Genomic DNA, 72,089 nt, shown 5'->3' with positions numbered 1-72,089 from the left:
TCACAGCCATGAAGATCAAGGACACGGAAACACAGAGCAAGGTTAAGAGCTGAAATTTAATAGACGAAGAGAGAGAATAGCTCTCTGCCACAGAGAGGGGTCCTGGAAAAATGGGTTGCCAATCCATGATGAAATGCAGGGGTTTTTATAGATGAGCTAGCGGGGAGGCAGTGTCTGATCTACATAGGGCATGAAAAACTGGTTAGAACCAGGTGCACCATCTGCGTAGGGCACAAATCTCTGGCAGCCCCCACCACAGTCTTTTATTATGCAGGTGGGTTCTCTGCCTGAGCTTCTCCATGTTGCCCAGTTCTTTCTTACTATACATGTGCTAATAAGAAAGGGAAGGTAGAACCCCATGGTGGACATGCCTGGCCCCCAGGTTGCCCCTTTCTATCAGTGCAGCTGCAGGCCTCCCCCTGTGCAAGCTTCCAGCTTCCTTATCTATGTTTGCAGCTTGATCTTTCAGACTGCTCTTTGTTAGAAAAAAGTAATTTCTTGGGCTGCTTTTTGTTAGAAGGGAAGTTCTGCCAAGGACTCTTTTGCCCTCACTATCTGCCTAAATAATTTCTATCTACCTCCTATATCAAGAGCAGTGTTATTCATGTAATCTCAAATTGGAAACATCAGTCACCATTAACAGAAGAATGGATAAATTCTGGGTGTAGTCATACAATGGAATTCTGTATAGCAATAAAAAGAAGATCCATACAACAACATAAATGAATTGTCCAGACATTATTTTGAGAGAAAGAAGGCAGACACAAAAGAGTACAAACCATGATTCCATTTGTATGAAGTTCAAGGACAGGCAAAATTGACCTGCAGTTTAGAAGTCAGAATAATGGCTACTTCTGGATGAGGGGTTCAAACTAAAAATTTGAGAGCAGTTAGAGGCAGAGACAAGCACTTCATTCACTGCTACTGCAATAGGGAGCACTCCAGGGAGAGTGACTTTCTGAGCAAAATTTAGTTGGGATTGTTTCATTGGGTCAAGGATCAGAGTGGAAATGTGGTAAGAAAGCAAGTTTGCTGAATCAGGTCTCAGAATCAATGGCATGTAATAGCAATGAGTCCGTAAAACCTAGGTCTTCATTTCTATTTCTCAACACTCCTGTGATTTTTGTGGTCAACAAACTCTGAGTCAGGATGTCTCATGGTATCTGCTTGCCACCATCTGCTCCTTGGAATTAATTGCTCCTTAGAATTTAGTCTCAGTCCTTGAAACTGTCTTTAGGCGTAGAAATTTAGTCTACCGTTCATGAAAGAAGTACAGCTTTCACAGAGGTATGAGGTCTGAGGTCTAAGGACATGAGAGAGCCCAGGAGGCTAGAAATATCCTATATCTTGATCTAGATGGTTAGAGGGGTTTATATATATGTAGATCCATTGAGCTGTTCATGTAAGATCTGTGTATTTATTGGTCATGATAAACTCAAATTTTAAAAATGAATTTATATATTGCACAGAAAAAAATATTTCTATTACAATGTTGAGTGAAAAGGCAAGTTATGCTAGAGCATTTCTCCCTGAACTCACTTGTATTAAAAAAGTTTACATATAAGAAGAAAGAAGACTAGAAGAATATACTCCAAAATATGAGACTGTGCATAAGTTTTATTTTTTATTTTTGGTTGTTTGCATTTTCTAAACTTTAGAAATATAATTCTGATGTATCTGAGGTGGTCCAGCATCTTCTCCAAACTCTCTCAGCCCCAAGCTCAATAGCAATAACCACAGCATTCACAACCTCTGACCCAATGCATCAGCAACATCATCAGCTCTACCAGACAACCAGAGTAGCCATCTTTATCCCTGATCCCTCTGTCCCCTGTGAGGTAAAGCATGTGGCCTCTTGCTGAAGAATATTCCTCCCAGCTCACCTGATAAAATGACAAATCCAGAAACCTATATTTACTTCCCTTTCACAATCATTTAATGATATGAATTGAGCACTGTGGCTACCCACAAGGGAGAATGAGAAAAATAAGTCAGGATCCCCACTCTCCAGGGGATTCCACATAGAAAACTCAACACACATGGAGAACTTTTCTTGGTCATTTCTCTTAATCTCAGCTCTTTTTTTTTTTTTTTTTTTTTTTGGCCGAGCTGGAAACAGGAATAATAATGGCACTTCACTCACAAGTTTGTCCTGAGGTTTAAATGAGGCAACATGAACACAGCATTTTAGCAAAGGGCCAGGTACGGAATGTGTAAGGGTTGTTGGCTGCTGTTTTCTCAGGCTCATCATTCATCACATGCAATCGCTGCTCCCTGGCTTTGAATTCTTCCTTTAATTTTCACACTGCCCATGACAAAAATTTCATCAGAAAAAGGTGCATTTAGACTAAGGTTCTTATACCAGAAACACAATGAAAGGGATTGGTAAAAATGCTCCTTTGCATGAGGCAGGCCCATTTTGCTGGATTGTTCTGTGGAGTGTTCACAGATTCTAACAGCATTTACTCATTGCCATAGAGACCATGTGACTAATTTGTTCAGATTCTTACATCTAATGGACAACCTGCTTATTGAAGTTCTAATGAACTCCAGTAAAACGCTGTGTAAGCAGCTCACTCCCAAACAACATAAAAATCCCAGTAGGTATTTGAGATCTGCATCTCTTCTTTGGAATCTGTGTCTTACGGGTGGGAACAAGAGTTTAAAGTCTCAGTGTATTAAGTTGTCTTGTCAAAGTTTGGAAATATTAAGCAATATTCTCTTACAGAAATTCATAATATTAAATTATTTAAAATGTTTTACCTAGGCTTTAACTCAAAAACTCCACAAGAAATACTCAAAGAAGCATTTAAAAAGTTAACAAGAATACTCATTGAAGCAGTATTTACAGTATAAAACATTGGAAATAACCAAAATTTTCAACGATAGTAGATATGATAAATAGATCATCATAGTTGTCCTTGATAGGATTCTATACAATTATTTAAAATGTCGTCATATAAGAGTGGGGTGCGGTGGCTCACACCTGTAATCCCAGCACTTTGGGAGGCCGAGGTGGGAGGATCACTAAACGAGGTCAGGAGTTCCAGACCTGCCTGGCCAACACGGTGAAACCCTGTCGCTACTAAAAATACAAAAATTAGCCAGGTGTGGTCCCGAGCACCTGTAATCCCAGCTACTCAGGAAGCCGAGGCAGGAGAATCTCTTGAACCCAGAAGGCAGAGTTTGCAGTGAGCCGAGATTGTGCCACTGCACTCAGCCTGGGTGACAGAGCAAGACTCTGTCTCAAATAAATAAATAAATAGTCATATAAGATTTACTTGTATCTGAAAATCATAAGTAAAAAAACAGGCTTCACAAAAGCTGATAGAAAATAATCCCACTTTGATAAACAATACACATAAATAGAAAAAGAATAAAGGATATATACACACCAAATGTTAATGGTGAGTGATAATGGTGGCATTATGAGTGGACAGGCTTTTCTTCTTTGGTCTTTTCTATATTTTTCAAAGTTTTTTGTATTGAACATAAATGAGTTTTATTATCAGGAAAGGCTAAATAAATACAAGTATTTTTAAAGTAATTAAAAGAAAGCTCCCCTTTATAGAAAATATGGACTGAGATCTGCTCATCTTTATGGAATAATGTCACCTAATTAATGTATAAGAAATAGCACTTTCTTATACATACTGCACCTCCCATTTTATTTTATTAATTTTTTTTTTAGTCAGGGTCTTGCTCTGTTGCCCAGGCTGGAGCACAGTTGTGTGATCACAGCTCATTACAGCCTTGACCTCCTGGGCTCAGTCTATCCTCCCACCTAAGTCTCCTGAGTAGCTGGGACTACAGGTGCACATCACCATGCCTGGCTAATTTTTTTGTTGTTGTTGTTGGTAGAGATGGGGTTTGTCATGTTGCCCGGGCTAGTCTTGATGCCCTGGGCTCAGGTGATCTGCCCACCTTAGGTTCCCAAAGTGCTGAGATTGCAGGCATGAGTCACTGTGCCCAGCCACTCTCTATTTTAATAATTGATTCTGAAAAGAAAAGAATCATCTATGGATGCTAAAATAGTTGGGTGAAAGTTAACTGGAGAATAGGATACTTACGCAGTCTCAAATTATTACACAACAGATTACATACTAATTACAAAGAGGAAAATGTACCTTTACAATGGAGAGAAATGGCAGTCACCTCCTTAATCAAAAGATCAAAATTGTCAGTATCCAAAATGAGACAACACAATGTTTCCTCAATATAAGCAAATAAGAAATACACATTTCCTACATAACATTCTTGAGAAAGATGTTTATCTCGGATCTCATTATAAGGAAATTAGAAAGTGAGGCATTTTCTAACACAACAGTCCTCTACTCTTCAAAATGTCCATGTCATGAAAAACAAACAATGGTGGTGGGACAGTTTTAGATAAAAATAACTAAAGAGATATGAGAACCAAATAAATAAATGAACCTTGATTGAATTCTGGATTTACCAAAGCTATAAAACACATTCGAGTACAATTGAGAAAATCTAAATATTGGCTGGATATTAGATAGAATTAAAGAATTATTTTTAATTTTCATAGATGTAATAATGCTGATGATTAAGACGAAAATCTTTGTTCTTCAGAGAATGCTGCTGAAATATTTAAGAACAAAGTATCATAATGTCTGCACTTACTCCCAAATGTCTCATTAAAAATATACAAATAGGCCAGGTGCAGTGGCTCATGCCTGTAATCCCAGCACTTTGGGAGGCCAAGGTGGGCAGATCACTTGAGGTCAGGAGTTTGAGACCAGGCTGGCCAACATGGTGAAACCCCGTCTCTACTAATAATACAAAAATTAGCCAGGCATGGTGGTGGGTGCCTGTAATTCCAGCTACTTGGGAGGCTGAGGCAGGAGAATCACTTGAACCCAGGAGGCGGAGGATGCAGTGAGTGGAGATCGCACCACTGCACTCCAGTCTGGGCGACAGAGTGAGACTCTGTCTCAAAAAAAGAAAGAAAAAAGCAAATATAAAGTAAATGAGGCAAAATTTTAATAATAAGTGAATATAGGTGAGAGATATACAAGTAGGTGTTCATTGTGCTACTATTTTGACACTTTTGTAGACTCAAAAATTTGCAAAATTAAAAGTTGGGACAAAAGTACTCGGCAAATCACAAAGTACTCAAAAACAACGGCACTATGATTAGTAGCAACAATGAAAGTATTTAGAGAAAAAGAAACTTTTCTTACCATGTGTGCACAGTACAGAGAAACAGGTTGGTTTAGTTTTATATGAACTGCAATATTTCCTTCTTCCCCTAGAGACAGGATATTTGAGTTTTCATCTACAATCTGAAATTAGGTAACCATTAAAGGGATTTTCCTTACAAACCATTTGTGCTCTTCCTACCAGATCTAAACACAGGATCTAAACTTAAGCCTTACTACCCCCATTCAATATTCCAGGGAAGTGCTTGGTCGGTGTACCTAGAAACTGGGCAACCTAAGAGGGGTGTGGTTGGGTCGTCAGTGTGAGGGTGCCAGAGCTGGAAACATTTGGGTTTGCATGTCCACTCTGACACCTTCTGACTTTGAGAACCTTGGATGCTTCTCTGAACCTCAGTTTCCTCATCTAGAAAAGCAGAGATTTAAAAATGCACCGACTGTATAGCTTTATTGTGAGGATGAAATAAGGTGATACAGGTAAGGGCTCCAGTGCCTGGTTAGTACAAAGTTTTAAGAAACCAGCATCTCGGGAAGGCCTTTCCAACCAGGACGCTTAATTAGTCGTCAAATGTTTAAGAAAATAAATATAAAAAACATGAAATTTTAAAAACAGATTTGGCAGTTTTATAACAGTATAGGAGGTGGTGTTATTTTTTCCTTTCAAGGATTGGAAGGCAGGTTGGGAGCAAATAAAAAAAAATTGAAAATAATGAGTTATTTCAGCTGAGTGGCTTCTTTATTGACTAAAATAGAGGATGTGACCGTGAAGTAATGTGACATGAGTTAAAAAGTGGACTGAGATGCTACCTCAATTTTGAGGCCACAACCTTCCAGGTTGTCACCTTGGAAAGCAATCTTCGTACTCATCTTGAATTTATTATCCTTGCTGAATACTTTGAAACTTTTATATAGGAAGCACCAGCTCTAAGGATCAGAAGGTGCTCAGAGATAGTAGATCTTCATACTTTGATGGCAAACTTTAGACTTTAGGGAAAAAAGTGGCATTTAGTACTAAGTCTAGTAAATTAGATGAATTATCTGGAGAATACAATTTTAAATGAGATTTTTAAAAACTGATTCTATTTTCAATGACATTGTTCTATGAATTTTATTTTTTGATTGTTTATTGATATTATATATACAGTTGATATAATTTTTATATATTGATCTTATATCCTGCAACTTTGATGAACTCAATTATTAGCTCTAATAGTGTGTGTATGTGTCTGTATGTGTGTATTCCTCAGGATTTTCTATATACATTGTGATGTTATCTATTGAATAGAGATAGTTTTATTTTTTCCTTTCCAATTTGGATGCTATTTCTTTTTCTTGCCTAAATGCCCTGGATAGAACACCTCTATGTTGAATAGAAGTGGCAAGAGTGAATATTCTTGTAAGTCCTAATCTCAATGGGAGCACTTTCAGTCTTTAACTGTTGAGTATGATGTGAGCTGTGGGGTTTCTGTATATGTCCTTTAGCAGGTTGAGAAAGTTCCCTTTCATTGCTAGTTTGTTGAGGGTTGTTACCATAAATAGGTGTTAAATTTTGTCAATGATTTTTCTGCGTCTACTCAGATGATCATGTGATTTATGTCCTTTGTTTTACTAATATGGTATATTAATTGGTTTTCATAGTTTGAACCAATTTTGTATTTCTGGGATAATCCCACGTGGTTGCGAAATATATTCCATTTATATGTTCCTTGTTAGGTTGGCTAGTATGTTTTTGAACTTTTTTGCACCTATAGTCATAAGGAATATTAATTTGTGGTTTTCTTTTCTTGTGATGTCTTTGGTTTTGGTGTCAAGATAATCGTGGCTCATACTATGACCCCATTTTGAGGCCCAGCCTCCAAAATCCTGGTCTTACATATTTTGTGGAGAATTTGTGAAGGATTAATGTTAATGCTTCCTTAAATGTTGGATGGAATTCACCATGAAGCCATCTGGGCCTGGCCTTTTCTCTGTGGGAAGTTGTGTGTATGCACACGTGTGTGTTGGATGGGGAATATAAGAAATTAAGTTACAATACTTCATTTTGACACATTGAAAAATTAAAAACCTATTCATCACCTCCAAAAAGTTTCCTTCCACCCTCTGACTTTATTATTATTATTATTTTGGTGATAAGAACACTTAAAATATCTCCTTAGCAAGATTTTAAGAATATAATAACAGTATTGTTAACTGTTGGCATTATGCTGTACAGTAGATCTCTAGCAGTTACTCTCTGTGTAGCTGAAATTTTGTACCCTTTGATGAATACCTTCCTGTTTTCTCCTCCCCACCAGCTCCTGGCAACCACCAATTCACTTTCTGGATCTATGAGTTAAACTTTTTTTTTTTTTTTAAGACAGAATCTTGCTCTGTCACCCAAGCTGGAGTGCAGTGGCGCAATCGCGACTCACTGCAACCTCCGCCTCCCGGGTTCAAGCGATTCTCCTGCCTCAGCCCCCCAAGTAGCTGGAATTACAGTCGTGTGCCACCACGCCTAGCTAATTTTTGTATTTTTAGAGATCTGGAGTTTTGCCATGTTGGTCAGTCTGGTCCCAAACACCTGGCCTCAAGTGATCCAAACGTTGGCCTGCCAAACTGCTGGGATTACAGGTGTGAGCCACCACACCCGGCCAAAATTGTTTTCTTAATTTCCTTTTTTGGACAATTTATTGTAGTGTATAGAAACACAACTGATTTTGGTACATCGATATTGTATCCTGAAACTTTGTTAAATTTGTTTATCCTATGTTTTTGGTAAATCTTTAGAATTTTCTATATATCATATATAGAAATATAATTTTCTGCACATCTATAAGATCATGTAATCTGCAAACAGAGATAATTTTACTTCTTCCTTTCTGATTTGAATACTTTTTATTTTCTTTTCTTGTCTACTTACTCTGGCTAGGACTTCTGATTCTATGTTGGATAGAAGTGGTGAGAATGTGCATCATTTCCTTGTTCCAGATCTGAGAGAAAACACTTTCAGTTTGTGACCGTTGAGTATGACGTTAGCTGTGTGCTTTTTATATATGGCCTTTATTTTGTCAAGGTAAATTCCTTCTATACCTAATTTGTTGAGAGTTGTTATCATCAAAGGGTGTTGAATCTTGTGGAATGCTTTTGCTGTATCTTTTGAGATTATCAAGTCATCTTTGTCCCTCATTCTGGTAGAAAGCATGTGTGAAGGCATTTGGGTCTGGGCTTTTCTTTGTTGGAAGGCTTTTTGTTTTTTGTTTTTTTGGGGTTTTGTTTGTTTGTTTGTTTTTTGAGATGGAGTCTTGCTCTGTCACCCAGGCTGCAGTGCAGTGGCACAATCTCACTCACTGCAACCTCCACCTCCCGGGTTCAAGCGATCCTCCTGCCTCAGCCACCCAAGTAGCTGGGATTACAGGTGCGTGCCATCACACCCAGCTAATTTTTGTATTTTTAGTAGACACAGGGTTTCACCATGTTGGCCAGGCTGGTCTCAAACTCCTGACCTCAAACGATCCACCAGCCTTGGCCTGCCAAATGCTGGGATTACAGGCGTGAGCCACCACACCCGCTGGAAGGTTTTTGATTACTAATTTAATCTCCTTATTTGTTATTGGTCTGTTCAGACTTTTTAATTCTTCATAATTCAGTCTTGGTAGGTTGTATGCTTTCAGGACTTTATTTTCTCTAAGTTGTCCATTTTGTTGACATATAATTATTCTAGGGATTCTTCACATTTCTGTGGCAGGAGTTGCAGTGTCTCCTCTTTCACTCCTGATTTTCTTTCTTTGAGTATTTTTCTTTTACTTTTCATAGTTATAGGGTTTGTTGATTTTGTGGAAAGAGTTTTTTCTAAGAAAATCCTAAAGAACATTTTATTTTTTATTTTTTGTTCATACTTTAGTATGCAATGAACATTTTAATTTTTTCTTATTTTTTGAGAGGAAAATTACATGCTCATTTTATTCATGACTCTAAATGCAAAGGTTCAAACAAACAAAACTTAAGAAATTTAACCCAAGAAAATAAAATCAGGAAAGAAATGCAATGCAAATTTAACATTTGAAAATATTTTTAAATTAACTCTAACAGGTTGGTCGAGAAAAACTATTTTATCTTTTCAACAGAATCGGAAAACACATTTAATATAATGTAATACCTATTCATGATTATTGGAAAAAACAAACATATAAACCGCAAAGAATTAGGCTAACTTCCACACTCTGTTAAATAATATATAGTAAAAATGGATATGCAAACAAAAAACAAACAATAGAACTCTACAACAAACATCTTTAAAAAATTGGGTCAATTTCGGAATGATACAATAGTTAAAGTAAATACTAATGTTTGTCTCATTCAGGTTGAGAACTTACTATTTCCTTTTGACCAATGTATAAAAAAAGGCAAGATACACATGAAGGCAAAGGACTATCTTAAAATGAATAATGGTAATTTTATAACTGCTGCTAATTTGAGCCTGCTTTTATGTAACAAAATGCTAGACACTAACATTTGCCTTACCATCTTAGTATTGCTACCTATGCCTGTACTGTGAATTCAGCAACACCATTCCCAAATACACTACAGTGTTTATAATCAACACCTGAGCAGCTGACCAGCGGCTAAGACTTCTCGCTTTAGTGTATTTTTAGTTCAAGTACAGAACCCTTATTATGGTACATTCAAAATGGTTGTCTTTATTTTGCTCATATCTTTCTAATAGCAAATATGTTTTTCTTTACTTTCTCCATGTTTGAAACTTGAACTACATTAAAGGGATATTCTGCAAAATTGTCAGCATCTCTTTCCCTCATTCCTGTGTCTAGGCTCTTTATTCTAAAAGGACATTGAGGGGGAAATAAAAGCAATAATGTGAGATTACCCTTGGGGTGCATTTAGAGAATGTTGGACTTTCCTTGTTGCCTACCTTTATGTTAGAAATTTAGATAAAAAACCGTAAGAGCTCACTTAATAATAGCTGTCATAATCATTACTATGATCTCCTACCTGGACAATATAAGGTAGCAGAGAGCGTGGCTTCAATTTTATTATTTTGGGAGTGGCACAGAGTAGACCCTATTTAAAGAAATGCAGACAAGTTTTTATCTTCAAAAAGCAATAAATTAATGGATCTAGTCATAATCATCAATGGCTACTATCATCATGAAAAAAATAACCTAACCAGACATTATGTGCCTCCTAAGAGAACAACATTATACAGCCTAAGAAGTAGTCTTGTTAAAAAAAAAAAAATCAAGCAAGAGTCTGACTAAACCTCTAGATCAATTTACAGGAAATGTAGGGGAACAGAAGAACATGTAAACCACACCATATGGATGCAATTAGCAAAATTCAAGCTGTGAAATATTCAAAAAAACCAACAACTCAGTTCTTGAAAATAACAAATTGCAAGGGAAAAAGAAGGTAATGAGAAAATTCATAGATTAAAAGATACACAAAACACTTATCAACTAACCCAATGTGTGAGCTTAATTGGAACAAATGGTAGCAAGAAAAGATGCATGACTTAGATAATCAATGAAAATGTGAATGGTGGATATTTGATGGTAAGAAGCAATTATTGTTAACTTTTAGGTATAATTGGAGAAAATGTTTGTTTTTAGAGTCTTTGTTTTTTAGATATATATACTAAAGCTATTTATGAATAAAATGTAATTTTGGAGATTGGTTAGGAGTAATGAAAAAACAGGATTAGCCATAAGTTAATAATTGTTGAAATGGGGCAGTAGATACATGAGAATTCAATATACAATTTTGTCTATTTTTGTATGTCCTTTGAGATTTTCAATAATAAATGTTTCAAAAATAAGTAATTGTTTTAGGCTGCTGAGAAATACTTCAACACAGCATATAGGGCACTCCAGAGAGGGCACAGATGTCTACCTCGGAAGACATGAGAACTGGATCTTGTATGAGTCAATCATGGGTGTAATGGGATGGGGAAATTTTTATTTATTAGAATTTCACAAAAACCAGGTAAGATGGTCCATCCTGGAGAGCCTGCTTCCTATAAGGGAAGTCATCTCAGTGAGGGAAGTCATCTCCATCTCAGTGAGGGACTTGACATTTCCCAAGGGGCTGAGTGCTGTGGAAAAATTTAGAGGTGAGACTCCTGGATGGCAAGGCAGAATAATCTGTGAGATGGCAGGGGAGCAGTGCATGACAGGTTTCCTCTCCATAGTGCCCCAATCTACATTAAAGTTACTCTTTTTGTGAATTCACAATTGTGATTTCCTCTGCTGTAGAAAACAGCAAGGGACAAACATCTGTGTACCAACTGGCATGTGGCCAAATGGAGTCAGCACACACAGATGCAGAAAAACAGAGGGAAACTGATCCCATTCACTTTATTTTACAACTCCAGTGACATAGCTTTTGCATTTGCTGGTTTCTCTACCCTCAATGCTCCCTCTACTCACTCCTCTTTTCTACCTTGGCTTAGATGTCACTTCTTCCAGGGTGCTCTCTCTGATTCCCCAGGCCAAGTTAGATGTCCCTTCTATGCATTTCCAGTGTAACCTGTGTTTCTGCTTCATCACGCTTTTTCCACTATACTACAATTGCCTATATTATTTGTGCTTTTGATGAGGACAGGAATTTTTATTATTTAGAAAATAGAGACGGGGCTCACTATGTTGCCCAGGCTGGTCTCAAACTCCTGGATTCAAGTGATCCTCCTGCCTCAGCCTTCGAAAATGCTGGGATTATAGGCAAGAGTCACCACACCAGGCCTACAAAAGTAATTATTTCTGTCTTTTACATAGTTATTTCTCCAGTACCTATTGCTGTGTCTTATAAAAGAGAATTAATATTTTCCTGTGTTTCTTGTGTTCAAATTGGGGCCCCCAGATTGTGAATGTTTTTGAGAATGGCCATAGTGATCTCATTGTAGTGTACTATGGTAACTAGTTTTATGGTTCCTTTAAGAACTCCTCTTTTCCTCCATGTAATTCTGGTGGGACTATTAATCATGGTCCTATAGATCCACTCCTGGGGATGAACAAATGTCCCAGGTTAGACTTCTTAAGTTACAGTCCCAGGGAAAGGCAGATGGCAAAAGCCTGGCCAATCAGCATATGTTCCAAGAATTTTCCAAAGTAGAGGTGGGGGAGAAGTAGGGCTATTTTGACCTTGACCTAAGGAGAGGTGACTCCAGAGTTGCTGGTGTTTATTTTGTCTGCTTTGTGGAAGAAATTCATCAGATAACAACTCACAGAAAAAAGTAAATGGAGTGATTGAGAGGGAGAGAAAGAGAAGGATCTGATGTTTTACAAGTTAATATGTTTTAATCCTGGTGTTTTGGCACCTCCAGTCTTGATTCCGTAAGCTGCCTTGATGGTGCTCCCAGCAAAATGGATTTATAATTAACACTTTTGCTCAGGCTTGTTTGAAATAAATTTCTGTCACTTGCATCCGCAATAATGCTGGCTAACACAAGGGTCTTTAGCTATTGCCAGTATATTACAATTAAATGGAAGATGTAAATTTTCTCTTGTGTAGGCTGTGTGACTAACTAAAAATGCCAATCTATTAAGTGTTGCTGGAATCATATCAACTTAGTGTGGTAACCTTGCTGATTTCAGATGTTCTGAGTGTCAGCCGTATTTGTATTTCATAAAAAGAAAGATAAAGCCAAAATCAGTATTGCCTAAGATGTGCATTTTCTTGTTAGACAGAATTTTCACAAGCTGAGATCAGTGGGAAAACACAATGCAATGAGTCTCGGGTACTGAAAATGTCAACTCTTTTGTAAGTAAATAGATCTGTGAGTGTGGTATAGACAGAATTTGAGACAGAATTTGATTATTTCTCAAATTCCCTCTTTTATGCTTTTGAATTATAATCTGCCTACCAAGTGTGAGCTTGACTATGATGTCATCTTGAAGATTTGAACCTTGTGTTCTGAATTTTCTTTTATCTTTCTAAGTGAGGGTGTTTCCTGAGCCAATGGAACCACATGGCACCACCAGTGTCCTCAAACTATAGACCTCTCCCCAGAGCCTGGGCTATCAGTTTGACTGTTTTGTCTTCTCCCAGGCAGGCTGAGGTGTTTCTAGTCACCAGAGAATGTTTTTGGAAGTATAAGGACAGAACTAAGTCCTATAGAAAGGCTTTGGTGTTACCAAGATTATGGAATTCCCTTCTTAGTATAATTCATAAAAACAGTAGTAACATATAAAACAAATGTAAGAAATCCCCCCTCCCAAAGTCTTATTTTTCCCATGCTGGCTATTTGAATGTTTTTAAAATAGTGGGTATTAAATTCTTTCAAAAATATTTTGGGTTTCTGCTTCTCAGGTACCCTATTTTATGGACCATCTAGCAGTGAATGCAGTTAATCCAGGCAGCACCTCCCTATGTTCTATTGTTCCTCTCCACCTGGAAAACACTGAGACCAATTCTTGTAAAACTTTGGCCACCAGCCTAAGGTACCAGCTCTCACATTTCTATCTGTGGTGTTCCCATCATATAAACTCCTCTGCTTATTTCTCTTTTCCTGCATTCTCATTTTCATGTTGCGAGAACAGGACTGTTTGTTCCCTGACTCTTCCTCTCCTTCCAGAAACGTTTCATAGTGCCCTCTAGATAGAATATCATTTGAGTGGTTAAGGAACTATTCTACATCCACATCTTCTATATCTTCTTCACTGGATGTTCTCTTTATCATTTACCTTTCCAGAGACCTGGCTCTTCCATGGAAAGATGTTACTACTTTTCCTTTTCAAGAGGGGGATGTTGATTCTTCTACACTCCTTAGGTTTGGCATCCTCTGAGCTCCCAATACCACCTCCTGACCATTACTTCTCTGACCCTGTGGGCAATCCCCTTGTCTTTATGAGACTCACACCCTTTACTTTTACCACCCTATGCCACTCTTGGTTGTTATAGTTTACCAACCTCTCAGTCATTCCTTACTCATTAAAGCCTTCAGCATGAGGTTCATGATCCTTCCTTTGACTCCATGTCCCACCATTATCCTGAGTGCCTCCTACATTTATATGGATAATCAGTCCTACGCCTATTCTCTTCCTTCCTTGATCCTGATCTCCAGAGAGTATCATGACACTTAATCCACCTGTGGCCATGTCCTTGTATTGGCATCACCTGTAAATGTTCTATCTCTGAAATCGTAAGTCTATGCATCTCACTTTTGACTACTACTTCTATGGGCTCAATTGTGTCTCCCCAAAACTCATGTGCTAAAACCCTACTCCTCACTGTGATTGTATTTGGAGATGGGGCCTTCAGGAGGTCACTGGGTTTAGATGAGGTTATGAGGGTGGCACCCTCATGATGGGATTCATGTCCCTGTAAGAAAAGATGCTGGGCATGGTAGCTTGTGTCTGTCTTCCTAGGTACTCTGGGAGGCTGAGGTGGTAAGATCACTGAGGAGAGGAGTTTGAAACCAGTCTAGGCAAGATAGCAAGATTGTGTCTCTGCTAAAAAATTTACAAAAAAAACTAGTCAAGCATGGTGGTGTACACCTGTAGTCCCAGCTGTTTGAGAGGCTGAGGTTAGAGAATCTCCTGAGCCCAGGGATCTGACGCTGCCAGGAGCTATGATCACACCACTGCATTCTAGTTTGGGCAAAAGAGCAAGACCCTGCCTCTCAAAAAAAAAAAAAAAAAAAAGACACTAAAGAGCTTGATCTCTCTCTCTCCCTGTCAGGTGAGAACACCATGAGAAGTTGGCAGTCTATAACTCAGAAGAGGGCCCTCACTAGGACCTGACCTTGCTCACACTCTGATTTTAGACTTCCAGCCTCTAGATATTTTATTATAGCAGCCTGAGCAGACAAAGACAACTACCTTCAGTCCTGCCATCCCCATTGACATCTCCAGTGCCTTGTCTTCTCACCACCGATCTGCCTTTTCTTGAATTCTCCTTCTCTGATCCACTTAGTTTCTTAGTCTTTCATCTTAATGCCAATATCCCTAGATCCCTTACCCACTGCCCTTTTATTGCACCTTCTTGGCAAAATGTTAATCCTGCTTCAATCTAACTGTCCACTTTTACCATGCTTTTCGTCTATATTTTCGAGTGATATTGGAGAAAATCACACAACTAAATAGTGACTTAAAAAAATGAAAATTAATGTTCTCCAACCTCAAATGTGCTCTTATGATTACCCATTTCTCCTTTATTTTTACAATTTGCTCTTTCTTCTATTTTCAGCAATGATAATTTTAAACAATTCTCCACTAAGACTCCTACCCCACCATTTTCTCATTCTCATCACATGACATTGCCTTACACTCCACAAAGAACTACAAACCACTGCTCAGCAAAATAAAAGAGGACACAAACAAATGGAAGAACATTCCATGCTCATGTATAGGAAGAATCAATATTGTGAAAATGGTCATACCGCCTAAGGTAATTTATAGATTCAGTGCCATCCCCATCAAACTACCAACGACTTTCTTCACAGAATTAGAAAAAACTACTTTAAAGTTCATATGGAACCAAAAAGGAGCCCCCATTGCCAAGACAATCCTAAGCAAAAGAACAAAGCTGGAGGCATCATGCTACCTGACTTGAAACTATACTACAAGGCTACAGTAATCAAAACAGCATGGTACTGGTATTAAACAGAGATATGGACCAATGGAACAGAACAGAGCCCTTGGAAATAATACCACACATCTACAACCATCTGATCTTTGACAAACCTGACAAAAACAAGAAATGGGGAAAGGATTCCCTATTTAATAAATGGTGCTGGGAAAACTGGCTAGCCATATGTAGAAAGCTGAAACTGGATCCCTTCCTTACACCTTATACAAAAATTAATTCAAGATGGATTAAAGACTTACATGTTAGACCTAAAACCATAAAAATCCTAGAAGAAAACCTAGGCAATACCATTCAGGACATAGGCATGGGCAAGGACTTCATGATTAAAACACCAAAAGCAATGGCAACAAAAGCCAAAACAGACAAATGGGATCTAATTAAACTAAAGAGCTTCTGCACAGGAAAAGAAACTACCATCAGAGAGAACAAGGCAACCTACAGAATGGGAGAAAATTTTTACAATCTACCCATCTGACAAAGGGCTAATATCTAGAATCTGCAAAGAACTTAAACAAATTTACAAGAAAAAAATCAAACAACCTCATCAAAAAGAAGGCAAAGGATATGAACAGACACTTCTCAAAAGAAGACATTTATGCAGCCAACAGACACATGAAAAAATGCTCATCATCACTGGCCATCAGAGAATGCAAATCAAAACCACAATGAGATACCATCTCATACCAGTTAGAATGGCAATCATTAAAAAGTCAGGAAACAACAGGTGCTGGACAGGATGTGGAGAAATAGGAACACTTTTACACTGTTGGTGGGACTGTAAACTAGTTCAACCATTGTAGAAGACAGTGTGGCGATTCCTCAAGGATCTAGAACTAGAAATACCATTTGACCCAGCCATCCCATTACTGGGCATATACCCAAAGGATTATAAATCATGCTGGTATAAAGACATATGCACATGTATGTTTATAGCGGCACTATTCACAATAGCAAAGACTTGGAACCAACCCAGATGTCCATCAATGATAGACTGGATTAAGAAAAGGTAGCACATATGCACCATGGAATACTATGCAGCCATAAAAAAGGATGAGTTCATGTCCTTTGTAGAGACATGGATGAAGCTAGAAACCATCATTCTGAGCAATCGCAAGGACAGAAAACCAAATACCGCATGTTCTCACTCATAGGTGGGAATTGAACAATGAGAACACTTGGACACAGGGTGGGGAACATCACACACCGGGGCCTGTTGTGGGGTTGGGGGAGGGGGAGGGATAGCATTAGGAGATATACCTAATGTAAATGACGACTTAACGGGTGCAGCACGTCAACATGGCACATGTATGCATATGTAACAAAACTGCACATTGTGCACATGTACCCTAGAACTTAAAGTATAATAATAATAATAAAATAATAATAATAAAATAAAAAAGACTCCTAGAAACTAAGATCCATAGGTTGGAAACTACTTTAGAATAACTAAACTCATAAAAATAATAAGTAATTAAATCATCTGACCATTTTGAATGTTTGCCAAATTAATGGGAGGAATCTGAAAACAGACCAAATTAAGTGTTCCCCTACTTTTTTAAGATGAAGTATATTTTGAATACAAATAGTATAAAGAAACTGAAAACTAAATACTTGACTGGCATTTAGACAAAAGAGACTTCACATTTAACACAGGAAAGGATGTCATTAAAAATCCTTGCTTGAAAAAAATGGGGTTTTTCCCCCTTTTTCTCTTTTATTCTGGTAAAAAAGGAAAAGATAGGAACATATAGATGATTAGGTAGCAGAATCATGTGGTGGCTAAGAGCCCAGTTTTCAGAGCCAGACAAAGTTGGGTTGGGTTTAAAACCAGGCCTCACCTAAACCAATATATAGGAAGGATCTTGACAAGTTTCTTCATACCTCTGAGTCTTTTTCAAATGTAAAATAAAAATATACAAAAAAAAAGAGAAAAGAAAAAAAGTAGAGAACACTGCATTTATGCATATCCAAGTTCTTGTGTATACATTTTTAAGCCTCCTACAGATGATAAATTCCTAAATCTCCCCAAGTTTATGAATACACTGAGCTGTCACCTACATGGAGTCCTTCCCGATCCTTCCAGCTAGAAATTGCTGGCATGTCTATGTAATCTGTATTAACTTGCTTACTGTCTCCAAAGTGGGAGCTTCTTGAGAATAAGAAGTGTGTCTTAGTCTTCATTGAATCTGCAGGGCCAAGTAAAGCCATAACACACGGTAAGAGCTTAATAAATGTTGGATAAAGAAAGAAATGAATGCATGAACATAGAATGAAAATAATCCTAAAGTTAATGACCCTCAGGGGACATTGGAGGTAGGGAAGGAGGGAGACACAAAATTCGAGTAATCACCCTCAGCACCGACTAAACCGGAGACCCTACTGGTCAAAGCAATCAAATACAAAATGTATTCAAATCCCACTCTGGGGAGGCTCAGACTGCATCCAATTTCTGCATGAAACTACACCTCAGAAGCCTCTCCAAGGCAAGAAAAAACTGACAGCATCACTATCAAGATTCAGATAGGAGGCAGCATACACAGGAATACTCATTAAATATTTATTTTCCAAATCCCCAATGACAAGTTCTGGCCAATAAAATGTGAATGGATGTCATGTGTGTCACTTCCATGTGGAGGCAGTGAAAAGTCCAAGTAAGATGCTCCAGTCTCTCTCTTCCGCTGCCCTAGCAACTACATGTTCCAGATGGTGCATCTACAAGATGGTGGAGCCCAGGTCAACCTGGGTCCCTGAGTTACTATGTGGAGCCAAGTCCTCCACCAACCACAGCAGGTTTGTAACATGGTGATAAATAAATGGTGTGTGTGTGAGCTGTGGAGATTTGGGGGTTAACTTGTTCCAGCAGCATAACCTAGCCCATTCTGATGAATATAATACAGAAAAAATACTTGAAAAGAAGATGGAATCTTTTGCATTAAGGTGCTTCGCAGTAGTTTCCTGGATCCAGGCTTCCTTCTTCATATTCATTCCAAGCAGCTCTCTTAGATCTCGCCTTGCTTCTTCTATTGGACTTTGTTGGCTTCCAGTCACAATTTATTTCCGATTTACTGGCATCTAGATTTAAAACTCTTTTTGAAAGCAGCTAGACCTATGTGCATTCATCTCCTTTTTCTTTTTATGCCTGTCTCTACTGACAGTCATCTTCCCATTTCTTCCCCTCTGTCCCTGATCCATGACCCTTAATCTTAATCATCTCTCCTTTCCTCCAGGTGAATCAATCCATCATCTTTGATTTTATTTTTATTCTTCTACCATTCCTATACTAATGAAAAAGCAATATATGCATTTTAAACCTCTTCAGTTTCTCTTGATTTTTTTGGCAAATCTGATCCCCAGATTTAGTGCTCCATGCACAGGCTCGTTTAATTGCCTTCTTGGGTAAGAAATAATTTCACTGGGCCTAGCGCAGTGGCTCAGGCCTGTAATCCCAGCATTCTGAGAGGCCGAGGAGGGTGGATCACCTGAGGTCAGGAGTTCAAGACCAGCCTAGCCAAGATGGCAAACCCCATCTCTACCACAAATACAAAAACTAGCCAGGCATGGTGGCATGTGCCTGTAGTCCCAGCTACTTGGGGGGCTGAAGCAGGAGAATTGCTTGAGCCTGGCACGGTGGAGGTTGCAGTTGAGTCGAGATCGCGCCAGTGCACTCCAGCCTGGGTGAGAGTGAGACTCTGTCTCAAAAATAATAATAATAATAATTTCACTGAATTGCTTCTTTTCTTAAAAAAGACAGTACATTCTTTTAATAATAAGGACTGTTTTATCTCATTTTAATATTAATACAATCTAAATGGCAACTTGGGGGAAATCATAGTCATGATCAGAACCAGGGATAGATCCAGGGAGGAGACTGAAGTTTGTGCAGTTCGAGGAACCCTCTGTAAGTAAAAGAATACAAAATTACCAATATGAAATTCCATGGTCCTACTTCAGCCCTCTCCAGTGCAAGGAGAAGTATGGCAGAGAGGGGGGTTGGAGTGGAAAGAGTCATCTTAACTAACTGCATTGAAAATAGTTTACTTTTGCAAAGTTTACAGAAGCATGTGCCCTTGCAAACACAGTGTCAGGGCCCCTCCCAGAACCTTGGAAGTAGCTGGTGCAGGGAAATTTAGGTCCTGAAGCTTAAACTTCATTAGCTTCACAATTAATCCACCTCTGTTCAGAAGCTGGTGTAATTAACAACTCCAAAGCAATTTGAGCTCTTGTGAGTGGAGATTCTTAACGTAATTGAATCCAAGGTTAATGACACCACAGTTCTATCTTTAAGCCAGAAGACAGAGGAGGAACAGAATTTGGGCATCTGATCCAAGATTGTCCATCTCTGGCTGGTACTCAGAGTTCAAAGCCACATGCTCCCACACAGGTGATCTGTCCTACACATGCAGCTTCAGTGCACTTTGAAGTCCTGCCTGTGGCCGGGCGTGGTGGCTCACGCCTATAATCTCAGCACTTTGGGAAGCCAAGGCGGGTGGATCACTTGAGGTCAGGAGTTGGAGACCAGCCTGGCCAACATGGTGAAACCCCATCTCTACTACAAATACAAAAATTAGCCAGGCGTGGTAGTGTGCGCCTGCAATCCCAGCTACTCGGGAGGCTGAGGCAGGAGAATTGCTTGAACCTGGGAGGCAGAGTTTGCAGCAAGCTGAGATTGAGCCACTGCACTCCAGCCTGGGCAAAAAGAGTGAGACTCCAAGTCTGCAAACAGATTCTTTCTTTCCTTATTGAATCCTTCTTCATCTGGGCATGCTAAGGCCTCTGCAAGCCACAGGCATCTGCTGGGGCTCTGATAGGGCCCAAGATTGGGGGAAAGCCTATATCTACTTACCTCCCTTATGCCCCCATTTTACCTCACAGCTACTGCTACTCTGGTGCCTGAAATTGTTAACTTATTTATTTCTGGCCACTTACTCTTCTAGGCTAGATTTTGAGGGGAGTGACTCTGTATTTCCAATGTCTATAACTTAAATGATACTCAACTAATCTTTATTGAATGCTTGAATGGCACTGTGCTAGACACTTAAGAGAAATTATCTTATGTAAGAATTGGTTTTCAGAACATTACTTAGGCAATTTATATTTTCATTTCAAAGGCATAAGTTTTCAGCAATAAATAAAGCAAATTCCAATTTTCAAAAACAGAAGCAGTTTATTTCCAACAAACGTATACAAGCCACACATCTCTCCTGTCTCCAAAGATACACAAGACAAACCACAACATACTAACAGGTGGAGACCCTGAGGCCTCTTACTAAGTCTTAATCAGACACAACAGAGGAGGCAGGATGTTTATATATGTATTTATCATTTGGCTCCTTTTCAATTAAAACCACATAGAAGTAAAACAAGAAGAAAAATTTGCTATAAAAAAAGAACTGCAGCACTGTCTACATGACATAAGGATAGAGATGAGGTGTAAAAAGAGTTGTTTTGCTTGAGAAAACAGCTTAATTAGCCTTTCACCACTGTGAAAGGAGAGTCCTCATGAGCTGATCTTGAAGGATGCTGTAGAGACAACAGAATAAACAAGAAGCCCAAAATAATCAGGTGATGTCTCAACTTCCAGTTCAATGGAATCATAATTATGTACCCTGGTAGACGTATTCATTCCTTGAGAACTAAGAATCTAAATCAAAGTTTCCAAAGTTGCAGGAACAAAAAGCACACATTTTGTGTGTCGATAATAGATAACAATGAAGAAAGCCACTTCTCCTTCTATCCATTTGTTCCTAGACCTATATTTTCTGACTATGGGACAGAAACTACCATATATTGGTTACTGATTCTGATCAGACACTACATCTTATAGGACAGAACCCTAACCCCTCATGGCATTGTCACTCAGCTGATGCCATAATTGAGTTGTCAACAAACTATTTTATAATTCTATCAGGCCAGTTACTTCTGAGTGATGAAATGATATACGTAAGATTGTTGAATAATATGGGTATGAACATATTACCTGGGTTTTTTGCTGTACAATGAATTCATAGTACAGAAGCAGTATTACATAGGATACCATCATGGTGGATAAGAATTCAATACATCCAAGAATCATAGTGGCAGCAGAAATATCATGCACAAGAAAGACAAATCCATATCAAGTAAGTATCTATTCTAGTGAGGAAAATAATCTTGTCCTTATCCATGATGGAAGAAATCTAATATAATCACCCTGTTCATTGGTCCAATGAGCAGCACTGAAGTGGCTTGGGAAAGCAGTTGATTGCCATTCACAAAAAAGGTCATCTTGCCAAGATGACTTTTGAGCACCACCTCTATAACAGATGACATTTAGTGAGCATTCACATGGAACACGAATATCTCCACACTTGTGCCCTTACAAAAGATTGATCTACATGCTTCTTCTCTAACTCATAGTCAGTCCTCCCTAAGTCCCTGAACATAGAGCCAAACCATCCGCCACTACCCATGAATCAGCTTAGATCCATAACTTCTGGACTTTCTCCTTCCGGGTAAAATGGACAGCTAAGTGCACTGCTCAAAGTTGTGACCATTAAGAAGATATTTCTTCCTAACTGCCTTTCAGGATCACCCTTGGGGAATTCTATAATGCCGTGGTCATCCACCTTTAGGAGGTACCAGCATATCATCAGAACCATCTGTAAATCAGACCTGAATTTTTTTCCTAGTCAATTTGTCATAGGAAGTTCCCCACGGAGCCTAGGTGGGGATTAAAGGAGAGGTGACAATGCATCAAGATTAGATGCCACTGAAGATGTTAAAATATAGAAAGGAATGCGTTTCAGTGAGTAATAGCTAACATTTTTTAAACTTATGTGGCAGGAACTATTCCTTATGATGATATGTAATAATTATTCTAATCTTACCAATAACCCTGGGAGGTAGGGTTTTTCTTAACATTCCTATTCTGCAAAGAGGAAAACCAAGTTAAGTCAGTCATCTAAGGTCACCCAAGTAGCAAATGTGGTACTGTGAAGGTGGGCAGTCAGGCTCCTGAACCTATGCTCTTAACTCCAGACCCTGAGGCCTAGCAATCTTGGGTAGATGGAGGAGAAAGCAGAAAGAGAGATGGCAGCAAATCTGTTGGTTGCTACTAAGGTCCTTTGGCGCCATCTGCTGTTTAGTGCCAGAGTTGGCAATTCCAAATAGTTTGGACTCCTATGATTGATGCTTTGATGCTTTTTTCTTTCTCTTACCTGGAACACATATGCCTATCATGTTTTCTTCTTCCACTGTTAGGTCAGCTATTCAAACAAAAACATTGAGATTATAGATCTCATTTTAACTTCCTAAGTGAGCCCAAATATGGGCCAGAGGAGTGTTGGTGTCCATTTCTGTTTGAATGTTGAAGGCTGTCTGACTTTGTGCCTGCTTCTAGTATGGTCCAAACAATTGAAGATAGTTTGGCTTTGAGAACACCATAAAGAAGAATGAGATCCTGTCATTTGCAACAACATGGTTGGAACTGGAGGTCATTATGTTAAGTGAAATTAACCAGGCAAAGAAAGATAAACGTCACATGTTCTCACTTATTTGTGGGAACTAAAAATTAAAACAATTGAACTCACGGAGATAGAGTAGAAGGATGGTTACCAGAGGCTAGAAAGGGTAGTGGGGTGGGTTGGGGGGAGTGAGGATGGTTAATTGGTACAAAAGAATAATTATAAGGAATGAATAAGACCTAGTATTCTCTAATACAACATGGTGACTATAGTCAAAAATAATTAATTATACATTATAAATAACTAAAAGAATATCATTGGAGTGTCTGTAACACAAAGGATAAATGCTTGAGGTAATGGATACCCTATTTACCCTGTGTTTATTACATATTGCATTCTTGTATCAAAATATCTCACGTAGCCCATAAATATATATACCTACTATGTACCTACAAAAATTAAAAATTTTTTTTCAAAAAAACACCAAAAAGTAAGAGAACTGCAAATATATAATAGTGGTAGTCATGGTAGGTTTTGCTGCCTAGTAGCAGCTGCCAGATACTGCTAATGGAGTCAGCACAATAATCTTTTTAAACTGATGAAGCCTTTGAAAATTGTGTCGTTAGAAAGATTTTTTTAAACCAAGTTAAGACAAGAAGTTTCCTTCTTTACGACATGTTAGATTAAGCCATTCTGCAGGGATTGGGGGATAAGGGTTCCCAGATCGTTAGAAAACTTCAACTAGAGTAGAGTTTAGAGGAGAACAAAAGATATGACCCTGAGTGGCAGTCCTATCTCAAGACAAGGTCCCCATTGCCTTAGCAGATTAAATACGCAGTTTGCTAGAAGACAAGCTGTGTGAGTGTCTTAGCCTAAGGTTGTGAGTGGGTTGTTTTACCCTGATTCAACTATCTCTTTCCTTTTCTTTGAAACACAAGGCTGCCATTTAATATGTGTCCAAACTTTAATAATTTTCATCTATTGTTTGAATAAATGAGGATTTGTTTTCCTACATGAATTGTCCAAGATGGTAGGTAGAGAATCCAATATGAGTTCAGGATCCCAAGGAAACTCCAGCCCGTTCATTCAGAAGCAGTGTCTGCAGAGGCTGTGTATTTCTAAAGAAAAACAAATGGGTAAATTGAATAAAACCCAGTCGTACAGTTTCCACTTGAGGAAACTTTGACCTAGAATTGTTTGCCCGTCTCTAGAATATTCTTATATTTAAAGACCAGAAAGTGTCTCAATTGTAATGAATTCCTACTTTAGTTGATATAAGAAAGACCATTAAGCATCTATATGAATCCTGGAAGGACTCTTAAAGGCTACTGGTGATAGGTCACTATCATAATAATCGTCAATAAATCATACCTCCCTGTATCCACATCTCTTTGCAGTGTGTCATTTCTTCTCTCTCCATCTCCCCATCAAGAGATGGAGTCTATTTCTTCACATCCTTGATTCAGGGTTGAACTTATAAGTAAAATAACGTCTAACTGATATTAGTTAGACTAACTAACTCCCCTCCCTGAAGTTGCCATCCCACTCCGCATGGAACTGAAACTGCACGTCTCTTGCTGACCACCACAAAGGGACAGCAGCCAGGGACTGACCGTGAAGGGACTTAGGGTAAAGGCACAGTGCAGCCCGTACAACTCAGGGAGGGGAGGAATGTACAGGTGCACATGCAGGACACTCGCTATGCAGCAGGGCCTATAGTGTCCCTGTTGGCCCCCTAAGTCATTTCCAGCTTGGGTGTATGGGTGGAGGCTGCAAAGCCCCTGCAGCCAGCCCAGGCCACCAAGGGTCATTCTCCACAGGGACAGGCGGCCCCAGTTATGCCTGCCCTGATGCAGCAGTCTGACCTCCTGCCTGTGGGACCAAAGGCAGAGCCTTGTAAAATAAATAATTTGTTTTGACCAATGAAAGGTGACAGGAGTGAGATTGTGTGAGATCCAGAGACTTGGTTTTGAGAGGCTTTGCAGTTCCTGCTCTGTCATTTTGACACCCTGAGACCACCATGCTGTAACGAGGCCGTCTCACCTACTGAGGAATTCGCCTCCACCTTGGAACATCCCAGCCCTAGTTGAGGCATCAGATGACGGCAGGTGGCCCCATGAATGTTCCCCGGTGAGTACAGCGAAGAAGTGCCCAGATTGCCAATCCACAGAATAGTCAGAGATAATTAATTATTGTTGTTTTAAGCCACTAAATTTTGGAGTGGTTTTTATGCAGCAAGATATAACTAATATACTTCCCAAGAAAAGGTAAATCCCAAACCAAACTCTGAATGCTTTAAATGCACTTGCCCTTTACGAAAAACTTTCCTACTTGGAAAATGAGAACACATTCTTAATTGTCACCACCTTAATTTGCCCAAATCTACTAAATATGTTAATATTCCCCATGGGCTGATAGTTCACAGAACTAAATCTTAAAATGAAGGTTTTCTACTTGGGAAAGGTTTTTTCAAATGAAACACTGGATTACTTTGAATTATAAAGTCATGGTTAAAAGTAAATACTACATTGATGTGAAGAAAGAAAAAATAAACACATATGAATTAGTGTGAATAAAGTAATAATTTATTAACAAAAGATTAAACATTCCTATTCTCTAACACAAACACTTTATCTCCTTTAAAAAGTTGTTGGATGGAAATAAAGGAAATCTTACTTTGGTTTAATGACTTCAGGGTCCCTGCTGTGTTACAAGAAAAAATACAAAAGAAATACAAATGGGCAATAGGCTGATTAATAGTCACGTAAAGACTAAAGAGAAAATAAAAATAATACAAAAAGTTTTGGGTCTAAGTTTCTAAAAGTTGTTTTGTTTTTGACTTTTATTCCAGGTTCTGGGTCTAAATTTCATTCAAATATATTGTTACAGATTGAAAGATATTTTATTTACAAACCTTTTTGTCCTAAGATCTTAAAAACAAAAAATAGAAGTTATGATCGTAAAATAAATATGATAATTCAATTTTACTCCAAAGTAAATTTGTGAACTTTGGACATACAATATTTCTATATAAATATTCTCTCCCATTTTTCCCACAGTGTAAAATAAAAATGCAAACATGGTATTACAGCTTATGCAAGAGTTTGGATTTTCCTTTCTAAAATACTAGATTAAATGAAATTTAAATCACTTACACTTGCCCTGGAGATAAAGTAAGTTGTTATTACCTTTGTCATTATTTAAGAGTAGGTAATGTATATATGGGTGTGAGTGTTTAAGGAATTTGGGCCGGGCAATGTGGTGAAACCTTGTCTCTACTAAAAATACAAAAATTAGCCTGGCATGGTGGCAGGCGCCTGTAATAGCAGCTACTCGGGAGGCTGAGGCAGGAGAATCGCTTGAACCGGGGAGGCGGAGGTTGCAGTGAGCCGAGATCGTGCCATTGCACTCCAGCCTGGGCAACAAGAGTGAAACTCCATCTCAAAAAAAAAATTTTTTTTAATTTAATATATTTAAATTGATTACAGATAATTTAAATCGCATCTTTGTAAAATGGCTTTTGTTTTTGACTTTTATTCCAGGTTCTGAAGTACACATGCAGGTTTGTTACATGGATAAACTGCATGTCGCTGAGGTTTGGTGTACAAATGATCCCGTCACCCAGAAGAGTGAGCATAGTACCCAACAGTTTTTCAACCTTCATCCCCCTCCACCTCTCTGGTAGTCTGCAGTGTCTGCCGTTCCTATCTTTATGTTCACGTGTACTAAATGTTTAGCTGTCACTTATAAGTGAGAATCTGTGGTATTTGGTTTTCTGTTCCCGTGTTAATTTGCTTAGGATAATGGCCTCCAGCGGCAACCACGCTGCTGCGAAGGTCGTGATTTTGTTCTTTTTCGCGGATGCATAGTATTCTATATTGCATATGTATCACATTTGCTTTGTCCAGTCCACCATTGATGGGCATCCAGGTTGATTCCACGTCGTTGCTATCATGAATACTGCTGCAATGAACATATGAGTGCATGTGTCTTTTGGGTAGAGTGATTTATTCTCCTTTGGGTATATACTCTGTAATGGGACTACTTGGTCAAATGGTAGTTCTAAGTTCTTTGAGAAATTTCCAAACTGCTTCCCACAGTGGCTGAACTAATTTACACTCCCACCAACAGAGTATAAGTCCCCTTCTCTCTGCAACCTCACTAACATGTTACTTTTTTGACTTTTTAATAATAGTCATTCTGACTGGTGTGAGATGGTATCTCATTGTGGTTTTGATTTGCATTTCATTAGTAATGTTGAGCATTTTTTCATATATTTGTTGACCAAATGAATGTCTTATTTTGAAAAGTGTCTGTTCATGTCCTTTGTCCATTTATAAAATAGTTTTCTTAACCTTAGCCTTAGTGACTGCAAATTTTGCGGACTACAAAGTCACCCAAATGCATAATCTGAGTAAAATTTTAAGATGCCACGTCTCTGATAAATTTGGGTTATCAACAATAATTCTATTACTCATTGATGCTAGCTTCAATATAATTTCTAAAATCCCAAGATGAATTTAGAACTTTTGACTAATATAATACTGATATCATTATCAGTATTATATTAATAGGTAATAGTCTATATCTGAAGATTTCCAAAGAAATTAGTTTCAACATCTATTCATGTTTTTAATGTAAAAACATGAATGTAACATTCACAATTTTTTAAGAGAATAATTCTTTTTTTATTTTATTATTATTATACTTTAAGTTTTAGGGTACATGTGCACATTAGTTACATATGTATACATGTGCCATGCTGGTGTGCTGCACCCATTAACTCGTCATTTAGCATTAGGTATATCTCCTAATGCTATCCCTCCCCCCTCCCCCCACCCCACAACAGTCCCCAGAGTGTGATGTTCCCCTTTCTGTGTCCATATGTTCTTATTGTTCAATTCCCACCTATGAGTGAGAACATGCGGTGTTTGGTTTTTTGTTCTTGTGATAGTTTACTGAGGATGATGATTTCCAATTTCATCCATGTCCCTACAAAGGACATGAACTCATCATTTTTTACGGCTGCATAGTATTCCATGGTGTATATGTGCCACATTTTCTTAATCCAGTCTATCGTTGTTGGACATTTGGGTTGGTTCCAAGTCTTTGCTATTGTGAATAGTGCCGCAATAAACATACGTGTGCATGTGTCTTTATAGCAGCATGATTTGTAGTCCTTTGGGAATATACCCAGTAATGGGATGGCTGGGTCAAATGGTATTTCTAGTTCTAGATCCCTGAGGAATCACCACACTGACTTCCACAATGGTTGAACTAGTTTACAGTCCCACCAACAGTGTAAAAGTGTTCCTATATCTCCACATCCTGTCCAGCACCTGTTGTTTCCTGACTTTTTGATGATTGCCATTCTAACTGGTGTGAGATGGTATCTCATTGTGGTTTTGATTTGCATTTCTCTGATGGCCAGTGATGGTGAGCATTTTTTCATGTGTTTTTTGGCTGCATAAATGTCTTCTTTTGAGAAGTGTCTGTTCATGTCCTTTGCCCACTTTTTGATGGGGTTGTTTTTTTCTTGTAAATTTGTTTGAGTTCAGTGTAGATTCTGGATATTAGCCCTTTGTCAGATGAGTAGGTTGTGAAAATTTTCTCCCATTTTGTAGATTCTGGATATTAGCCCTTTGTCAGATGAGTAGGTTGTGAAAATTTTCTCCCATTTTGTAGATTCTGGATATTAGCCCTTTGTCAGATGAGTAGGTTGTGAAAATTTTCTCCCATTTTGTAGGTTGCCTGTTTACTCTGATGGTAGTTTCTTTTGCTGTGCAGAAGCTCTTTAGTTTAATTAGATCCCATTTGTCAATTTTGTCTTTTGTTGCCATTGCTTTTGGTGTTTTAGACATGAAGTCCTTGCCCATGCCTATGTCCTGAATGGTAATGCCTAGGTTTTCTTCTAGGGTTTTTATGGTTTTAGGTCTAACATGTAAGTCTTTAATCCATCTTGAATTGATTTTTGTATAAGGTGTAAGGAAGGGATCCAGCTTCAGCTTTCTACATATGGCTAGCCAGTTTTCCCAGCACCATTTATTAAATAGGGAATCCTTTCCCCATTGCTTGTTTTTGTCAGGTTTGTCAAAGATCAGATAGTTGTAGATATGCGGCATTATTTCTGAGGGCTCTGTTCTGTTCCATTGATCTATATCTCTGTTTTGGTACAAGTACCATGCTGTTTTGGTTACTGTAGCCTTGTAGTATAGTTTGAAGAAGTCAGGTAGTGTGATGCCTCCTGCTTTGTTCTTTTGGCTTAGGATTGACTTGGCGATGTGGGCTCTTTTTTGGTTCCATATGAACTTTAAAGTAGTTTTTTCCAATTCTGTGAAGAAAGTCATTGGTAGCTTGATGGGGATGGCATTGAATCTGTAAATTACCTTGGGCAGTATGGCCATTTTCACAATATTGATTCTTCCTACCCACGAGCATGGAATGTTCTTCCATTTGTTTGTATCCTCTTTTATTTCCTTGAGCACTGGTTTGTAGTTCTCCTTGAAGACGTCCTTCACATCCTCACATCCCTTGTAAGTTGGATTCCTAGGTATTTTATAGCTTAATTCTTAAGTCATTTACACAGCCAGACTTTGTCATGTCCTGCACCTATGTAGTGTGGAAACTGCTCCTCCACCTGCCCAGCCCACTTCCCACCTGGGTATTTGCACCACCAACCTGCAGAGCCCAAGACACCAGCTGCCTCGTGATCCCCCAGGTGGTGACAGGTGCCACAACAGCTTCCTGTTTTCCTCCCCCAGGTGTTTAATTTTCTCCTCTAGAAAAGTATCACACACGCACCAAGAAAATTTGAGAATTACAGAGAAGTATGATCTCCCCACTTTTGGCACATTGGGATAGTTCCCTATTGTCTTTTCAATGCATTTTTTTCTTAAGACAATCTGTAAATAATTGACCAACCATTTTTCTCACTATATTGTTAGCATCTATTGTCACTGGAAATTATTCCATAAATGATTAAATAGCAATAGCTATATTTCACTGTCTGGACAATTTACTTACCCAGTTGTCTTTTAGACCTGTTTTTTTGTTTTTTGGGTTTTTTTTTTTTTTTTCTGGCAGCTTTTGAGCTCACCGGAAAAAAAAAATTAGACTTTGGCCAGGTATGGTGCTCCTCCCTGTGATCCCAGAACTTTGGGAGGCTGAGGCAGGATTCCTTGAGGCCAGGAGTTCAAGACCAGCCTGGTCAACATAGTGAGATCTAGTCTCTATTTGAAAAACTTTTAAAATAAATTTAAAAGTTAGACTTTGTTTGGCTGGGCACAGTGGCTCACGTCTGTAATCCCAGCACTTTGGGAGGCCGAGGTGGGCGGATTGCCTGAGGTCGGGCGTTCGAGACCAGCCTGACCAACATGATGAAACCCTGTCTCTAATAAAAATACAAAATTAGCTGGGCGTGGTGGCACATGCCTGTAATCTCATCTACTTAGGAAGCTGAGGCAGGAGAATCGCTTGAACCCAGGCGGCGGAGGCTGCAGTGAGCCGAGATCACGCCACTGCACTCCAGCCTGGGCAAAAAGAGTGAAACGCTGCCTTAAAAAAAAAAAAAAAAAAAAAAAACTTTTTTCCAAGTCTAATGTGCCCACAAACATCTATCTCCAAGTATAAATATTTGTGTATATTTTAAAATTTTTCCTCAGGATAAATACCCATCTTGATATGGCACTTGATACAGTTCCCGATAAAGGCAGGCAGAGCCAGATGAAAAACTTTAGAAACCCTAAGCACTGAAAAACTATCAAAATCCTTCCATGTAATTCATAATACAAAACAACCCAACAATTATATGGCACTGCACACTTTCCTTTGTAGTAGTAACAGGAGTAAAAATTCTCCTGCTAGCCCAGAGAACAGGGACCCTGTCTCCTGTGCTCTATCATTTTTAGAGGGATGAGCAGGTAACCAATATACCAGTGAGAATTTGAAAGACAGAAACTGTTGAATCCCGGTCCTCCAAACGCCAACTCACCTTCTGCCATCCCAACTTCATGACCAGCAGAACTCATACCCACATCAGTTCCATTTATTCTTCATACAAATATTTTACAGTTTTATTTTTAAATCATTTACACATATTCATACAAAGAAAAATAAATTTCAGGATGGAAACCTGGGACCATGGTAGTTTAAAAAAAAAATCTCTCTGATCATTAGCTACTAAAGACAAGGCAAGAGGCTTAGCAGTCATTTCTGGGGGTTAGTGTATCTCCCCATGCAGGGGACAACTGAGAAGAATCCAAGCTGCTCCCTCATCTTCCTTCGATCTAGATGGGGGAAGGGGATTTTCGGGATTTTCCAATGCTCTCCCCTAGAAACATTTCAAGAAGTACAGCAAAGGCTTATGGTAACACTGAACCTATTTGCTAGAAATCTGGCAAGATTGCACTTTCTGAATCAATTTTCTATAACAGTTGGCTCAATTCCCATTCACAGGTGCTTCTAAGAGGATGAGGGATTGCCGCACTCACCATACCCCCTTCCCACTTGCTCTGTCCTCCCACCAACGTTCCTGAATAGAGCCCTTGATCTCTTCTGATCTAGTCCCTCCCCGCTCCCACCCAGCCTCATTTCACAAGCAAACCTTCCTCCTATGCCACACACCCAGACACTCTGTAGCAATTGGCCCTGGCAGCTCCTGAGGACCTCTGCAGTGATGACACAGGACTATTGCATCAGCATCGTGCTCACAGGGAATCAGAGCTCAGCCAGGAGAGGTCCAAGAATGACAGAACCATGAGCACTCCTACCAAAACTCAGCTCTGCTCAGCCAAATCAACAATTCAACCCAACAGGCCAACTCCTAACACATCCCATCCAGACAGACATTAGAGGCGCACAGCAGATGAACCTCCTACTTACACTGCCCAAGGAAGCTGGACTATCAATTCCCAGTAAAAGTGGGGGAAAGGACAGACATTACAGATGTGGTAGACCCTATCAGAAATGGCAGCTGATGATAACAGTTACCCTAAATCGTTGGGTCCTACCCAAAAAGCAGCACCAAGAAAGGGCATGATGAGCAGAGAGATCTGTAGCTGGATGTACAGCCCTTGAATTACCAAGGGACTCAGAGATGACACAGCTCATTTTCCTACAATTATGTAGGAACTAGAACACAGACTACCCACCCTTACGTTGAGGCAGCTCCTGAAAGGCCGTACCGCTTATGGTCATCAGCCCACCCCCTTGGTAGGCCCATTTGGGGAGAGGGAATCACATCCAAAGCGGGGATCCCTCCAGGTGGACACTCACAGGGCAGCCCGTCCCACTGTCACTGGGGCAGGCCAAACATAGTTAGGAGGGTGGACAGATCCCGCGCGTCGGCTGCCCCATAGGCATCGCTCTGGCCCAACATAGACAATGCCAAACGCAGGGTGCTCCAGATGTTCTCCGACATAGCACCTCCTTCACCCCGGGGGCCCCGGCTTTTCCTCTGCATGTTCAGGGCCTCCAGAAAGTGCTCCACAGCCTCCCTGTAAGGAAGAAGAGGAATGAGAGCTGTTAAGCTGAACAACAATGGAAGGAAGCAGGTCAGCTAGCAGTGGGAGGGAGAAAGCTAGGGCTGGTTAGTCAAACAGGATCTAAGAATAAGGAGCTAGGGCCAAAGGCAGGGAGAAAAAGCTCATTCATTCCTCAATAGATACTCTCACCGGTGAGCCCCGAGGTTGATGCAGCTGATGCCCAGGTTATAGCGGGACCGGATATAGCCAGGCTGGAGCTCGAGGGCCCGGCGGTACGCAGCTACTGCTTCTTCACTCTGGTTTCCATTGGCCAGGGTGGCGCCTAGCTTATTCCACAGCAAATAGTCCTGGGATAGGGATGCAGAAGGGATGGGAACAGCTTGACTCAGATCAAATTCTGCACATTACTCCACCTGTTTCACTACTCTGTTTAGCTAACATGTTTCGTCCCATTCCATTCTCAACAGTTCAGTGTGTGGCTACAATGTAGCCCCTCTCACCCTATGCAGACTCTCTTATGTCCAGATGACCCTACACTCCCAGCCTTCTTTTCCCAGTCCTCCCAAGGCAGTCAGTACATGGAACACTGGAATGAAATACCCCAAGACTCCAAAAGTCTGAACAAATTATTCTTTTTTGTGGGGGTGGGCAGGGTCTTGCTATGTTGCCCAGGCTGGATTTGAACTCTCAGGCTCAAGTGATCCTCCCACTTCAGCCTCCCAAGTAGCTGGGACTACAGGCATGCACCATCACACCCAGCTTCCCAACAAATGGCTCTTCAATAAGGTACACAGTCATGTCCCATTTCCATTCCTCCCCTGGGCTCACATTGGGACGAACGCTGAGGGCAGCTGTGAAGCAGTCCACGGCCTTGTCATACTCCCCACTCAGGTTGAAAAGGACTCCCAAGCCACACTGCACATCAGGGTCAATGGAGGTAGGGTCCAGCCGCACAGCTGCCAGGAAGAGCTCTTTCACTTCAAGAAACAGGGAGCTGGATGAAAAGGAAAAAAACACAAAAAAAGTAGGTAGATGAATGTCTCTATTCCCATCCCCCCAAATTAATTCCTTCATTGATCAACCATATCCCCAACATTCATCAATCTATCAGTCATCTCTCTTCTACTCTCAAAGTCCAATATAGAAGCCTGTTTTTCTATTTCATCCTAGCACTGAACTGTAGAATGCAGACCTCCTTCAACTTGATCCTAGGTTTCCCATCCCACTCTCAGGACCCTTCAGTCTCAATCCATCCAAACTTCCAAAATCAAGGTCACCCTCCTACTCGGACTTAGGTTACTGTAATTCCTCATCCTAGGAACCCCTCATACTCACTCAGACAAGAGAGATCCCAGGATACGCTTGCTGGGGCCCAGTCCTGCCCCACCAGCCCCTTCTTCAGCAGGTGTCACCAGATGGGCATAGGCTGGTGTGTACCGCAGCCAGTCTCGTAGGGTTTCACAGGCCTGTCGCTGCAGGGACTCGTTGGTGAAGCTCACAGCCAGCGCCATCAGTGCTGTCTGGTTATCTGGCTTTAGCTCCAGACACCTGTTTGATCAGGGATGGGCAGACTTGATATCTGCAATGACACTGGCACATGTGAGCACCCTGGGATCCAAGCCAAGCTTTGAAATGCAGAGTCACAATGGCCTCACCTGTGACTCCTCCGACATGAGTTAATAATAAAGTTACAGATCTAAGGGGAAAGTTTTAGCAGGCAAGGAGCCAACCAAAGCCGCACAAATAAAATCAAAAGACGATGAAGGAATGGAATTCACTCCAACCCTCAGAGTTTCAGCATGAGAAAACACTCTTGATAGCACTCAGAAAGAAGACAAGGATCCAGGTCTGGGCTTCTGTCATTCAAAAGGTTATATGCAGAGCCTTGGAAGCACCTCACCCACACCTTTCAGTGTACTCACCTCCGCAATGCACTGATGGCTAATAGTTCTTGTTCATTCTCTGCCTGGGTGGTACCCAGATACTGCCAAGCCTAGAGGGAAGTTGACAGATTCCATCACCCCATATTCACCTCTCCATTCGCCCTTCCCCCTGGCTTCTCCCACTCACCATCTCGCTCTCAAGCCCCTATCCTAGGCCATCACCCAGGCCCTAACCCATCTGCACTACTCTCCTTGGGGCCTTTCTCAAGATGGAGGAAGCAGTCTCTAAGCCAGAAATGAGACTATGGAGTCACTCACTTCCATGTGCTTAGGATCCTGCTGCACAGCTGCCTCAAAAAGCAGCACAGCATTTGGCAGGTCCCCCTCCTGAAGGCGCCGCAGCCCTTCTTCAAAAGGCTGAGGGTGATCACGCAAGGGGTTCTCCTCCTCAAACTGGTACCCCTACAAGAAAAGCACGTGAGAGATGGACTGAGAGGTGGCACCGTCAGAACAGCAGGGATGTGAGGATGACAACCAACAGGCAGAGAAGCTGAGGGCCTCCAAACAGGTTCCTGAATTAATTGCTGGCGAATTCTCCATATTATAAAGATCATGTATGACACAAGTAAAATCATTTGGTATCAGGTTTGTGCTCCCATCTCCTGTTCATGATACCTGGGAAGCTAGGAAAGTCTACAAACTCATCTGCGCTGGAAATAAGCTTATTTTAGGAAGTCATCACAGGCTTGCATTCCCACACCTTGACTTCTCACCACGGGGCAGAATGTCTCAACAGGATCTGCTTATAGTAATGAGACAAAGTGTCCCTAGCTATGCAAAGTGCATTTCTTGTTATCCTTCAATAATGTGATGATGTATAAAGGAAATGTTGTTTGGAGTCCTGCTATTCAAATATAACTCTTACTTAGCTCAGAGTCATTCCACATGTCAACTAGATAAAACATGTTCAAGCATTTTGAAAATGTTAATTTATTCCCCGATTTCATTCTTAATAATTATGAATATTAATCTGTATCTGACAGTAAGCAAAAGCTGGATCCCAAAATCCAGATGGCAGAGAATAATTCAGAAAGACACCATTCTCTTCCAGCTGAGGATTTCTCACTTTAGAGAAGAGTTACGATACTATCTGCAAAGCTTTGTCAACTGGCATTTTACACTAGGCAGAGAAGAAATGAGGTAAAGGGGAAGTCACTAGTAAGCTGCAAAATTTGGGACATGCAAATAAAAAGTCCGTTTTTGGAGAGTAGTTACCATCACAAAATAATACACCAGAACGAAAACAAGATGCAAAACACCAGGTGGAGGTCTTTCTAAATGCAGTTAAGAATAAATTCAGATAAAACTGTACAAAATAAAGACATGAGGCCCTTTTTCATTATTATTGTGAAAATGATAAAGAATCAAAAACACTTAAATCTTACCAGCAAAATTCTAAGTCATGATCAGATGCAAATTATTTGTCACAAATGAAAATGAAATAATTACAATGGGGGGTTTAAGAAGAAAGACATATTATAGTAGATTTGAGATAAATGTATAGAAAGTATATTTATATTGAAAACAAGTGTGTTTTTGGACATCTCTGCATAATATAAAAACTCAGAAGGCAGAAAATGACGCTAGTCCAGTGATCAGCAAACTTTTTCTGCGAAGGACCAGATAATAAATATTTCAGGCTTCGTGGATCTGCTGCAACTACTCACCTCTACTGTTGTAGTGCGAAAGCAGCCAGACATAAGTAAACAAATGAGCACGGCTGTCTTCCAATAACATTTTATTTATGGACACTAAAATTTGAATTTTCTATAATTTTCACTTGTCACAAAGTATTACTCTTTTGATTTTCTCCAACCATTTAAAAATGTTAAAACCATCCTCAGCTAGTGGATCACTAAAAACATAAAGATTTATCCCACAAGCCAGTTTGCTGGCCCTTGCCCTAGACTATTACAGTTCAATAAAATAAATCCTTCTGCATTCAACCTCAACTATTGTTCATCATTAATACGTGTTTTAAGCCACTCTACAGAAAACAGAGATTACTGTCATCTATAATGCAATTTCCTAATAAAAGTAATTCCTGCCTCTCAGAGCCACTGAGAACATCAAATGGGAATCTTCACCAACGCCTTACCAAAAAGCTTAAGATACTATCTGTAAATAGCTATTATCCTCATTGCTCTGGATACTTCCTTAAGATATGATGGCCTGTATATGACAGCCAGAAGTGATGTGAATGCTCTTCAGGTGTCTTCATTAGATAATACAACAAGTCAATGCCACCATCTTGCAACCACAGGATTCTCTAAGTTTCCTCTCATCCATATTATCTACCCTCCTTGAAGTCTCATCAATTGCTGATCAAAGAGGAATTTTCCAAAATTAGAATATTTGTATAGATGATGGAAAAAGAGTACTCTGGAGGATCCCTCAACAACCCACAGAACACAGGATAAGCTTGGCTTCACTGTTACATCCTGAAAAGCCAAACCCAAGTCATTAATTTTATCTGATACACGGTCTGGTCTGCTCCAAAATCTCATAGGATCAAACTGCAGAAATGATCACTACAAAGAGTTTGTCCCATCACATACTTCTCTTTTATCATAATAGTATATTAATATCTGCCTGAGCTGCAATGTAAATTGTCTCTGAAAATATAAGGGCTATCAATAAACAAACAGTGCATTCAAAGAGATCCATGAATTTATGTAACAATCAAGAGTCAAGTCCTTTGTTTTTAAAAAGTTCTATTGACATGGAATTCAATATTAGCTTAAAGCCAGATACTGTCTAATTGCTTACTACGTCACTTTTTGAGGAACATTAATGCAAGTATTTCTAGTCCTAATTTTGCAATATCCCAAAGTATCAATGATATCAAGTAGGGCTCAAGAATCTACAAACATACTTTTAAAGTTTTTAATTAAAAAATGTATTCTGGATATGACACCAAAAGCTCATATCCAAAAAATCATTGCAAAGACTAATGTCAAGAAACTTTCTCCCTATGTTTTCTTCTAGGCATTTTATGGTTTTGGGTACTGCATTTGGGTCTTTAAGCCATTTTGGATTAAGTTTTGTACATAGTGTGAGGTAACGGTTCAGTTTCACTCTTTTGCACGTGGATATGCAGTTTCTCCAATACCATTTAACGAAAAGACTATCCTTTCCACATTTCTATTCTTGGAACCTGATCAAATGTGATTTTTTTTCTAAAAAAAAATTTGCTTTCTAATTTGTCACATTATTCTATGTGTCTGAAAAAAAAAAATGTATTCTGGCCAGCATGTCATAAATACGAGAGTAATAAATGATAAAAGAAAATGCTGCTCATACAAAACTAGTATTATGTCTATATGTATGAAAAGCATGGACATTTTTACATAAATGTACAACTTTCCATTTATAAGATGATGGGGCCTATGTGACTTATCAAATTGTTAATACAAAATAATAACAAAAGTGTTATCTATATTTCCTTCAGTTCTTCCTTATCAAAATTATATACAATGAACTCATAGTCTAGTGAAATACATGGCAAGGTCCCAGCTGTCTTTTCCCTTATATCACACAGGATAGTTAGAAAAATCCAGACCAGACTGGAATAATAAGCAAAATCATATTTTTCCTAATACTGTTCTTCACTGGCTCTCAAACTCTAGCCTTTTTCTGAACTGCATCTCCCCATCTTTGCATAGCTCCCTTATTACATCAAGATCCATCTCCAGCACGCTGGTTTGCATCTCAGGCCCTGGTTCCAGCCCCACAATACTTTCCCAACCAGATCTGAACTGAGAAAAAGACATCACTACTCACATCCCCAGTTCCTGTTTTTCCTTTTTTCAACACCAAGTGATTCTTTCCCCTCTTCATGTTTCAACTCAGGAGCTCAGTTATTAAACACATCCCCAAATATCCTACAACCCACAGGTAGATTTGTTTTTCAGTAAGACCCCAGAAGTAACATATGCTTCTAAGTCAACAGCACATGCTATAGGCAAAATGCAATCATCTTTCATACTACTAAGAAATTTCCCTAATATTTAAGTTATCTAATATAAATTCTTTGAAAACCCTAAATTAGGGCAAGTGGCTACTACCTATAAAAGATAAGAACTTAAAATGAATATGTGAGTTTAAAAAGTAAACAGATATTAAGATGTGGAGGCAAAGGGATAGTCTGTCCACTAACACTCCCCACCAAAGGAGTCAGCAGTCTTCTCAAAAAGCTCCCAATCTGACCTCCAAGCAGAGCTACTTCCTCTGTGCTTTTAATGCAGCAAGCATGTGCAAACCTCCTTCACAGGTGTTATGTACTGGACTGTCATTATTGACAAAGATAGTCTCATTAACATCTATATCCCAAGAATAAAGTTTATACTCAATCACTGAAGAGGAAGGGCAAGGGAATTATTCAGACTTCTTTTCGTGGAAAGGGACTCAAGAAAATACTTAAAAGCACCCTTCAAATTCAGGATTAAAGGAAAGACGTTAAAAAGAAGGAAGTTCTGGAACCTGAAAAACTAAGAGTGTTTACCTTACCTTATCATAGGTAGCTGACGTAAGGTCATCATAGTCAGAAAGCCAGGGGTGGGCCTCAGCATCCCGTTTTGCCATCTCCTCCAACTCTGCCTGCAACTTGTCCCAGAAATCGACATCAGACTGCAAGGAAGGGAAAGCAGATAGAAAAAGGAGATCCATCATGACCACCCCACCCCACACTCAGCTCTGCTGGGATTCTCTAAGGCAGCAGTTCTTGAATTTCAACATGTTTAAGAATCATCTGAATAACTTTTTTAAAATGCAAATGGCCAGATGCTATCCCCAGATACTGATTTAGTAGTCTGGGGTGATGGCCAGAAATCTGTAGTTTAGTTTAGTTTAGTTTAGTTTTTTGTTTGAGACAGAGTTTCACTCTCGTTGCCCAGGCTAGAGTGCAATGGCGTGATCTCATCTCGTTGCAACCTCCACCTCCCAGTTTCAAACATTTCTCCTGCCTCAGCCTCCCAAGTAGCTGGGATTACAGGCATGCGCCACCACACCACGCTAATTTTGTATTTTTAGTAGAGACATGGGGTTTCTCCATGTTGTTCAGACTGGTCTCGAACTCCTAACCTCAGGTGATCCACCCACCTCGGGCTCCCAAAGTGCTGAGATTACAGGCATGAGCCACCATGCCTGGCCCAGAAATCTGCATTTTTGAACAGCACCCACCCCATCCCCAAGCAACTCTGACACAGATGATCCAGGTCCACTATGAAATACAATTTGCATCATCTTTGATGTTCATACACCCACTCACTCCAAGGAGTGTTTTCTTTTGGGGTGTCTGCTCCTGCACTATCTGCTCTCACCTCTATAGCTGACTTGGCTCGTTCAAACTCCATATCAAGGGCAGATGTGTTTACTGGTCTTGTGAACTGGTCAACCCAGGCATCTGATGTACCCTGCGACAAAAAAGGATGGTCAGTACCACTACCACCAACTTTCTATCCATCAGACGCACACTAAATACCCACTCAACACCACCAACCTGGGTACTTCTGAGAAAATCATTCTCAGAATCTCTTTCCCACCCACTTGGGACCTGGATGCTATCAAGACAAGCTGGTCTTATCCTTCCCCATCTGGGACCACTGACCACTGAACCCATGGCCTGGGGCATCAGCTGGCTCTGAAGTGGGACTGGAAAGTGACAATGTCCTACCTGCTGCTGTATAAACTCTGCTGCCCACTGTTCTGCCTGAGCTCGGCCCGACCCTGCACCGGACTCCAGGGACACCTGCCCTTCGCCAATCTGCCGCACGAATTTCAGGAACTGGGGCACAGAGACACACACAGGCCACTTGGGAAAGGACTTCCAGGTGTGCACTCTCAACCATGCCCAAGAGGACCCTGTACTCACCCCTCCCCTGACCATCTCTAGCTGCAGACAAGATATGCTAAAGACCCTAAAAGAGGTAGAGAGCAAAAAGAAAGGGATTTCTGGCTCTAAAGACTTGAAAAGGCATCAGAAAAAAGAGTTAGTAGGCAAGGAGATGAGGGAATGAACACTAGAAGGAAGAGGCAGGATCTTAAGTCTCTGTTCTATAGACAGGAACGAAGAGACCTAAGATCTCTTCTCCTTCTCTTTAAACTAAACTGGGGTAAGAAAAGCAAGATTCTTGCCTTCCAAAACCAGCTCTGCTGGGCAAAGCAGCAGAGGGATGTGGCTCACCTCAGAATTAGCCAATTTGGGGTCATCCACTTTGGCCACAAAGTCACTGGCTGTGTGCTGCAGATCCTCCTCAGGATGATATTCATCATACCTGGAACGGGTAAGAACTAATTTTACACATTAGTCTGCCATCACCCTCCCCATGCTACTCCCCACTCCTAGCCCATGACAATGACAGTTCCTGTGGTGGAACTCCATTCTCCTGTTGAGAACCTACAAACTCCAATTTGCATTATAGAAGGACATTTGGGCAGGAGTGTGAAAGTACTAGCTACATCCTTCTAGCTCTCCCTTTCCCAAACATATCTTTGCATACAGATGGGATAGTAGCAGGCTCAAAATTAAGAAGGGAACAAGGTAAAATTATGAACTTTAAGATGAAGTTATGAACTTCACATAGGATAGTTAGGATTCTTGAAAATATATATATATTTACCTATATACATATATTTTAAAACAGTCTGAAAACTCCCTTCCTCCCAAATATAGCTGATATGTATGTATATATACGTGTGTATATGTGTATGTATGTATATACATGTGTATGTGTGTATACATGTATATGTCTATGTATGTGTACACATGTGTATGCATGTATCTACATGTGTACATGCATATACGTGTATACATGTATGTGCACATGTATGTGTATATATGTATGCGTGTGTGTACGTGTGTGTATATATGCGTGCGTGTGTGCACGCACACATGCATGTGCTTTTGTTTTTTTAAAGACAAGGTCTTACTGTGTTCCTCGGGCTAGACTTGACCTCCTGGGCCCAAGCAATCCTCCCACCTCAGCTTCCTGAGTACAGGCACACAACCACCGTGTCCTTGACTACATTTGAACCATAAATTCACAGGAGTAATAACCCAAGGGGAAATCTTAAAGAATAAAGTAAGCCCTCTCCCTCTCCCTCTCCCCCTCCCCCTCCTCCCTCTCCCTCTCTTTCCACGGTCTCCCTCTGATGCCGAGCCGAAGCTGGACTGTACTGCTGCCATCTCGGCTCACTGCAACCTCCCTGCCTGATTCTCCTGCCTCAGCCTGCCGAGTGCCTGCGACTGCAGGCGCGCGCCACCACGCCTGACTGGTTTTTGTATTTTTTTGGTGGAGACGGGGTTTCGCTGTGTTGGCCGGGCTGGTCTCCAGCTCCTAACCGCGAGTGATCCGCCAGCCTCGGCCTCCCGAGGTGCCGGGATTGCAGACGGAGTCTCGTTCACTCAGTGCTCAATGGTGCCCAGGCTGGAGTGCAGTAGCGTGATCTCGGCTCGCTACAACCTCCACCTCCCAGCCGCCTGCCTTGGCCTCCCAAAGTGCCAAGATTGCAGCCTCTGCCCAGCTGCCACCCCGTCTGGGAAGTGAGGAGCGTCTCTGCCTGGCCGCCCATCGTCTGGGATGTGAGGAGCCCCTCTGCCTGGCTGCCCAGTCTGGAAAGTGAGGAGCGTCTCTGCCCGGCCGCCATCCCATCTAGGAAGTGAGGAGCGCCTCTTCCCAGCCACCATCCCATCGAGGAAGTGAGGAGCGTCTCTGCCCGGCCACCCATCATCTGAGATGTGAGGAGCGCCTCTGCCCCGCCGCCCCGTCTGGGATGTGAGGAGCGCCTCTGCCTGGCCGCGACCCCGTCTGGGAGGTGAGGAGCGTCTCTGCCCGGCCGCCCCGTCTGAGAAGTGAGGAGACCCTCTGCCCGGCAGCTGCCCCGTCTGGGAAGTGAGGAGCGTCTCCGCCTGGCAGCCACCCCGTCCGGGAGGGAGGTGGGGGGGTCAGCCCCCCGCCCGGCCAGCCGCCCCGTCCGGGAGGTGAGGGGCGCCTCTGCCCGGCCGCCCCTACTGGGAAGTGAGGAGCCCCTCTGCCCGGCCACCACCCCGTCTGGGAGGTGTACCCAACAGCTCATTGAGAACGGGCCATGATGACAATGGCGGTTTTGTGGAATAGAAAAGGGGGAAAGGTGGGGAAAAGATTGAGAAATCGGATGGTTGCTGTGTCTGTGTAGAAAGAGGTAGACATGGGAGACTTTTCATTTTGTTCTGTACTAAGAAAAATTCTTCTGCCTTGGGATCCTGTTGACCTGTGACCTTACCCCCAACCCTGTGCTCTCTGAAACATGTGCTGTATCCACTCAGGGTTGAATGGATTAAGGGCGGTGCAAGATGTGCTTTGTTAAACAGATGCTTGAAGGCAGCATGCTCGTTAAGAGTCATCACCACTCCCTAATCTCAAGTACCCAGGGACACAAACACTGCGGAAGGCCGCAGGGACCTCTGCCTAGGAAAACCAGAGACCTTTGTTCACTTGTTTATCTGCTGACCTTCCCGCCACTATTGTCCTGTGACCCTGCCAAATCCCCCTCTGCGAGAAACACCCAAGAATGATCAATAAAAAACAAACAAACAAAAAAAGAATAAAGTAAGTTGATTTGAGAACGTGGATGGAGGAGGTTAGAGGAGGCTGGGAAAACTGTCCATGCTCCTTTCACGGGATTCGGAAAGAGGTATCTGAACTCACCAGCGATCGGTGGCTGTTCCCTCAGGTTCTCCCAGCCACAGCTTCTCCTCTGATTGCTCCAAATATTCCTCAGCCCAGCGGGCAGGGGACACAGACAAGGGGTCTGCAAGGAGCAGAGAAGTGGGGAAATCACACAGGTTTATTCAGTGTGGGATCAAGGAAAGGGAAAGAGATGCCCATATTCAACTGACCCTCTTAGCCACACCAAAGCAGACAAAACTCTGCTGACTCCCTCAGAAACCCCTGGTCAAAAGAATATAGTACTAAATTTTCAACATCCTCAATATCCAACCCATTCTCAAGGAGCCTGGGGCAGAAATTTACTGAGAGTTGGGAACGGGAGATCAAATAAGGAATCTCAGGAAAGGATTAAGAACCAAACTCTTTTTCTTGAAGTGCAAGATATTTCTATAAGAAATAGGAAGCAGAAGGGCTTTCACTTTCCTCAGAAGTACAGCAGGGAGCCAGTAAGGAGTGAAGGGAGCACAGAAGGGCTCCTGTTCCTTAACCAAGGCACTGGTCTGTTCTCCCTCTACCCAGAGTTCACACAATCCCGGCCAAAGGAGCCTTATTTCATTGTAATTTGCCTACCAAGAGAATCAGAGAAGTAGAATGCTAGGCTAGAATTAAAGATACATAGGTCTGCTCTTCCCTATGGATGTTTGGTGGGTTTTTTCATTTTTTAATTGAAATGTAATATACAAATATGAAACCATATAATGTCTACCAAACTTAAGTGTACAGCTAAATTAACTTCCACATTTGATACACTCGCATAACCACCACCCGGATCAAGATACAGAACGTTTACAGTTCCCTCACAGGCTCCCTCAGTCTCCCAGCCCCCAGAAGTAAACACTATTCTGACTTTTCTCACTTTTGATTATCTTTGAGTAGCTATGCTTTTTCAGTCTAATTCTAGAAACTGTCTCAGAAGCTCTAGTGACAAAGGGGACTGCTGCAACATCAGAATAAACCTATCAAGGCAACAAACTCAATGAGGGTGTTGAACTGTTTTTCATCCTCCAGGACTTTGCCCTTTACTATCCTGTGGCCAGAAAAAAAAAAACAAGGAGACTGACTGCGGGCACTAAAGAACAAGGAAACAAAGAGAAGGCACAAGCCTATGGTGTTCTTTCCTTCTGCCCTGTGTCCAGAACTAATCTTACTAGTTAGTCTGCCACCACCTTCCCCTGCTATTCCCCACTCCTGGCCCATGACAAGGACAGTTCCCAAGGGGGAACTCCACTCTCTTGTTGAGAACCTACTAACTCCAATTTGCATTAAAGAGGGACATTTGGGCAGGGGTGTGAAAATATTAGCTGATACTAGCAGTCTTTGTCCCCAGTTTCAAGATCTGACCACCCTTGCTTTTACTATCCCTTCGGTATTAAAGTACAAAAACTTCTACTCCATTTTAACTGAGACTTTGCCTGAATAATGTCAACAAAGTAGTCTCAAAATCTGAGCATGAAATGTCAAAATGTGAAAAACAAAGGATCAAGACTCTCAGAATACACCTAATTATAAATAATAAGTAATTACTACTTATTACATTATATATAACATATATAATTATTACATTATATATAACATAATTACATTATATATAATGTATATATAATTATTACATTATATATGACAATTATTACATTATATATGACATATTATTACATATGACATAATTATTATATGTGACATATATAATTATTACATTATATGACACATATATTACATTACATATGACACATATAATTACATATGACATATATAATTACATATGACATATATAATTACATTACATATGACATATATAATTACATTACATATGACATATAATTACATTACATATGACATATATAATTACATTACATATGACATATATAATTACATTACATATGACATATATAATTACATTACATATGACATATATAATTACATTACATATGACATATATAATTACATTACATATGACATATATAATTACATTACATATGACATATATAATTACATTACATATGACATATATAATTACATTACATATGACATATATAATTACATTACATATGACATATATAATTACATTACATATGACATATATAATTACATTACATATGACATATATAATTACATTATAACATATATTATATATAATATATAATGTAATAAATACATTATATGTAACACATGTAATAAGAAATACATTATATATAACAATGTAATAAGAAATACACTATAACATAATAAGAAATACATTATATATACATTATATATAATGTAAAATGTATATATATTATATACTATATAATGTATAATGTAATAAGAAATATGGTTGGCAATTGTTTTTTGACCATAGATCCATCTGTTAATTTCAAGGACTCTCAAAAATTAAATACAGATTCTGCTCACTAGCTCTTACAGGAAGCATTTCTCTTCCATTTGCCCCAATTAGACTGTTGCCTCAAGTGTGGAGACAGAAAGGAGATGCTTAATACTCAAAGAGACTTTAAGATCTCCTAGTTCCTTAGTTCCATTCTTAATTGAAATTCTTAGCTCCATTCTGTTGAAAAATAACTACTACCTCCTCAACTCTCCAAACACTTCTAACTCTCAACTAGAGTATTTTGCAAAAGCATATTCTGGCCATAAGTGCTCCTCAAATTCACAGAAAACATTTCAAATTCCTATGAAATGGTCCCCTCAAGGACAAAAAAAAAAACAGAAAAAACATGAAGCACCTTTGAATTTTTACAACAGACATGAGGACTTAACAATAGATATGAGGCAGTTTAAGAAAAAAAATCCCAGAGCTGAGAAAAACTATCCTCAAATACCTATAATTTGGTAGTTGGCCAGATTAGCCACAAGACCCAGAATTTCTTGACATTGGGAACCTACTCCAACAAGAGTCAAATAACCGAAAGAATCAAAAGAATAACACACTGCCTTCACAATCTTTGAGAAATTCCTACAGAAAATCAGATCCATGTGGATACATCTGAGATCAAGGCAACTAAGGTCTACAGAGGGGATGCACTGCCTGAGGTCATACAGATTAGTAGAGTGAGAATAACCTAGACACCAAATACCCCACTCAAAATGTGCACCTCATATAATTTCTCGTTGTTTACTCATTCCTTCTAGGCACATCTTCCCCAAGCTCAAAAGTCAAAAACTCAGAACTTGCTACTCTTACTCATGAAAGTTTCTGTGTCTGCTAAATAGCAGCACTGTGGAGAAGAATACAAGTTGTAGGGTCAGTCTACCCACATTTAAATCCTAACTCCATCACTTATTCACTGTGCATCTTCAGACTAGTTACTCAACCTTCTTAAGTTTCCATGTCCTTATCTTTAAAGCAGAGATAACAGTAGGGGCTGCGGTGAAAACCAAGGAATACAGTAACAAAGGTTAGCTATTATCATTAGTCTGCTCATGGCCAAACCTATAACAAAAGCAGAAAACATCACAATGAGACTGTTATTCCAAAGCCTCTCCTCCAACATCCAGAAAAGATCTGTTGCCAATTATCTTCTGCTACTGCTATCCATGGCTTTTCCCATGAAAGTGCAGGTTTATCTCTCATGATTATCATATGAACCTCACATACCATGTCAACCGAAGCTGTCTAAATTTAAGAACCCTGAAGATGTGTTTTATCTCTAGATCTGAGCAAACACAAGATGGAGAATTATTTGACCCAGAAGATTTAAGACGGGGGGATTCCATTACAAAATAAGGTAAGCTAAAAAAATGAACTTCATGTGGTGAGAGAATAGTTCTGTATCTTGATCATGATGGTGCTTACACAAATCTACACATTTAATAAAATTGCATAAAACACACACACACAAATAAGGGCATGTAAAACTGGTGAAACCTAATAAACTCTGAGGATTGAAACAAGGGCAACTTCTTGATTTTTGATCTCTGCATAACTGCTATGTAAAATATTACCACTGGAGGAGATTGGGTGAAGGGTATACAGAACCTTCCTATACATTTTTTTTTCAACTTCCAGTGAAACTAAGTACTTCCAAATAAAAAATTTAAATTTAAATAATTGAGCTGCAACGTTCTTTTTAAACTTGACTTTGACTCTTAACAGTGGAGATTTTAAAATAAGAACTTAAAAAGTATAACCTTCTTTCATCTCAAAATCTACTTATCTATAAAGCCATAGCTAACCCATACAATTGTATCAGCCACAAATGCTATAATTAAAAATGAAGGATAATAAAAAAAAGTCAGTTACGACAAAATGAACTCCTTTCCTTTAGCTTTGTCTCCCAGATCTCAACTCATTCATTCAATACCAGAGGCCTACTACATGCAAAGCAATATACTGCTGCAATAAGACATTTTTATGAAGGCAGACTTCAAACAGCTCAACTCCCATTCTAAGGTTTGCATGTCTCTGCCTCTGTGAAACAGGCACGATTCCAAAAGAATCTACAAAATACTAGAAGAGCTCTACTAAGAGCATTTAACTGGTGAGACAGATAAAACATGTTTTTCTAAAGTTGTTTTTCATTTCAAGTTAAGGAAGATTTCACTGGCTGCATGCAATTCAGGTAATTATAGCAAAAATTTCATCCATCTCAACGCTCATAGTAGCAATGATTTTTCTGAATTATCAAAAATGACTAATGCCCACATTACAACAGAAGCCTCTCTATGATAAGAGATAGCACTTAAGTCTAAGGTTTATGTGAAAAACTGAGTTTCTGTCTAGGAGAGGGTCTTTGCTATGGTTCAGATTTTAACTTGCGGCAATTTCACAAAGAATCTCAACTTGAGGGCGCGTGCAGTGGCTCATGCTTGTAATCCCAGCACTTTGGGAGGCTGTGGTGGATTACTTAAGGTCAGGAGTTCAAGACCAGCCTGGCCAACATGGTGAAACCCTGTCTCTACTAAAAATACCAAAATTAGCCGGGCATGGTGGCACACGCCTGTAGTCCCAGCTACTCAGGAGGCTGAAACGGGAGAATCTCTTGAACCCAGGAGGCAGAGGTTGCAGTGCGTACAGATTGCACCGCTGCACTCCACCCTGGGTGAGAGCAAGACCCTGTCTCAAAAAAAAAAAAAAAAAAAGAATCTCAAGAGCCACACAGACATGAGTTTGAATATCATCTCTATTATTCAATGATTTTGCACAAAGTATTTAACTTTTCCAAATCTCAGTCTCCTCATCTATAAAATGGGGGTGGGATATCCACCTTGTGTTACTGTTACTGTGAAGTTCTAATGAGCTTAAGAAGATAAAGTGATTAGCACTCTTAACAAAGCCAAGAGCACCTACTGTTCTCCCTTAACTCCAACTTATGGGTGGGAAAGAGACACGTGATAAAAGAGACCCACAGATCTTATTAAAGGTGAGTTTTCGTTTTTAGATTTGGGATTTTTCTCGTGTGCGGAGAAGCCCATCCTAAACACGGGCCTCCTTCACACACATTTGTCCCTGATCAGATAGGCTTCGGGTAAGAAGAATCAATCCTAAAGGATGCGAGGAGCAATGGATGCTCTCAAGGAAAATTAGACTGAGACCTTGAAATCTGTAGCAAAGCAAGAAAGAACATAAATTAAAATGGTGGGGGTAGAAATCAATTCAGTCCCTTTAATCATCTCAGAAAAATTCAGGAACCATGATGATGTGACTCCCCGAGATCCTGGAACTTGGTAACCTTCTCTATGTGTATCTCTTGTTATTCTTGATAACTTAAACAGGAAAAAGGCTAACTTTTGAGAGCAATCAGGAAGAGGAAAGCTGAAGAGACTGCCCTTCCCACCATGTACCTGATTAGATAGGCTTAGGGCAAGAAGAATCAATCATAAAAGATGCAGGAGCAATGGATGCTTTCAAAGAGGAAAAATTAAGCTGAGACCTTGAAGTCTGTAGCAAAGCAAGAAAGAGCATAAATTGCAGGCCTGACAGTACAGCATCACAGTTAAGGCCACAGGGTCAGGAATCATTCAAATCCAGGGTCAAATCCCAACTCTACCACTGACAAAGCTGTGTAACCTGGGGCACACTTCACCTCTAAGCCTCAATTTCTTATCTTTAAACTAGGTCTAAAAACAGTAACTACCTCTAGGGTTCTCATGGAGAGTAAGTAGATAATGCATTCAAAGCATGTAACACAAGGCCTAGAACGTAACTATTGTTATTAATTTTTATTATCATCATCATGGTATGGTCTTTACCTTCTAAAGCCATATACTTCAGGCACTGGAACTTCACAATAACACTCTGAAGGCCCCAATTCTGTTCCAAATAACTTAAGGCCAGAATCCCAGGTGCTGTAGTGAATACTCTCTTCCTCAGCAACACTGCCATCCACCCAATCTGTAGATCCTCTCCACTAAACCACAGTGATAAAGTAAAAAGGCCAACCAAACTCTTCGCTCTCTCTATCCAAAATCTCTTATCCAGTACAAACCCAGTCCTCTCTTTAATATACATTACATTCCGTTATCACCTAAGGGAAATTGAGTTCAGTACCCTACCCCTCTAGAAATGAGTCATGAGACCAGAAAAATCGTAATCACACAATATCGTGAACAGGGGAAGGGTATAGAATTCTGCCCCATAGAAGCCAATATAGATTTTCCCATAACAAGTTTCACCTGTAACTTCAGAGATGAATTCTTGGGACCAGTCAGTCTCATTATAATCCTGAGTTACATCCACAGCATCTCCAGCTGCAAGAAACTCCTGGGCCCAGTTCTCAGACAAGGCCAAGTCTGCCACACCAGGGGCTTAAAAGAGAGAGAGAGAAAACTAAGAAAGAATACATACATACCATTCCATCATGCCTAAAGAACCCTGAATCCACGTGAAAACACTCTGTTACTTTTGTCTCCTTCTGCATCTCAGGTCCCCAATGCCAGCAGCATCCAATGGAACCCCCTTCCTTGGCCCTGGCTACAAGGAAAACGATCTCCCCTCCCACTAGACTCTGGACTCACCTCTCTGGGGAGCCTGGCGGAAGTTTGACTGCTCAATCTGCTGCATCTCAGCCAGGAGGTCATCCATCTTGAAGGTCTGAGGGGCACGGGACACAAGGGGTGCATTCTGGTCCTGCAGGAATTCAGCCACCAACTGCCAGAAGGGAAATGATGAAATGAACCCATAGGCTTGGGAGGCCCCAGCAAGAGGCAGGACCCACTGGAGGGGGATCCCAATGTCAGATACAAGGAAAGGAAAACACAGAAACTGGAGACACATAAAGAGAAATTGTCTTTCCATAGATTTAGAAGGACGAAAAAATACATTTAAAAACAAGCAGGCATTCTCATTCGGTCAGGAAAGCCCAAAAATTGAAATACGGGTGAACTAAGTTTAAAGGTAAAAACACAATGGGCAAGAGAAAAATGGGACAGAAAAGAGACTGGTCTATTTACCTCATCTTCAGAAGCTACTCCCAAAGGCTTGGAGGCCTAAGAGAGAAAGACAGAGATGTACAATGACGCAGTTCCTCTAAAATCAGGGGTTGATGAAGCCCATAGGCATCTGAGCCTCGGCTTCTTCATCTATAAAATGGTTGCATTTATTTAAAGGTGCGCAGGGTTTTCTAGTGTTTATAAACGCTCAGTAAGTGGTAACTACTATGATTTGCAACACAATAGAGAAAGCAGTTATACCAAGATGTGCAAACAGCCCCTCCACCTCAGACCACCACCACCTGGGCTTTCCACCTCAGGAACACTCACTGCCTCAGAGGCTGCACCTGGGCTTTCCACCTCAAGAACACTCACTGCCTCAGAGGCTGGGGCTCCGGGGGGCCAGGGGCCAGGCCTCAATCCCTCCTGCCGAAGGGCCTTGTCCTGGGTGAAGTGCCCGGCTAGCTTCATGAGCGGGTTGGCACCCCCGCATTCGGCCTCCACCAGCTCCCGCATTGCCATGGTGACCGCCAGCTCTCTGATGGACACAGGAGGTTTGGAACTGAGGTACCCAAGCCAGACCCTTCTCACATCCACAACTCTGCCCGTATCTGAGGAAGGCACACAGGCGTCTGCCCCACACTGGCCGCCCTCCACCCCAGTGCTTTTGCTGTGACCCCCACCTCTGCCAGGAGTTCGAGGGAGGTCGGTACTCTCTCCTGCCGCCCCCCTCAAAGGCCACCGCTTCCAGCCTGCGCCTCTGCAGAGGCCTCCACGACTACGGTCCCATGGGCTGGGGGCCAGTAGCTGCCTCCACAAAGGGGCCTGGACCCCGGGGGACCACGGGGACGCTTCAACAACCAGGCTGGACGGCGACACTGCCCGAGGAGGGGAGAGTGGGAAAACAGCCCGACCATACCTAGCCCCCCGCAGCCCCAGCACGCGGTGAGCACAGCAGAGGAGCATTCCCTCCCCTTAAGTCGCCGGAGCCCTTCCCCCGGCTCGGCCCGGTCCCTCCCGCGCTCCCCACCGCCCATCTCCCCGGCCCTGCTGCCGCTCCAGCCCCGCCCCTGGGACCCGCGAGGCCACCGCAAGGGTGGGGAAGGGCCCAGGGACGCGGTCCCCGGCCCCCTCGGGGTCAGGCGCTCACCGCCTAGCGCCGCGCCGCGCCGCACGACCCGCCGGGGCACCAGGTGCTGGCTTGGGGGAGGGGAGAAGAGGGGGCGGGGAGCCAGGGGGCGGGGCTCAGGCTTAAAGGGGCCGTGACCGCCCCGCAGCGGCCCAGGCCCAGCGGAAACTGTCTGAAGAGGCGGGGCCTTAAGACTGCGACGCAGCCTGACGGGAAGAGCCGTGAGTCTTAAAGGGGAAGAGCACCTTAGAGAGCAGGTCTTGGAGAGTCGCCTTTAGGAGCGCTCGAAAAGGCCACGGGCCCTAGGATTTGTTTGACGGAAAGCTCAAAGAAGAGTGGAGCTAAGAAGGGCTTCCCAGGCTCTGGGGGAAAGCCGGAGACGCGAGATCCTAGGCTCAGTTGATCCTGCCTCTTCCCTTGGGCCCATTGTGACCTAAGGGGATTTAGTGCCCTTTCTGAGCCTCAGTTTTCCCCTCTAAAATGGGGCTGGCTAATGTTCCCAAGCCCAAGAAAGAGAAAAGCCCTAATACCAGGGGCTGGGGAGTCCAGTCCGAAGCCTTCTTCAGCCTCCTAGGCCTGCCCCCCTTCCAAATAACCCCTAGCGGGGTAGCGTCACTGTCTCCATGGAGACAGGGGCCCGCCCCCGCCTTAATCCCTCTCCACCTCTGCATAATGGGGAAAATAGCACTGCATGATGACAAATTCCGGAGACCAAAATAGGGTCCAACGCATCCTGAGACCTCGAGCTGGTAACGTACAGGGAAGGTGAACAGTGAGTCAGCCCTTCCTTCCGCTAAGTCAACATAGTGGCCTTATTCCCACCACTCCAGGCTGGGAAAGCACAAACATACAAGAAATGCTTTTAATCACGGAATAAGACTAAGCCTCAAGCCCCCTCATCTGCCAAAGAGTGTGCTCTGCTGTCAAACCTCAAAGTCATTGAGAAACAAACCCTGATAATCTCACCCAGCTTCAAAACCAAGGGAGTCCTAGTGTCATGGAGAAGAGCAAGGAGGGGCCCAGGGCTGCCGGTAAATGACCAAGGGCAATAATGCCAGACGAACAGAAGTACCATCCCAGCCCAGGGTGCACGAGCGGAGGCAGGCAGGCAGCAGGTGGCGCCATGGGCCGGGCTTGTTTCCTGGCTGTTCTGCAGATTTCAGAGGTGGAGGCCTCAGGGGGCCACAGGGAATGTCTGTGTAAACTCATCCCTGGGAAGATAGAGAAGCTGCTCTGACACCTCGGGGGAACAGAATGGCAGGGGACAGACCATAAGACTGTGCAACATTTCTCCTTTTCCTTACCTTTTCGCCGTCTTTCAGAGGCCCCACTTCTACACCCCGTTTTCTTCCGGAGCACAGAAATCCCAGCCCTTGGGTGTCCCCTGTTCTCAGGCTACCATCGTGAGGAAAATACCTGATAAACTAAACCACACAAGGATGAAGAGATGCCCTCCAGAAGGTGCATACTTTTAAAAAGAGGACCCCCTAGAGAGAGCAATGTTTAAAGGAACCCATCTGATACAGTAGAATTTCAGAACCTCAAGGCAACCAGAGTTTCCCAGTACCACTTAAACATCACAACACACATAACCTTCTGCTCTGCTAGGAGTTTATCAACTGATTAGCCGTAACTCACTTTGTGTGCAGATCTTGGAAGAATGCTAATAATAATAACTGATGTTTACTAAAATCCAGGTGTTGTGTAAAACACTTTATGTATCTCAATGCTTTTAATCTTCTTAATACCCCTGTTAAATAGATATTAGTAGGCCCACTTTACAGATAAGACTTGTGCAAAATCAGACGGCTAGGAAGTCAAAATTTAATCCAGGCATAACTCCAGGCACCTACTTCCCAGTCTTAGAGAAGACTTACTGATAAACCGTGGAGATCTTTGATCTCCTAGGCCATAGAATCTTTCACAGAACTTGGTCCACAGTCCCAGCCAGAGGTGCTGGGAAAGGGCTAACAGAGTGACTTTGGTGTTTAATATTTAATTTACTGAAGCTCTAGATTTGAAACCCTAGATTTTGTTAATCCAGGTTGAACTTTAAATTCTTATTCTATTTATAAAAGTAATTTTTATAAAATAAAAATAATTTTTACTTATTCTTTAATGTTTGACTAATTCAAGTTCAGTAGGTTAAATTCTTCCCATGTTTAGACACATATTGCATTGACTGTGTGCCAGGCATTGTTTCAAGCACTTTTCAACTATTGATTTATTTAATCCTCCTAATAGTTATTAATAATAACTATTATCCCCCATTTTACAAAAGAGGAAACTGAGGCACAGAGAAGTTGAGTGACTTGCACAAGGTCATACTAATAAATAGCAGAGCTGGGATTTGAACCCAGACCACGGTCACCAAACTGTAAAGGGCTCAGTGGTCAATATTTTTGGCTTTGTAGTCCATGCAGTCTCTGTCACAGTGACTCAACCCTGCTGTTGGAGCACGAAAGCAGACATAGGCCACACCTAAACAAATGAGCATGGCTGTATTCCAGTAATGCTTTTTATGGGGACTGAAATGTGAATTTTATATAATTTTCATGTTACAAAATCTTCTTCTTTTGATGTTTTTCCAACTATTTAAAAATGTCAAATACTTATTTGTTTTGAGACAGTCTTGTTCTGTCACCCAGGCCGGCATGCAGTGGCGCAATCTCGGCTCACTACAACCTCTACTTCCTAGGTTCAAGCGATTCTCCTGCCTCAGCCTCCCGAGTAGCTGGGACTACAGGCACATGCCACCACGCCCAGCTAATTTTCGTATTTTTAGTAGAGATGGGGTTTCACCATGTTGGTCAGGCTGGTCTCAAACACCTGACTTCAGATGATCCACCCGCCTTGGCCTCCCGAAGTGCTGGGATTACAGATGTGACCCACCGTGCCCAGCCAAAAAATGTCAAATACTTCTTAGCTTGCAGACTATGGAAAAACAGGGACCAGGCCATAGTTTGTGGATCTTTGACCTACACAGTCTTATTCCAGAGTCCATGCTCTTAAACACTGTGCAGTACTTCTGCCTTTTAGAAATAAAAGACAAATTTCCTAATATTTTTAACTATGTGACATTTAATATTCATATTTTAAATACCTGACAGGGCAAACAACACTACTAGGCAAAACCTTTCTGAACTTTTATTCAACCCTTTAATAAATCAAACTTATAAACATTTACTCAATTTTCTTAATCCTCTTAAAGTCATATGTCTAAAACTCTTTTCTTTTTTTTTTTTTTTTTTTTTTTTTTTTTTTTTTTTTTTTTGCTGTTGCAAGATTTAATAGAGTGAAAACAGAGCTCCCATACAACGGGAGGGGACCCAAAGGGGGTTGCCACTGCCAGCTCAAATGCCTGGGTTTATATCCCGATCATTGTTCCTCCCCCTGTGCTCTCAGGCAATAGATGATTGACTATTTCTTTACCTCCTGCTTTTAGCCTAATTGGTATTTTAGTGAGCTCTCTTTACTACCTGATTGGTCAGGTGTGAGCTGAGTTACAAGCACCCTGTTTAAATGTGAGTGCAGTCATCTTCCCCAGCTGGGCTTAGGAATGCTTAGTTGGCCTAGGAAATCCAGCTAGTCCTGTCTCTCAGTCCCCCCTCTCAACAGGAAAACCCAAGTGCTGTTGGGGAGGTTGGCCAACGACTGCTCTAACTGCTTCCTGCTGAATTGGGGCATAGTAGGTCATGCAGTTGAGATTTCCTCAGCAGGGGTGCCTTTGATGTCATCAACATCAGAGCATGGCCTAGCAGGTCCAGGGGTCTGTAGTAGATCTTAGTCATGGACTGCATCTGGGGCTCCATTTGAAGAGCCATTTGTAGTTTTTACAGCTTTGATTCTGGCAGAGACAAACTTAACAAGGAGGTTAAAGATACAGGGATTGAAATGTATAGCCTGAAGTGCAGGGGGAGGCACATCCAACAGTTAGTAGGGTTTGGGGATAAAGATAAGCCAGTATTGGCTGGATACGTTCCTCACTGAGGGCCCTGGTGCCTTTGGATAATTTTAGCCCTAAGTATTTAACCTGCTGTAAGCAGAGCTGAGCCTTTGGTTTGGAAACCTTGTAGCCACAGGTGGCGAGGAAGTTTAAGAGCGCTTGGGTAACTCGATGGCACAAGGTTTCTGAACGGGCTGCTAAAAGTAAATCATCCACATACCAAAGGGCAAGAGTGTCCATGTATGAGAATTGGCTCAAGTCTTGTGCTAATGCCTGGTCAAATAGATGGGGGCTATCCCTGAACACTTGGGGTAAAGCAGTCCAGGTGAGTTGAGATGTTGGGTTCAAAGGATCTTCAAAGGCAAACAAGAATTGAGAGTCGGGATGTACAGGCATGCAGAAAAAGGCATCCTTAAGATCCAGGACTGTAAACCACTCTGCTTCCTCGGGTATTTGTGAAAGCAGAGTATAAGGGTTAGGTACAGCTGGGTATAGAGGGACAACGGCCTCACTGATAATCCTGAGATCTTGCACTAACCTCCACTGTCCATTGGGTTTCTGTACTCCTAAAATTGAAGTATTGCAGGGACTATTGCATGGTTTTACTAGGCCTTGGGCTTTTAGGTCCTTAACGATCTTTTGGAGTCCAAGTTGGGGCTTGTTGGGCTGTCCATCAGAGAGCTGGGTGGATCTAAGAGGGTACTGCCTTTGGTAGGGGAAGGAGGCAGAATCCTTTAGTTTAAGTTGAACAGGACAGGCATTCTTCACTTGTCTATTTGTCCTTCTGTGGCCCAGACTTCAGGATTAATTCCTTCCTCAAGTAGGGGACAACAAATGGGTGCTCCTTCTCCTATATTCAAGTGTATAATGGCCCCTGCTTTTGCTAGACTATCTCTCCCTAACAAAGGAGTGGGGCTTTCAGGCATAATTAGAAAGGCATGTGAAAAGAGTAAAGTTCCCCAGTCACAACTTAGTGGCTGGGAGAAGTATCTAGTGCCTGCCTCTCCTAGGACCCCTCAGATAGTGACAGATCTGGAAGACAGTTGTCCGAGACAGGAGAGTAAGATTGAGAAGGCTGTGCCAGTGTCCAGGAGACAGTTAACCTCTTGGCCCTTAATGGTCAAGCATACCCGGGGCTCTGTGAGGGTGATGGCATGGGCTGGTGCTTGCCCTGGCACACAGCTCTGCTGCTGGATCATCTATCTGGTTAGTGGCTTCTGACTCAGAGGACCTTCGTCCCCTGGGGCAGCAGAACTTCCAGTCATTCCCTTGACATAAGGGGCATGGACGAGGGGGTGGCTTATTTCTATTCGGACAATCTTTTTTAAAGTGCCCTTGTAGACCGCATTGGAAGCAAGCATTCAATTTGCCCAGCCTTTCTGTTCCAGAGCCTCCAAAATGTGCTTGCTTGAAGGCCATGACTAAAGTGGTGGCCTTTTTTTAATCCCGTTTGTCCCATTCCGCCTGCTCCTCCTGATCTCTATTATAAAATACCAAGGTTGCCAAGTTCAATAGGGTTTCTAAGTTTTGCTCTGGGCCTAAGGCAGATTTTGAAGTTTTTTTTCTAATGTCTGCAGCTGACTGAGTGATAAACTTATCCTTTAAGATTAGTTGGCCTTCAATAGAGTCAGGTGACAGAGAGGTATGCTTTCTCAATGCCTCCCTCAGTCTCTCCAGAAAGACAGTAAGATTTTCTTCCTTTCCCTGTGTTATAGCAGACATCATTGAATAGTTCATCAGCTTCTTCCTAGTTTTCCTTAGTCCTTCTAGCACGCAAGTTAGCAAATGTCTGCAGCACCAATCTCCATGTTCTGATTCTGCGTCCTGATGAGGGTCTACACTGGGAATTGCCTACTGGCCTGTGGGGAATTGTTCTCTTTCCTCTGTTGTCATACTATCATTGACCTGATTGAGATACCAGAGATCGCCAAACTCTCGGGCTACAGTTATGGCGGCACTTCTCTTGTTTGGGGTTAGTGTCTGATCTAGCAGTAACATTATATCTCTCCATGTCAGATCAAAGGATTGCCCTAACCCTTGTAAAACATCAACATAGCCATCAGGGTTATCTGAGAATTTACCTAGGTCTATTTTAATTTGCTTCAAACCTGAGAGGGAAAAAGGTACATGCACTCTGACTGGGCCGAATTCTCCTCCCACTGCCTGGAGGGGTATAATCGGGAAATATTGGCACTCTTTGGTTCATTGTTTACCCCTTTGTCTATCTCCTTTTGGACCGTTTGTGTTGAAGGGGGGTCCTTATTAGTTGGGGAAAGAGCCGGGGGAATGCTGGGGTAGGGAGGTAGATTCTGAGGGCTTCCTATAGGGCATAAATTACACTTTTTACATAACTGAAAGTTATCTCTTAATGAAAAGAAAGTTTGCACATATGGCACTTCACTCCATTTGCCCTCTTTTCTACAAAAGAGGTCTAGCTATAAGGTGGTGTTATAATTTATACTTCCCTCAGGAGGCCAGGTTTCTCCCTCTTGAAGAGGATATCATGGCCAGGCAGTACTGCAGAAGAATATAAGTCATTTCTTTCTTAGTGTTTGAGGGTCAAATTGGTCCCAATTCTCCAGAATACATCTTAGGGGCATTTTTGCCTTGGGCGGAACATTTCCCATCTGAAAAAAGAACATAGGGATGCCAGCACCCCGAGTCATTTTCCAATGCGCATCGCATCAGTTTTAGAGCATCCTCTGTGGTCTTAATGCTTATTCCTTTCCAGGGTGCGTAACCACCCATGGACCTCTGCTTATCGGATTAGTTATGCTCTCCAATGTAGCAGTCCTGCACCTGTTTTCCCACCTTTCTTGACCACAAAGAAAGGGGTCGGGTCTGCTGGATTCTAGGGGTCCTTTACTAGCATGCCCAATATTGCCTTTGCACTCAGGGGTGAGTTCTAGAGCTGGGCTGTGTTCCTGAGTATTTCATAACAACCCAGTTGCCCCATGAAAATGCATTCCCATAAATAACAGTTCCTATGCAAATTCATTTCAGAGAGGGTGTAGGTAACCTTTTGACTCAGGATTGAGATAGAGTTTTTGACCACTAGGGCCTTTGTCCTTCTTTTTCTTTGTAGGAATATGCCCTAATTATTGATCTTAAACTTTTTGTTGTCCCGGATTAAGTCTTTTTGGGTACGAAATATGACAGATGGATCCTGTTTATCCTATGTGCCTTTTTCCTATGAGAAGGGGAGCAAGGAGAAAAGGATGGACTTGCTGGCTTTATGTGCTAAAGTCCAGTAAATAAACTTCTGGGTGCTATGTTGTCTTTCCAGTAGTATTGACTTACATAGGATCACTAGGCAAAGCTGTGAGAGAGATAGTTTCTCTCTTGGTAGATGGATTTTGGGAACACAGCGGAAGCACGTTTGCTCATTGCCCGCATTTGCCACTATAGGAATATGTGCCTTCCCTTAATTTACTTAATTCATTTTCATCCTGATCTATTATGTTGTTGTAGACCCAGTTCCAGTTGTTAAAGTACTGGGTCATCAGTTTTAAGGCCCTGGCAAGGGTGGTGGGGAATGGGTCCCACATAACTGCCTATGTTGACAGCTGTATACCTAAATTGGGAGGGACACCAGGGTTCATAGCCTAGGTGCCTAAGGATGCAGCGTAGAGCTCCCTTAGATCCCTTTGGAGATACAACTTGCTCTAATACTTGGGAAAGGAAGTAAAAGTCTGAAGCATTAGTACCTAGGAGGCAGGGATCAAAGGCAGTAGATTCACAGGTAAGGAGAATTTGGGGGCTACACTTTCAAGAGAGTCGTGATCAGGACTCAGAAGGTATGGGTCAGAAGGAGAGGTAGTCGCACATGCATGGGCGACTGTTGAGTAGAGACTTCTGGCTGTGCCATGATCTTGACTGGCCAATGCCAGGAGTTCAGGATGACACCTTTCTGCCTCTAGTCAGCCCTCGACTTCCCCCAGGAATATTGTGAAACTGGAAGCTGGTTCCAGGCAGACCAATGCTCCCAACCCACAAGGGTTGGGAGTTGTTAGCCTTTTCCCAGAAAGCCTCACATCTGAGTCTTAAGTCCAGCAGCCACGCTAATCGTTTTTAACCAGCTGACAGGTACCTGGAATTTTCCTCTGATTCTAAGGAAGGATAGGATAGAATAGCAAGCAAAAGTGGTCCAATATTACTCGCCGCTTTGGAGAATCCCCATATAGGCCACCAAATCTTACTGGTGGGTCTTTGTTCTTAGAGCTCCCAAGATGGTGGCAAGCCACTCCCAAGATGGCAGCAAGCCTTTTGTTCCCTGACCTGGGGTTCTTGGCCTCACGAATTCCAAGGAATTGAACCTTGAGCCATGCAGTGAGTGTTATAGCTCTATTAGAAGCCATGGGTCATGGAAGAGAACCATGGAACACAGCAACTAGTGTTCAGCTTGATTAGGACAAATCTGGGCACTTAGCCATGCAGGAACAATGGCGAGCCTCTAGCCCGATCGGGAGTAGCAACAGGCACCTCACTGGATCAGAAGCGCAGGGACACCCTGCCAGATCCGGAGGGGTGGAAGTCAGCAGCAGGTCTACAACAGTGGTGATCAGCAATGGTGGACGGCAGACGAAAGCTCAGCTTGAGCCAGAACAAACATGGACCAGAAGAGTGTGCAGTTCCAAGATTTAACAGAGTGAAAACAGAGCTCCTGTACAACGGGAGGGGACCCAAAGGGGGTTGCCAAAGTCTAAAACTTTACTTTCCAAATCGAAGTCTAATCCATCAGATTCTCTAAAACATCAAACATTTTAACTTATAATGTCACTTTTACATCTCTGCAAGGCAAATTTACTGACTCAGGTAAGTCAAGTTTACTGGGTTAAATTTAGAACTACAGTGTAGATACTTAAAAGTCAGAGATTTGAGACCAAGACTCAAGACATAGACATATCCCCAACACAAGGCTGAGTCACAAATGAATACTCTCAGCACTGTTTTAGAGCTGAGCTCTGCCTGCTGTGTCATGGATCCCTAAGGCCATTTCCTCCACTGGTAACGATATCCAAGTCATGAGTTAAAACTCTTTTTTTTTTGAGACAGAGCCTCACTCCATCTCCCAGGCTGGAGTGCAGTGGCAGGATCTCAGCTCACTGCAACCTCCACCTCCCAGGTTCAAGCAATTCTAGTGCCTCAGCCTCCCAAGTAGCTGGGATTACAGGCATGCCCACCACACCAGGCTAATTTTTTTTTTTTTTTTAAGAAAATAACAGGGTTTTACCATATTGGCCAGGCTGGTTTGAACTTTTGGCCTCAAGTGATCCACCCACCTTGGCTTCCCAAAGTACTGGGATTACAGGTGTAAACCACTGTGCCCACCCATGAGTTACAAGTTTACCTAGTTATCATCTCATTTAGGTACAGCTACTTTCTTTCACAACTTCATTTGAATAAATTTTTTTTTTTTTGAGACAGAGTTTCGTTGTTGTTGCCCAGGCTGGAGTGCAATGGCACGATCTCAGCTCACCACAACCTCCAACTTCCAGGTTCAAGCGATTCTCCTGCCCTAGACTCCCAAGTAGCTGGGATTACAGGCGTGCAACACCACGCCCCGCTAATTTTTGTATTTTTAGTAGAGATAGGGTTTCTCCATGTTGGTCAGGCTGGTCTCAAACTCCTGACCTCAGGTGATCCACCTGCCTCGGCCTCCAAAAGTGCTGGGATTATAGGCATGAACCACTGCACCTGGCCTAATTTCTTTATTTTCTAAGTGTTCAAGTCTACATTCCTCTTGTTTGGAGGAGGGGTAATACTATGGTTTCAATGTGTCCCCAAAATATTAATGTGCTAGAAACTTAACCCCTCTGCCCTCATGAGTGGATTAATGTTGCTATCATGGGAGTGGGTTTGTTATAAAAGCAAGCTCTCTCTGTCTTGCTTGCCCTTGCCCTTTCACCATGTGATGCCCTCCACCATGTTATGATGTAGCAAGAAGGCCCTCATTAGATGGTGGCACCATACTCTTGAACCATGAACTAAATAAACCTCTATTCCTTATAAATTATCCAGCCTCCATAACTATGATCTAAATAAACCTCTATTTTTCACAAATTACTCAGTCTGTGATATTCAGTTATAGCAACAGAAAACAAACTAAGACAGGTAGGAAATGGGGGATGACCCCATCTGATTTGATTCTTAAGTTTTTTAATGACATCAGATGCAGAGTAATAGAAGTTTCCATGCTCTGGAAATTGCAAATCAAGTTACAATCTTTACACATGTACATTTGGAAGGGCTTGTTGCTTATAATTACCCATCCCTCCTTGCAGCCCTAGTAGTCATCATTGGCAGAGACAACTTGGCAAAGGATGAAAACAGTATATGTGATGAAATGCAGCAAATCTTGAAGCCAGGACCATCTAAAAAGACCTGAAGAAATCTTAATTTGCTTTAAAAGTGTTCAAAGTAGTGATATCTAGATATACCGAGGTATACCCAGCACTACGCACCTAGGTTTGGGTACAAAGTATCTTAACTCCATCCCTGGCCACCCAGTAGAGAACGCTGCCAGATAGCTGCAAGAACTGTAGTACACACTGTCTTCACCCCTATGTCTTAGTCTGTTCTGGCTGCTATAATAAAATACCTTAGACTGAGGGCTGGGGCACCGTGGCTCATGCCTGTAATCCCAGCACTTTGGGAGGCAGAGGCAGGTGGATCACCTGAGGTCAGGAGTTTGAGACCAGCCTGGCCAAGATGGTGAAACCCCATCTCTAAAACTACAAAAATTAGCCAGGCATGGTGGCAAACACCTGTAATCCCAGCTACTTGGGAGGCTGAGGCAGGAGAATCGCTTGAACCCAGGAAGTGGAGGTTGCAGTGAGCCGAGATCGTGCCATTGCATTCCAGCCTGAGCGACAGAGCAAGACTATGTCAAAAAAAAAAAAAAAAAAGGAAAAAAAAAAAACCTTAGACTGGATGGCTTATAAACAACAAATATTTACTTCTCACAGTTCTGCAGACTGAGAAGTCCCATCAAAGCACCTACAGATTCAGTGTCTGGTGAGGTTCTTGCTTCCTCATAAATGGTGCCTTCTTGCTGCATCTTCACATGGTGGAAGGGCCAGCCTAGCCACCTCTCTGGGATCTAGCAACACTAATCCCATTCATGAGGCAGAGCCCTCATGACCGAAACATCTCCCAAAAGCCTCCTAACCACCTCCTAATACCATCACACTGGGGGTTAGGATTTCAACATATGAACTATGAGGGAGACACAAACATTCAGACCATAGCATCCTACTTCTAGTAGAATCTTACCACCTTTGAAATCCAGAGAAGTTTCAGAATATGTCACCCTTGCCAAATCCAGCTGGGAAACCTTTGATTGTCCCCACACAGAAAAGAAGGAAGGAAGAAAAAAGGAAACCAAGATTTTTTTGCTTGGGAATATTTCCCCAAATGAGTGGTTTTGCTCCCTTTTCAGAGTTTTTTCACCAAATATCTATAGCATATACAGATAAGCTGTGTGTGTGTGTGTGTGTGTGTGTGTGTGTGTGTGTGTGTGTGTTTGGAGAAAGATCCTGCCTTGGGAAAAATGGAGTAGACATAATTTTCTCTATTCCTCCCATTCAGTACAACTTAAAACCCTGAGCATTATATGTAAACCAAACATAAGAAGACTCTCAAAGGTGTAGAAAAGAAGGCAGACTGGCTAGGGACCACAAGACCCAAGAAACAACATGGTAATGAGTCCCATGGGTTTCCTTTTTGCCTCACATATCTCATACTGAGTGCTAAAGAGGCCGGCAACCCAGAAACACCAACATGCCCAGAAAAAATAAGCTCCAATAAAAGCCTGCTCTTTCTAACCAAAGGACAAGAAGAGGGGCAGCCTACCAAGACATACACTTCTAGACAATAACCACTCCATTCGAGCTAAACACCAAATTTAAAACTGTGCCCCTACCCACACACCGAGCAACGGCCAAGAGGGGAGTCTAGACTTCCTCCCTCATGAGGCTGTAACAAGACACCCCAATACCGAGGTGGGTACCCCTAAAACCGAGGAGTCAGCAGAGCTATGCTCCTTCTGGAGGCAGTAGGGAGAAATCTGTTTTCTTGTCTTTTCCAGCTTCTAGAGGCCACCTGAATCTTTGGTTCATGGCACCTACCTCTGTCTTCAGCCAGAAATGTCTGGCCAAGCCCCTCTAATATGGTCATCCCTCTGGTTCTCTCCCTGCTGCCTCCATCTCTCACATATAAGGACCTCAGTGATCATATTGGGCCCACTTGGATAATCCAGAATCATCTCTACATTCTCTCTCCATATCCTGGAGGATAATCTCCAAGACCTCTACCACATTCATTGATTCTAAAAAGTTATCACACCAAGAGAATGCAGTAATAACTTTTTTAAGCCACTTAGTTTGTGAAAAATTTTTATAGCAGCAATGAGAAGACAAGCCACTGACTTGGAGAAAATATTTGCAAAACTCCTACGTGATAAAGAACTGTTATCCAAAATATAAAAAGAACTCTTAAAACTCAACAATAAGAACATAAGGTGGGCCAATTAGAAATTTCCATCTTCAACTGTAATTTCTCTTTCCCATGTGGCCTAACATGTTCACAAGTTCCAGACAGTACGACGTGGACATCTTTGGGAAGGACATTATTTTGCACCACACCCACTGAAAATATCCTTCAGGAATGGAGGGAAAATCAAGACATGCTTAATTAAGGAAAATGAAAAGAATTTGTCCCCATCAGACCTACCCTGAGTGAATAGCCAAAGGAAGTTCTTAAAGCAGAAAGGAAACAATAAAAGAAGGAACTCAGGAACATCATGAAATAAGGAAAAATGCAGTAAGCAAAAATATGAGTCAATACAGTAGGCTCAAGTTTTCTAACATATGTTTGACGATTGAAGAAATATCATATCATTGTTTGTTTTTTGGAATAAGCATTAGCTAAACAAATGAAACCTAAGTTGCCCAACCAGTTACTTATATTCAGCATCTATGAGTTTCAGTAACTTCACCTTGACACTCACCACATTTTGTCATCTACAACCGAAGGGATTGCACAACAGATTTCTAAAAGTCCCTGTTTCTAAAATCTACAACTGTCATGTAGTAAGTAGTGTCAAATGCCCTCTATAAGAGCCAGTCTCATTGTCCATTTTAATTCAATAATTCGACAAGTGTGTATTAGGCACCTATTGAGTACAAGTCCTCATGCTAATTCCCTAATTTATTATCATTTATAATTCCTTATTATTTAGGCATTTACTCTGATATTTTCATTATCTTTAAATACCCTCCCAGGGCTTAACCTTACCAGTCCCACCACCACCAAATATACATGCTTCCTGTCCATGGGATCCTTTTCAAGCAGGCTGCTCCCACCCAGCTGCCCAAGCTGGCTTCCTGTGAGACCTCTACCCCATTCATTGATTCTAAAATGTATCACTTTAAGAGAATGAGAAGACGAGCTACTACTTGGACAAAATATTTGCAAAACTCATACGTCATAAAGGACTGTTATCCAAAATTTTAAAAGAATTTAAAACTCAATAATAAGAAAACAAACAACTCAACTTGAAAATGGGCAAAACATCTGAATAGGCAAAAGAAGATATACAGATGGCAAATAAGCATATGAAAAGATGCTTAGCATCATATGTCATTAAGAATTGCAAGTTAAAACAACAATGACAGACCACTACACACCTATTGGAATGGCCAAAATCCAAAACTCTGGCAACACCAAATGCTGACAAGGGTGTGGAGCAACAGGAACCCTTTTTTGTTGCTGTTGGGAATGCAAAATGGTACAGCCACTTTGGAAGACAGTTTGGCAAATTCTTACAAAAACTAACCATACTCTTATCATATGGTCCAGCCATCACACTCTTTGGTATTTAACCAAATGAGCTGAAAACATATCCACACAAACCTTTGCACAATATTATTTATAAACACCAAACTTGAAGAAGGAAACCAAGATGTCCTTCAGTAGAGGAACAGATAAACTGTGATTCATCCATACAATGGAATGTTATTTAGCAATAAAAAGAAACGAGCTAACCAGCCATTAAAAGGCATGGAGGAAACTTAAATGCATATTACTAAGTGAAAGAAGCCAATCTGAAAATGATTCATACTATATGATTCCAAGTATATGACATTCTGGAAAAGGCAAAGCTATGGAGACAGCAAAAAGATCAGTAGTTGCCAAGGGGTGGAGGTCAGGGAAGAGGGATGAGTAGGTGGAAGACAGAGCATTTTTAGGGCAGTGAAGCCACCCTGTAATGGTGAACTTATATCATTTGTCAAAACCCATAGAACTTACAACACAACAAGTGAAGTCTACTGAAAACTATGGACTGTGGGTGACCATGATGGGTCAATGTAGGTTCATAATTGTAACAAATGCACCCTCTGGTAAGGGATATTGAGAGTAGGGAAGTCTGGGGATGGGGACAGGGGGTATATGGGAACTCTCTGTGCTTTCTGCTCAGTTTTTCTGTGAACACCAAACAGCTATAAAAAATAAAATCTATTAAAAAAAGTATTACTGAGCTTCTTCAGATGAAAGTAGAGTATGTTTCCTACTGCCTGTTGCTGCAGAATTTAGCCAGCTGAGTACCCTTCCTCCCACAATATTTCTGTAACACAGAGGAGATAATACACACCACTGGTTACACACAGCCTGTATTCCACAGACTTTGGCTGATGACAGGATGAGCAAGATATATTACATGTCTCAGGGTAGCACCTAGTAGCACCTGCTAAAAATTCTCTGCTAAAATTAAAGAGGGAAAGTATAGTAGATGGTATGTCATGATATAGTCATATAACATAAGTCATAATTCCAGGCATAAGTCCCAGGAGCATGGGTCTCCTTCCTTCTCACATCCTTATTCTTGGGTGTAGGTGCCTGCTTCTGCCCATTATTGTAGAAGAGATGACAATAACTGAAGTAACTCACATTTTTAGGGAGTACTCCAGTTCCAGGAACTGTGCTAAACACATTCTCAAGCATTCTCAGTAACTATAAGAATGTGGGAGACAAGCAGGATTGTCTGGTGAATTACCTGGGGAGCTCCTTCCAGTTGCCTGGCAAGAGGCTAGCTTGGAGGGCTGGGAAGATCATCATCCTCTTTCTCCCAGCAGGACATGCCACTCCAGACAGAACTCAACTTCCCTAGTGACTATTGGCTTTCCAACCTCTCCTCCAGGTAAGAAAAGTTATGCCTGATCTCAGTATATTCCAAGGTCTCTAGATGCTGGGCTTCATGTTTTCCAAGGTATTGCTGTAAATGATTAGCACTCAAACTCAGACTGTCAAGGCCACAAAGCCACCCACACTTGCCTTCTAAAAGTCACAGCAATAGGAAGAGGGAGCCTTCTTAACCCCCTCCTCAAAATGCTGAGAGAACAGGGAACCTATTCACCTGCTGACTCTTCCACCTGCTTCATCCCATAGCAAATGACCCACTAGAGTTTTCCCTAAGGGCTTTGCAAGAAAGAACGTAAGCCCCATGACAGCAGAGATTTCAGCCAGCTCAGTGCTGGATCTCCAGGACCTAGAACTGTGCCTGACACACATAGTAGATAATGTTTTAATTGGTTTTATTATTTTTAGGTATGGTAAATCCAACAGATCAGGAAATGACTGCCATTGAAAAGATAGTTTGTTACAATTCCCAGAGAAGTGGGGGGCACACCATATCACAAGGGGCCAAATGTGGTAAAGGAAAGAAGGGAGAAAAGGAGGAAAGGCAGGAAGGAAGGAAGGAAGGAAGGAAGGAAGGAAGGAAGGAAGGAAGGAAGGAAGGGAGGGAGGGAGGGAGGGAGGGAGGGAGGGAGGGAGGAGCCAGCCATCAAGTCATGAAAATAAATGGAAGAAAATTAAAATACATATTGATAAGTGAAAGAAGCCAATTTGAAAAGGCTACATAATGTATTATTTCAGCTATATGACATTCTGAAAAAGGCAAAACTATGGAGACAGTCAAAAGTTCAGGGGTTGCCAGGGGCTCAAGGGGAGGGAGGGGTGTGGATGAGTATATGGAACACAGAGCATTTTTAGGACAGTGAAATTATCCTGTGTAATACTGTACTAGTAGATACATGTCATTATATATATCATTACACATTTGTCCAAACCCACAGAATGTACAACACAAAGAGTGAAGCCCAGTGAAAATTATGGAATTTCAGTAATCATGATGGGTCAGTGTAGGTTTATCAATTGTAACAAATGTTCCACACTAAAACAAGATGATAAAGGCTTGTTATCCAAAATATTTTTTTAAACTCAACAATAACAAGTCAATTTTAAAATTGGCAAAAGACCTGAACAGACACTGCATTAAAGAAGATATACTGATGACAAATAAATATATGAAAAGATGTTAAATATCATGTCATTAGAGAATCACAAGTTAAAACAACAATGAAACACCACTACATACATATTAGAACAGCTAAAATTCAAAACACAGACAACACCAAATGCTGGTGAGGATGTGGAGCAACAGAAACTCTCTTTCATTGTTGGAGGGAATGCTAAATGGTGTGACCACTTGAAAAGATAGTCTTAACAGTTTCCTAGAAAACAAAACATACATACTCTTACCATACAGTCCAGCAATCTTTGGCATTTAACCAGAGTTGAAACCTGTCCATACAAAACCATGCACATGAGTGTTTATAGCAGCTTTATCCACTGCTATATCACTGCCAAAACTTAAGAAAAACCAAAATGTCCTTCAATAGGTGAATGGATAAACAACTGTGGTACATCCATACAATGGAATATTGTTCTAGTGGTTACCTTTAACATACTTAGTTCCCTTTTTCTTTAGACAATCCTATTGCTACTTTCTATGAACAAAAAAAGACTAGCTTATAACTTTTCTTCCTCCGTCTCCTCCCTTCCTTCCCCTGTTCAGCTTTAGTCATACAATCTTCCTTAATGTTTACCCTTTATACTTTTGAAGATGCTCAACTCTTTGCTACTTGATTTGTCAGCTTTACATGATATCCTTTCACTTGTAGCTATTACATAAAATGAATCAGTGAGATTTTTCTGCTGTTCTCCTTTTTCCTCCCATTTTGTTTGTTGTATTATTCTCTTGTCATTCCTATTCTCACTTTTGTTTTACTCTTAGTTTTGCAGTTAACTATTATTCAGTGCTTGCCAACTAGTCCTTTTGCCAAAGGGAATAGGTTTTAAGCACTTTTAAGTTCTTTATGTCTGCCATTGTATAATGGGAGTGTTGTTATCCTCTTGTATGATCTTACAGCAAATCATCTGGTGAGGATTTTGGGTAGTGAGACAAATGAGGCTGGGCATGTGTGGGATAGGAATAAACTACTGAGTAGAATGTCAGCCTTGGATACAGAGTAGCCTCGGAGTTCATTTAATGAGTCTATAGTTTTTGCCCATAGCTGAGCCTCCTGGGAGAAAAAGCCAAGTTGTACACCCATGCCCCAGGTGTGATGGTGCATACCCATAGATTCAGCTACTCAGGAGGCTGAGGGGGGATCACTTGAGCCCAAAAGGTCAAGGCTGCAGTGAGCTATGATCGTGCCACTGCACTCCAGCCTGGGCTGCAGCGTGAGACCTTGTCTCAAAGAAAAAAAAAAAGAAATTCTGGAATTTGAGCTGGATGCACTGCCCCCATGTTATAATATTAAAAGTAAAATTTCCCATAATTTAGCAAATTAATATCTTATGAAAATTTGGTTTTAGCATGTAGACCATTTTTCAGAAAGTCTATTTTAAATGATTTTATTTTAATTACAACTAGTTAAATTATACCCAGAATTCCATACATAAATCCCCTTCACAAACCTTATCATGACTTACACAGACCATACAATATGCTTGGACTTTTTGACTTGTCTTATACTATCTCTTTCTTACATAACCAGTCATTTTATTTTAGGACAAGAATTTACAAGATCCCTCTTCATACAAAATTATTCTTTATATTTTTACTTGCCAAAAAAACTTTTAATCTGTAACTTTTTATATAATTTTTTTTACTTACTGGCTCCCTCATATTTTGAACCTCTCAATAATTTTTAAATTAAACAAAAACTATTATTATTATTCCCCAATAAAGAATATAATTTTTGTCATATTTTATATAAACCAAGGATGTAAGAAATCCTGCACTGCCCATGAAACATTGACATTTTATAGATGAGAACCATTGCACAATTTCAAGATTTTAAACCACACAAAAAGTTCACTGTGTAAGTATCTATTATATTTAGATGTTGGGAACAGGCCCCCCAAAATCTGGCCATAAACTGGCCCCAAAACTGGCCATAAACAAAATCTCTGCAGCACTGTGACATATTCATGATGGCCATAACACCCATGCTGGAAGGTTGTGGGTTTACCAGAATGAGGGCAAGGAACACCTGGCCTGCCCAGGGTGGAAAACCACTTAAAGGTGTTCTTACACCACAAACAATAGCATGAGCGATCTGTGCCTTAAGGACATGCTCCTGCTGCAGATAACTAGCCCAACTCATCCCTTTATTTCAGCCCATCCCTTTGTTTCCCATAAGGGATACTTTTAGTTAATCTAATATCTATAGGAACAATGCTAATGACTGGCTTGCTGTTAATAAATACATGAGTAAATCTCTGTTCGAGGCTCTCAGCTCCGAAGGCTGTGAAACCCCTCATTTCCCACTTCACATCTCTATATTTCTGTGTGTGTGTGTGTCTTTAATTTCTCTAGCGCCGCTGGGTTAGGGTCTCCCCAACTGAGCTGGTCTCAGCATTTAGACGTATTTAAGATTTCACTTTTAATAGTTTTATCTAGACTACCACCAAGAACCAAAATAACCACACAAAGCTAGTCACCACTTCAAGCTATTGTAATCATTTTTAAGCCTATGAATATTAATAGTTTATTTAGGTAAAAATCTTAAAGTTAAATTGTAGAAGATACAACATTTTTTAAAAAACTAGTAAGTTTACAATCATCTAATCTGTTTAATTTATGAGCATTCTTTTATAAGGCAATTTGATAGCATGCTAGACACAACACATATTATACGAATGAAGTGACCTATATAAGACAGCTGGATTCAAATTATTTACAAAATTGGGACCACCTATTAGGCCAAAATTTTTTTTTGCCCCAGTAGATATGGAAGACAGGAAAAGGCAGGGAAGGAAATCTCATAGCATTAAATAAGGAAGGGAGAAGGCAAACTGCATTGCTCAAGGAAAGACCTTGGAGTCCCCAGGCTGCCAGAGAGCTCATACAGCAGTGGAGATATTGAAGAAAAATGTTCAGCCAGCCACTTGTCTACCACTGTGGGAAACTGTCCATTGGGTCAGGGTCTAAGACCCCCAGTAAACTTATTTGAGCAAGGCAACTAAGTGGAGCTAATGGAAGGTTAGCTCTGTATTGACAGGGAGTTTTTTCCCTATCTCACCAGGGACAATTAGGACATTCTCATTGCCAGTGGCCCTTTTGCTTATGGTAGACACATATGGGCTCTTGTCTGGGCATCCCAGATGCTGATCTTGTGACACTTTCTTGGGATGGGCAACTTTGAGGTGGCAGGGGGCTTAAAGCAACTGTTAACAATTGAACTTTTGGGCTATTTTTTGTTGTTTTTTTCACCTCTTTTGCCCTGGCCCTATTGTTGTAAACTTTATAGGCCATGTTTAAATGTTGACTTTGGAGGTTTAAAGTCCCATTGCTGCTTTTTGTAGCTTCCTCCTAATGTCAGGGGCAGATTGAGTAGTAAAATGTATACCCAGGAGAGCTTGCCCTTCTGAGGAGTCTGGGTCTGCATTGGTATATTTCCTGAGTGTCTCAAACAAATGACCTTGAAACAGTGGGAATTTTGTCTTTGAGTTATTTCTCTCACCTTGTCATAATTCACTGGCTTAACCACACACCTTTTCTTCTGCTTTTTTTCCACAGCACAGCAAGCAGATGACAATACTTGGAAGACATGATGTGTTAAATTAAAAAACATGGTCTATTTAACAAATTCTTTTATAAATTTTTCTGGATTCTCTGGCCAAATTTTTCCTTGTATAAAACTAAATCACACATAGAAAATGGCACATGTACTCTGTTTCCTCATTTCTATCAGGCACCTCCCTCAGTGGACACTGGTTTGATTTTCGGAGCTGATATGGAGCCCTACTCCTGGTGGTACTGGTTGGTACTTTCTCAGGCAGCAGGGTGTATAGGCTGGGGTAGCTAGATAAGAGGAAGGGGTGCCCAGTGACCTTGGGTGGAATTCTTCATTAGAGAACTGGCAGGACCCCCTCAGAACTGGGGGACTGAGGAGACTCCAGGGAGG

The 72,089-nt window shown here is 41.3% G+C and overlaps 1 protein-coding gene and 1 pseudogene across 15 annotated transcripts; both read right to left on the bottom strand.

Annotated features, from left to right (window-relative positions):
- Positions 1 to 31,243: 31,243 nt before the first annotated feature.
- PEX5 (peroxisomal biogenesis factor 5) lies at positions 31,244 to 51,994 on the bottom strand. 15 transcript variants are annotated; one of them, XM_063693787.1, is made up of 17 exons: positions 51,846 to 51,904; positions 51,379 to 51,573; positions 51,026 to 51,233; positions 50,717 to 50,752; positions 50,282 to 50,414; positions 49,940 to 50,071; positions 43,313 to 43,415; positions 40,810 to 40,900; positions 40,300 to 40,410; positions 39,947 to 40,039; positions 39,135 to 39,254; positions 34,884 to 35,027; positions 34,605 to 34,675; positions 34,018 to 34,230; positions 33,511 to 33,676; positions 32,872 to 33,029; positions 31,244 to 32,694 (listed from the first exon to the last, which is right to left on the bottom strand). In XM_063693787.1, exons 3-17 carry the CDS (start codon positions 51,215 to 51,217, stop codon positions 32,493 to 32,495), a joined length of 1,965 nt encoding a protein of 654 aa, XP_063549857.1. In that variant the 5' UTR covers positions 51,218 to 51,233; positions 51,379 to 51,573; positions 51,846 to 51,904; the 3' UTR covers positions 31,244 to 32,492. The 15 variants fall into 15 exon arrangements, with proteins under 15 accessions (XP_063549857.1, XP_055214555.1, XP_018894762.1 ...); XM_055358580.2 differs by lacking the exon at positions 51,379 to 51,573 and having other exon boundaries at positions 51,846 to 51,994; XM_019039217.3 differs by lacking the exon at positions 51,379 to 51,573 and having other exon boundaries at positions 51,071 to 51,233; positions 51,846 to 51,993.
- Positions 51,849 to 58,397, bottom strand: LOC129525782 (uncharacterized; annotated as a pseudogene).
- Positions 58,398 to 72,089: the final 13,692 nt, after the last annotated feature.

This window comes from Gorilla gorilla, chromosome 10 (assembly GCF_029281585.2).
Source record: "Gorilla gorilla gorilla isolate KB3781 chromosome 10, NHGRI_mGorGor1-v2.1_pri, whole genome shotgun sequence".
In the NCBI taxonomy this organism is placed as follows: domain Eukaryota; kingdom Metazoa; phylum Chordata; class Mammalia; order Primates; family Hominidae; genus Gorilla; species Gorilla gorilla.
Note: the sequence above shows the minus strand (reverse complement) of the source record. Positions and strands in the feature narration are given on the sequence as shown.

Bases quoted from the DNA above. Each gene is read 5' to 3' on its own strand.
- PEX5 (XM_055358579.2), bottom strand. From the start codon at position 51,661: ATGCTCCTCTGCTGTGCTCACCGCGTGCTGGGGCTGCGGGGGGCTAG. The intron at 51,234-51,614 runs GTATGGTCGGGC...TGTGTCCATCAG, and splicing joins CTGGGGCTGCGGGGGGCTAG to AGAGCTGGCGGTCACCATGG. The intron at 32,695-32,871 runs GTGAGAGTATCT...TCTTCCTTACAG, and splicing joins ATCAACCTCGGGGCTCACCG to GGAGGCTGTGGAGCACTTTC.